General features: G+C 51.5%; 5 protein-coding genes across 18 annotated transcripts; 2 read left to right on the top strand and 3 right to left on the bottom strand.

The window, feature by feature from the left end:
• Positions 1 to 218: 218 nt before the first annotated feature.
• KRBA2 (KRAB-A domain containing 2) lies at positions 219 to 7,102 on the top strand. Of its 2 annotated transcripts, none has more exons than XM_045889885.3 (3): positions 219 to 731; positions 1,878 to 2,661; positions 3,472 to 7,102. In XM_045889885.3, exons 2-3 carry the CDS (start codon positions 2,628 to 2,630, stop codon positions 4,719 to 4,721), a joined length of 1,284 nt encoding a protein of 427 aa, XP_045745841.1. In that variant the 5' UTR covers positions 219 to 731; positions 1,878 to 2,627; the 3' UTR covers positions 4,722 to 7,102. The 2 variants fall into 2 exon arrangements, with proteins under 2 accessions (XP_045745841.1, XP_054367040.1); XM_054511065.2 differs by having other exon boundaries at positions 219 to 1,062.
• Positions 7,103 to 23,585: 16,483 nt separating this feature from the next.
• On the bottom strand, positions 23,586 to 30,230 carry ODF4 (outer dense fiber of sperm tails 4). The gene is given in 3 exon segments (XM_064582833.1): positions 23,586 to 24,428; positions 29,115 to 29,472; positions 29,474 to 30,230. Coding segments are annotated over 3 exon segments (840 nt in total). The 5' UTR covers positions 29,588 to 30,230; the 3' UTR covers positions 23,586 to 24,060.
• Positions 30,231 to 37,885: 7,655 nt separating this feature from the next.
• On the bottom strand, positions 37,886 to 59,342 carry ARHGEF15 (Rho guanine nucleotide exchange factor 15). Of its 9 annotated transcripts, XM_045889888.3 has the most exons (19): positions 59,204 to 59,342; positions 50,016 to 50,180; positions 48,761 to 48,860; positions 48,419 to 48,528; positions 46,298 to 46,950; positions 45,672 to 46,004; positions 45,408 to 45,462; positions 44,590 to 44,693; positions 44,275 to 44,486; positions 43,994 to 44,154; positions 43,707 to 43,859; positions 43,487 to 43,616; positions 41,771 to 41,845; positions 41,572 to 41,664; positions 41,318 to 41,478; positions 41,069 to 41,221; positions 40,827 to 40,909; positions 40,611 to 40,715; positions 37,886 to 39,515 (listed from the first exon to the last, which is right to left on the bottom strand). In XM_045889888.3, exons 5-19 carry the CDS (start codon positions 46,899 to 46,901, stop codon positions 39,364 to 39,366), a joined length of 2,574 nt encoding a protein of 857 aa, XP_045745844.1. In that variant the 5' UTR covers positions 46,902 to 46,950; positions 48,419 to 48,528; positions 48,761 to 48,860; positions 50,016 to 50,180; positions 59,204 to 59,342; the 3' UTR covers positions 37,886 to 39,363. The 9 variants fall into 9 exon arrangements, with proteins under 9 accessions (XP_045745844.1, XP_045745842.1, XP_045745848.1 ...); XM_045889886.3 differs by lacking the exon at positions 48,419 to 48,528; XM_045889892.3 differs by lacking the exon at positions 48,419 to 48,528 and having other exon boundaries at positions 44,590 to 44,648.
• Positions 59,343 to 59,616: 274 nt separating this feature from the next.
• SLC25A35 (solute carrier family 25 member 35) lies at positions 59,617 to 63,226 on the top strand. 2 transcript variants are annotated; one of them, XM_045889895.3, is made up of 5 exons: positions 59,629 to 60,588; positions 61,403 to 61,468; positions 61,781 to 61,933; positions 62,296 to 62,430; positions 62,588 to 63,226. In XM_045889895.3, exons 1-5 carry the CDS (start codon positions 60,214 to 60,216, stop codon positions 62,759 to 62,761), a joined length of 903 nt encoding a protein of 300 aa, XP_045745851.1. In that variant the 5' UTR covers positions 59,629 to 60,213; the 3' UTR covers positions 62,762 to 63,226. The 2 variants fall into 2 exon arrangements, with proteins under 2 accessions (XP_064438900.1, XP_045745851.1); XM_064582830.1 differs by lacking the exon at positions 61,781 to 61,933 and having other exon boundaries at positions 59,617 to 60,588.
• A 93-nt stretch (positions 63,227 to 63,319) lies between these two features.
• On the bottom strand, positions 63,320 to 64,745 carry RANGRF (RAN guanine nucleotide release factor). Of its 4 annotated transcripts, none has more exons than XM_064582832.1 (5): positions 64,448 to 64,745; positions 64,243 to 64,359; positions 63,886 to 64,021; positions 63,697 to 63,782; positions 63,320 to 63,459 (listed from the first exon to the last, which is right to left on the bottom strand). In XM_064582832.1, the coding sequence occupies exons 1-5, from the start codon at positions 64,546 to 64,548 to the stop codon at positions 63,348 to 63,350; spliced, it is 552 nt and encodes a 183-aa protein (XP_064438902.1). In that variant the 5' UTR covers positions 64,549 to 64,745; the 3' UTR covers positions 63,320 to 63,347. The 4 variants fall into 4 exon arrangements, with proteins under 4 accessions (XP_064438902.1, XP_064438901.1, XP_045745854.1 ...); XM_064582831.1 differs by having other exon boundaries at positions 63,865 to 64,021; positions 64,448 to 64,740; XM_045889898.3 differs by having other exon boundaries at positions 63,320 to 63,471; positions 64,448 to 64,732.
• Positions 64,746 to 67,930: the final 3,185 nt, after the last annotated feature.

Here is a 67,930-nt window from a genome sequence, read left to right as displayed (position 1 = left end):
GCGCCGAGCCCGCGGGGGTGCAGGGAGGAGGCCACGCACGCTGGGGAGGCTGCTCCCCAGGAGCGGACGGGAGGTGCAGGGGGGGCGCCGAGCCCGCGGGGGTGCAGGGGGGCGCCGAGCCCGCGGGGGTGCAGGGGGGGGCGCCGAGCCCGCGGGGGTGCAGGGGGGAGGCCACGCACGCTGGGGAGGCTGCTCCCCAGGAGCGGACGGGGGGTGCAGGGGGGGCGCCGAGCCCGCGGGGGTGCAGGGAGGAGGCCACGCACGCTGGGGAGGCTGCTCCCCAGGAGCGGACGGGCTGTCCGCCGGGACGTGCGGGGCAGCTCGGCGAAGCGCTTCATCTGCGTTATCCCCGCGCCTGCGTCCGGAAACCAGTACCTCGCCCGGTTGTGGCCGAGGGAGCCGACGACGCCCCAGTAATCTGCCCTCCCCGTGCGCGGCCTCGCCGCGGCACCCGTGCGCCGAATGTCTGCCTGACGTCCTCCGAGCATCTCTCGCCTCGGCTCTGAATCCCTTGGCCTAGCCCCTACCTGCTCGGCTGCGTACACCTGAACCAGTCGACTACAAACGCAAAATAAAGTGCTCCAGAGCCCGGGCTCTCCAGAGGACGGAGAGGTGGCAATCGGCTGGAGCCGCCGGATGCAGCAGGGAGGCGGCTGAGCTGAGCTGGGCGGGGTTCGCAAGACCGGTGAGAGGACCTGCCGGGTCTGCGACGCCAAAGCGAAGACTCCCAGGTGGGTGAGGAAGGGAGACGGCTCCGGTTGGCTCTAACCAAGGTCGTTTATCAGTCACCCCACCGTCACAGATCGCGCCGGGAAACGCAACCCAGTTCTTGCATGCTGCTGTGGAACAGGTGTTGAAGACCTAGATAACCGCAGGGATGGGCAGATAAGGCGGACACGTTACTAGGGCGCCTGGAGACGCTGGGAAACGGGAGAGTGCAGGCTCTTCTAACCAGAGCTGCAACCAGCCAAGCAGCAAAGCTCCCAGGGTGGCCAGGTGCTCCCAAAATCCAAGAAGGTCGGTCAAGATTCTTCTATGAAATCCCCCCATCTGAACGTATAGGTAAATCATTCTCACTCTTCAAAAAACAAACACTGATGGACTAACCAAAATAGGTCTGTTAGCTAACTGGCTTTACCCGGCATAGTATAAGGACCGTGTCTCATATTAAAGACTGAGATTTTGCATCTTTTGATCATGAATTATTTCCAGCCTGTCTTCATTCTTTTATAGGATGGAGATGAGGCTTTTCCTTCCTTTGCAGTCCCTCTCTCTGTCAAATAAGTCTTAAAAATCAGTAAATAATTGTGACTAGTAGATGAAACAAACTGGTTTATTTACTGCAGAACTTCTCAGAGCCTTTATTTATTTTTTAAAATATTTTTATTTATTTGACAGAGAGAGTGTACAAGCAGGGGGAGGGGCAGGCAGAGGGAGAAGCAGGCTTCCCGCTGAGCAGGGAGCCTGACACGGAACTCGATCCCAGGACCCTGGGATCATGACCTGAGCCGAAGGCAGACACTTAACTGACTGAGCCACCCAGGCGCCTTCAGAGCCTTTAAAATGTCCGTTTACACTGAGGATCTTGAGCTCAGACTTAAACAGCGTTTGCAAACATTCTATTTCTTCAACACTAAAATGTATGTTTTCCAACATAGTTAATTTGGATGTGTTCATTTAACGTAGGTTCTCTGCTTTTTCCCCTCAAAAGAAAGTCATCAGAAAGTCAGTGGTTTTATAGTCAGCAGTGTCTTAGAATCCAGTGATGCTGAGCATGGGAGTTTGAAGCCTTTTTAATGGAGAACCTTCAGGACCTCAGCTTAACCAAGACTCTTGCTCAGAGCTTTGAAACCTTCTCATCTTTCTCTGCTTTTCAGGATTCTGCCCTGCCCCTCGGCTCTGCATCTGATGGCTGGGATTCCAGGGATCTTGTTTTCCCCCAATTGTTGTTACCCCTGTTATCATCATGTGAACTCTTTCCCTGGCCGCATCACCATCCTACAACCTGGAGTGGTCCTAAGGAATCTCAAGTTGATTGTCAAGCTCACTCCCTGAGGAATTCTCCGATCTTGGTAGAGTGTGGACCATCTGGCGTACCTCTTTTTGGCATGATAATCTGACAAATCTCTATGCACGTAGGTGCAGTTTTTCCATTTCTGGGAACAGACCCTGCCACCTCTGTTCAGGGCCATCAGGCCTGTACCGGAAGGTTTCTCCCAGTCTTGGAATACTCAAGTTCACTTGGACTCTCTGCTTTGTTCTGGAAGTATGTGGGCCTCAGCTCAGGCAGGGTCAAAACAGTCTAGGCCTGCAGACCTCCCAGGAGGGCAGAACTTGTTTTCCTCAGCCACGAAGCTGGACTCATCTGGTTGGATAGGAGACCATTTCCTGACTTCTGTTACCTTCCTTGTAATATTCACGTGACTCACATTCCAAGTCAGTTATGCTGGCTGCCTTCATTCCTGGTACCCTCCACTGTCTCTCCCCCAGTCCTGCTGCGGCCGCTCCGTAGCCCAGGCCCCAGGAATGGTCCCTGTGGCAGCAGCTGGTGTCATTTCAAGAGGTAGCGACATCTGAGGAGATGACCAAAGACTGGAACTGTTTGAAAGGTCTGCTGCAGGGACACAATGCTGGACAGTTACGAGAACGTGGTCCCTCAGGGTAAGGACTCAGAATCTTCATTCACTAACCCCCTGTACCATCAAAAGGGGAAAACTATCATTCAAAAAGTTCCCACTACTTTCTCCTTGTTTCTCCTAAAATGAGCACAGACTCTTCAGCCACAAGAAATTAATTATGTTGGGGACACCTGAGTGGCTCAGTCAGTTAAGCGGCTGCCTTAGGCTCAGGTCATGATCCCAGGGTCCTGGGATCGAGTCCCGTATCAGGCTCCCTGCTCAGTGGGGAGCCTGCTTCTCCCTCTCCCCCTGCTCATGAGCTCTTTCTCTCTCTCTCTCACTCTTTCTCTCAAATAAATAAAATCTTTAAAAAATTAAAAAAATAAATTGTTGGCTTTTTAGCCTTCCTAACTTCAAGTTCAGAGTTTGCTCTCATCATGTACCTTCCAGCAACATTCTTCCATTTATATTATTTTAAAAGTTACTGAGGGAGGATATTTGTCTACTGCCTTAAGCATTTCCATGTATCCTCTCTCCTATTCGATTAATAAATAAAGACCAGTTAATTAGGTTTCACTTTATGAGCTAACAGTTTCATTTATTCTGTTTGCCTGAAGTCTAAAATTACTACATATTTCTATATATATCTCAAAATTCTTTTGACCTGCTCTGGTTTTGAGCGATCTTAGTTGGCTTCCTAGTTGCTTTATTCTGTTACCGCTTTATACTATGTTATCTTTCTTCTGTGTGGTAATCTTCAAAAATCAGATGGAAGAATGAGGAACTGCGGAGGGAAAGTCTCCTAGAAGGAATATCGGCGATTTTAACTCCGTTTTCTCTCTCCCTTTCTTAGGCTCCTTCTTACAGTTCTCCACGATGCCCCAGAAAGCTGGAAATGACCCCCCTGGTGTTTCCGCTACAAGTGATCTGGAAATGGAGATATATAACATGAGAGAAAAGTTTCTTAAAAGCGTGACAAAGTTAGTAGAAAGCAAAAGTTACAATAGCAAGGTATTTTCCAAAGAAAAGTACTTTCAAACGATAAAGGAAGTCAAGGAAGCTAAGGAAAAGGGGAAGAAGTCCTCGCGTGACTACCGCCGTGCAGCAAAATACGACGTGATCTCTGTGCAAGGCACAGAGAAACTGATAGAGGCGACCCATGGAGAACGGGATCGAATTCGGTATTACGTGCATAAGGAAGAGTTGTTTGATATTCTCCATGATACGCATCTCAATATTGGGCACGGCGGGCGGACACGCATGCTCAAAGAGCTACAAGGAAAATACGGGAATGTCACCAAAGAGGTCATTGTCTTGTATCTGACACTCTGTAAACAGTGCCACCAGAAGAACCCGGTACCCAAGAGAGGTCTTGCCCCCAGGCCCATGGCTTTTAAGGACACTGACTCCAGATGCCAAGTTGAAGTACTTGACATGCAGTCAAATGCCGATGGTGAGTTCAAGTTTATTTTATATTACCAGGACCACTTGACCAAGTTTATTATTTTACGGCCGTTAAAAGCGAAGCAGGCCCATGAGGTGGTCAGTGTCCTACTGGACATTTTCACGATTCTTGGTACACCTAGCGTTTTAGATTCTGGCAGTGGCGTGGAGTTCACAAACCAGGTTGTTCATGAGCTCAATGAAGTATGGCCGGACCTAAAGATGGTGTGTGGTAAGCAGCACCCTGGCCAGGGCCCGGGCTCCCTGGAGCAAGCCAGCCATGACGTCAAGAACATGATAAATGCCTGGATGCAGAGTAACCACTCACGTCGCTGGGCCGAAGGCCTGAGATTCATGCAGATGGTGAGGAATCAGCTGTTTGACATGTCCCTGCAGCGAAGTCCATATGAAGCAATGTTTGGTTTTAAGGCTAAACTCGGGCTGTATTCCTCAGACTTACCCCGGGAAACTGTGGCTGTCTTACAAACAGAGGAGGACCTGGAAATTGCCGAAGAACAGCTAGAAAGTAGCCTTTGGATCAGGCAGGAAGAAAGGGCTGAGGTTGGAGCAGACAGATCTGATATGGATGAGGACCTCAATCCCTCCGCTCCGGAAGCTGCAGAGCCCAGCACCTCACAGGGGGCCCTCTTCTGCTGGTGACCAGGCCATCTGAGAAATGCTGCCAAATTCCCTGGGGAAAGGAACGTGAAGGCTGGACTCTCCCATCGGTCAAATTGTCCATGGCAGTCCTTGCTCAAAGGGGAAAAACGGGTCGGGTGTGTGACCTGGGGCCACCATGACAAACAACCACAACCTTGGCAGCCTAGAACAGCAGGAATTTATTCTCTCATCGTTCTGGGGGCCAAAAGTTCAGAATCAGGGTGTCAGCAGGGTTTGCTCCTTCTGGGGGCCCTGAGGAAGAGTCCATCCCATGCCCCTCTCCTTCCTCTGGTGGTTGCTGGCAATCCTTGGCTTGTACAAGCCCAGTCTCTGCCTCGTCTTTCTGTGGGTCTCCACATGGCCTTCTCCCCTCTGTCTCAGTGTGTGTTCTCCTTTTCCATCTCTTAGAAGGACACTATTGGATACCAAATCCACGTCTTTGAGTTTAAGGCCCACCCCAGTCGAGGATGATCTCATCTCGAGAGCCTCCCCGTAATTATATTTGCAGAGACCCTTTTTCCAAGTGAGGTCAGATACGCAGGTATTGGGGGTTTGGCCCTGGGCATATCTTTCTGGGGGACAGAGTTCTACCAACTACCGTCAGAAGAAGGGTGTATTTGCCTGCAGAATATGAACTGATGGGGTCTTAAGTGTATAGAGCTGGTGGTGGTGCCCTCCATATATCTCCCACGCATTCCTTCTCCTGCCAAATCCTGCTCCTCAGACAATACCCCCAAAATTGGGAGCATCAGAGGAGAAGATGTAGATGAAGCACAAGTAACAAGAAAAGAGGTTGGTCCAGCATACCCTGGAGACTGGCCACCTTGGCACCTGCACTCTATTTCCAGCTTCAAGAAAAACCATAGGTGCCATCCCTGCTCTCAGAACGGCACGCCTAGGGAATGGTGTGACCTGCCTGGAACATATTTTAAAAGTTGGCCAGAATTAAGACATGGCTGGGATTTGGGTCTGAGTCTGCCAGTTGTCTCTGCCTCAAGAATAGAAAAGCGTGTCTTTCTGGAAGAGGTCAGTACATTCCAGGAAATGACCGGTCACCAGAGACTCTGGAGCAAGGGGCAAATATGGGCCAGAGGTCCCTGCTCCGGCCAGAGAAGACTAGAGCAAGGGCCAGTCTGGGTCATGGTTCAGGGTAAGAAGAACTGACCTGGCCAAGGAGAAGGATAATGCCCTGGATCTGTGTACTGCTGTGTTCCCACGGCCTAGACGAATGCCTAGCCTTTCGGAGGTGTTCAGTAAGGATTTGTCATGGGAACGAATGGTTCTGCAGAGATGGGCACAGGAAGGAGGGGGGCCTGGTCTTTATTCCCCCATGCACCCTTCCCGCATATCCTGGAGCCATCCAAAGCCCATACTGATGGCCCCTCAAGCCAGTTTCCTCCTCCATAAGGGGCAGGACCTACCCCTACCACCTACAGAGGGCGAGACACTGCCTGCTTCACAGGGTGGTTGTGAGAACTCGTGAGAGAATGTGAAGGCCTTTGTCTAAACACTGAAGTTCTACCACGTGAGTTGTCCTTGCTACCAGCGGGGCCGGTCTCCCACATGAAAGCTGGAGGCCTCTGCCCTTCCTTTGCTGGTTAAACAGTGTTGCAGGGAGGCTACATGATTATTATTAGGAAGGAGGTGATCGCACCTTCCACCTTGTTTCCGGGGGCCACAATCTTGCTCCATCCTTGGCCGGGACCTCACTCTGCATTGCTCCTTTGTCACCTGGCAGGGTCTCTTGGAGGCCTGGCTCGACTGTTGTTACCCACCCTCATGCTGACCTGCCACCTCATGGTTGCCGGGCAGACCAGGAACCGCATCATGGACCGTGCGGGTGAGAGGTGAGAGGAGGCTCAGCATCTCCGACTTCCCTGGGGAGGGGCTACAGATAACCCAGGTTTCCTGAGCTGCTGCATCGCCACTCTTCCTTCCCCTCTTACTTCGTAATATTGGTGGTGGGAGAGAGTTAGAGGTGGACACCAAGACCCGGCGTGGCCTTACTCTGCGTTTCAGCATCTGGAACAGAGGCTACTGGGGCACCACCAGATGCTTTCAGGGTGCGGATGTGGTTTGTGTGTGAAACTTAAAACAATCACCACCGTCACTCTCAAAACGAGATTGCATATACACCTCTTGAAAACTTGGAAAATCCGGCCACACCAGGCCCACGTCTTTGCATTGCAACAAAGGCCTGGAGCTCAGTGGTAGCCCCCAGGGGGCAGTATGTGCATGTCCTCCAGGCGGCCACCGTCTGGCCACGCAGAATACGTGCATGTGCATTTCTGTGGCCCGTTGCTGAAGAAAGGCACTGTGAAGTCATATTATGAACCAAGGCCAGAAACCAACCTCTGTTATCTTTAAGAATTTATGATGAGGGGCGCCTGGGTGGCTCAGTCGTTGAGCGTCTGCCTTCAGCTCAGGTCATGATCACAGGGTCCTGGGATCGAGCCCCGCATCGGGCTCCCTGCTCTGCGGGAAGCCTGCTTCTCCCTCTCCCACTCCCCCTGCTTGTGTTCCCTCTCTCACTGTGTCTCTGCCTGTCAAATAAATAAATAAAATCTTTAAAAAAAAAAAAAGAATTTATGATGAAAGTGGCATTCCACATCAGCAGGAGGGGTGGTATTAGTTCATGGTGCTAGATCAGTTAGCTGTCCATCAGAGAACACGAAGTCTGATTCCTAAAGAAGAAATGGAACTATAAAAATATTGGGGAAAAATGGGATTGTCATGATTTTGGAATGGAGAAAGCCTTCCTAAGCACTACATGAAATTCAAAAGCCATAAAAGAAAAGGCTGATATACTTGCCCTCATGAAAATTTTCAAATATCTATGGGAAATACTGCCGTTTAAAAAGTGAACAAAGATAAGTGACATTGGGAGAAAATATTTGCAACATCTAAAACATCCTAATTTTTAAAAAGGCTGCTTATAAATGAATAATGGGAAGAACAGCCAATAGAGAGCAAACAGAGGCTACCCACAGAAGAAAAAGAAACGGGTAGTCAATGCTTCACGTGCCTGCGTGCAGCTGTGGGTGATCGAAGAACCCTGGGCTTGTCATCAGAGCAGGGCTCTCCATTTCAATGAAACACAAGTTATTTGAGAATCTTAATGTTCTCCATTGTGCATGTAGAAGAGACACGGGCCTAGTGATCCTGTCTTGATTGAACAAACCTTAAGGAGGTACAGTGATTGCTACATTATTTTCAAGACAGCTGTATTAGTTTCCTGGGGCTGCCCCCAACAAACTGGGGGGCCGAAAGAACAGAAATGTATTGTGTCACAGTTCTGGAAGCCAGAAGTCTGAGATCAAGGTGTCCGCAGGGTTGGCTTCTTGCCAGGGCGCTGGGGAGACTTCCATGCCCCTCATAGCTTCTGGAAGCCTCAGGTGTCCCTGGGCTTGCAGATGACATTCTTTCCATTTCTTCGTATCTGTGTGTGTCTGTGTCTGAATCCGTGTCCAAGGGTCCCCTTCTAAGAAGGACCCCATCATGTTGGATTAGGGCCCACCCTAGTGATGTCATTTCAGCTTGATCGTCTGCATCCTTATTTGGCAATAAGGTCACATTCAAAAGTACTGGGAGGTATGCCTTCATCTTTTTTTGGGGGGTGGGTCCACCCCCCAAAAAAAGATGTGGGGGATACAGTTCAACCCAGAGCAGCAAGCAATCAGAAGGACAGTTTATTTTCAGAGGTAATTTTTTTTTTTAAAGATTTATTTATTTGAGAGAGAGAGAGACAGAGAAACAGCATGAGAGGGGAGAGGGTCAGAGGGAGAAGCAGGCTCCCTGCCGAGCAGGGAGCCCGATGTGGGACTCGATGCCGGGACTCCAGGATCATGACCTGAGCCGAAGGCAGTTGCTTAACCAACTGAGCCACCCAGGCGCCCTTCAGAGGTAATTTTTATGCAGTGTAGCAACAATTTCTAAAGTCTTGGGAGACTTAACAAAATCCCAAATAACACTTGCAAGAGCAGATTATATTAACAGAAAACAAACAAAAAAAAATTGGTACCAGTTACAAACGTTCATGCAAATCTTCGTTTTACCCAGAAGCAAACTGTTGTTAAGAAAGATCTTAATACCTTGTCCTACTGGATCATTTGGCTTAGTTTTAATGATGCGGAATGCCATCTACCCCCACATCTGTCAGCGGGAGTGTTGCCACATCTTTCCTAGACTCCCTTTGTGACTTATTGGAGACTTGCATTTTTAGGGCCAATCTCTAGAATTCTGTTAGGAGGCCCATGGAGTTCAATTTTACTAGAATACAAGGGAGAGCGGGCTAACAAAGACTTCACTCAACAGTGAGGGAAGGAGTCTGTAGAATCTTTCTTCCACGGACCCCAAGCACTGCCTCTTGCATGCACACACCTGTAACCTTGACCGTCCCCTGAACTCCAAGCTCATCTGCGAGATGGAGCTGATGATAACCCCAACCTCCGGTGGTGACCGCACCTGGTACTACCATGGTGACCACCGAGTAAGGTATAGAATTGTTGAATCCACATGTTGTACACCCAAAACTAGTGTGGCATTGTATGTTGATGACGCTTCGATTAAAAAAAGCATTTGTTGGGCGCCCGGGTGGCTCAGTTGGTTAGGCGACTGCCTTCAGCTCAGGTCATGATCCTGGAGTCCCTGGATCGAGTCCCGCATCAGGCTCCCTGCTCGGCATTTGTTGAGTAATAATCCCCACCTCCCAGAGCTGTGATGAGGTTTATGGGAGGGGGCGTATGTATGGGTGTTGATCAGTGCCCGGCCCTTGCGCCCCCGGCCCTCTGCCTGTCCTCACACACAGCATTGTGCTCAGCCACAGCCGGCCCCGGTGTGCTGGGTCAGGACATGCTCAGCCCGTCAAGGTTGAGTGCGCCACTGCCATTCGCCTACCCTCGGAGTTCAGAAGTGCAGTAGAAAGAGCTACTCTGGTCCTCAAATACACTTCTGCTTTTTTGTGGGGGTTTATAGGGGATTTTGGGGGGTGGTTTTCTTGTTTGTTTTTGGCGGTGGGAACATCTGACATGAGATCTACCCTCTTACCAAATTTTTAAGTATACAATACAGTATTGTTAACTATAGGCAAAAATGTACAGATGTCTAGAATTTAGTCATCTTGCATAACTGAAACTTTATACCCACTGAATAGCAGCCCCCCATTTCCCCTCCCCCTAATCCCTGGCAACCACCATTCTGCTTTCTGCTTCTCTGTGTTTGACTATTTTGGATTCCTCATAGGACCAGAATCCTGCAGTATTTGTCCCATGTGACTGGTTTATTCACGTAATGCCCTCAAGGTTCATCCACATGGTCACATGTAGCAGGGTTTCCTTCTTTTTTGAGGCTGAATAAACCATTGTGGGCACATAGTACATTTTCTTTATCCACCCATCCATCAATGGGGTATGTGAGTAGCTTCCACGTCTTGGCTCTTGTGAATAAAGCTGCAGTGAACATAGGAGTGCAAATATCTTTCCAAGATCCTGATTTCAACTTGGGTAAATGTGTAGGAGTGGGGTTGTTGGATTATATGATATATCCATATTGAATTTTTTTTTTTTAGGAACCTCCATACTATTTTCCATAGTGGCTGCACCATTTTGCATTTCCCCCAACAGTATGCCAGAGTTCCTGTTTCCCCACATCCTCACCAACACTTGTTACCTTTTGGGTCTTATTGACGACATTCCTAACGGGTGTGGCGTGGTATCTCATTGTGGTTTTCATTTGCATTTCCCTGATGACTAATGATGCTGAACATCTTGTCATGTGCCTGTTGACCATTTGTATGTCTTCTTTGGAGAAATGTCTATTCAAGTCCTTGGCCTATTTTTAAGTTGGGCTATTTGGGGGTTTGGGTGGTAGTGTTTGGGGTGGTGGGGTTTTTTGTTTTTGGTTTTTTGGTTTTTTTGCTTTGAGTTGAAGGACCTCCTTATATTTTTTGGATATCAATCCTTTATCACTTAAATGGTTTGCAAATATTTTCTCCCATTCCATAGTTTGCCTTTTCACTGTGTCCTTCACTGTGCAGACACTTTTTAGTTTGATGTAGTCCCACTTGTCTCTTTTTGCTTTTGTTATCTGTGCTTTTGGTGTCATACCCAAGAAATCACTGCCAAGACCAATGTCATGAAGCTTTTCTCCTGTGTGTTCTTCGAGGAGCGTTGCCGTTCCAGGTCTGAACATTGATGTATTTAATCTATTCACTTCTGCTATTAACGGAGGGGGGAGAAGCTTATTTTCCAGCAATTCCAACCCTCATGTGACAGTGCTTGAAACACCAGAAAGAGCTACGCAGATGCTAATGGTACATTTCATGAGTTACCCTCCCAAAGGTCACCAGGGGACCCCCACTTCCTAGCCCATGGCTCCTGCTCAATCCTAATCCATCTTGGCTTCTTTGGGATGTTAAATCCACGTCAACTCTCATCCCACCTTCTTTTTTGTTTCCATGAAATGGAAATCTAGCGGGTTTTGTCCTACTTAGGACCACTCATGCATTCCTGCCTTGCTGCTACTCTCCCCCTCCTCCACTGAGATACTGTGTTCTGAGAACCTGGTTTTATTGTTCCCCTTTTGCTCATCCTCGACCATTTTTTTTCTAGTCTGTGTCAACTGGAAGACTTGTGTGTGCAGAACTCCCTCAACCCCCTCCCCAGCTCCAGTCTTCACACTACTTATGGTCTTCTCAGGGCCAGTACTCACCCCAGACATGCTGGAAAAGAGAAACTGAGGCACGTTAGCATTTGGAAGAGCCTATTGGCACAAACATCGATTTGAATTGAGCAATGTTGACCCCAAAGTGGTTAGGAGTGCTCACCTGACAGGAGCTGGGGCAAGGTTTTTGCAGGAAGTCACTGAAGCAAAGCAAGGCAATTATTTGGTTATCGCTTAAGCAGTCACCTTATTTAAGAAAGCCTAGTTGGCTGCTTGTGATGGGTTGTTCTTAAGTTTCACTTAGTTTCACTTCACTAAGTTTTGGTTTGCTTATGTAGACTATCACAGTGTTAGCGCCACCCCAGTCTAATGACCTCCTTGTTCGAATACTTTAACAATACCCTCTGTGTTCCCAAATTCTATTAATGGCACCACGGGATCACCTAAGGCACTAACCTCAGTCATCCTCAATAACTCATTCTTCCTCACTGGCTGCAGGCAATCATTGGCAGATGATGTCATTCCCTACCAGTGGCGTTATGTTTTCCAAGCATGGATGTGACCTCTATCTATAATGCATGCCCTTCTAGGGCGCCTGGGTGGCTCAGTCCGTTAAGCGACTGCCTTCGGCTCAGGTCATGATCCTGGAGTCCCGGGATCGAGTCCCGCATCGGGCTCCCCGCTCAGCGGGGAGTCTGCTTCTCCCCCTGACCCTCCTCCCTCTCGTGCTCTCTGTCTCTCATTCTCTCTCTCACAAATAAATAAATAAAAATCTTTAAAAAAAATAAAAATAAATTAAAAAATATAATGCATGCCCTTCTAGACCTTCATCAAGAGATGGGGTTTGTCATCTCCTTGAACCTAGATAGACCTGCGTTCCTGCCTTCACCAACAGAGTACAGAAGAAGCCGTGATATTTGTCTTTGGAGATTAAGTCACAAAAATACCACCTCACTGTTTTTGGAATGCTCATTCTTGGAACCCAACCACCATGCTGTCAGGAAGCCTAAGCTTTCCCTGTGGAGTGACTCACTTGGAAAGGAACCAATGCCTCCAGCCCTCAGCTCTTCACCAACAGCCAGAACCAACTTGCCAACCATGTGAGTAAGCAATCTTGGAAAGCAGACCCTCCAGCTCCCAGTTGATCTTCCCCAGATGATGCTGTACATAACAGAGATAAGCCCTGGCCAAATCATAGATTCCTGTGAAAAATACATGGTTGTAGTTTTAAGCTACTAAGTTTGTGGGTGGTTTGTTATGCAGTAACAGATAACTGATACCCTAACTCTGAAATGCCTCTTAAATCTATTATCATCTCTCCATTTCCCTAAGTCAGGCCCCCATTATCTTGCTTAAATTGGGAGACAGTCTGCCTCATGAATCTGTGGAAGCAAAGCTCTGCTCACAATAATAGTAAGCACCACGGAATGCCGATTTATCTTCAATGCTAAGGTGCTTTGAATTCATTCTGTTATTTAATCCTTACAATCCTACAAAGTGGTTTGAAGCTGAAGAAATAAGTTTAGGTAGCACAGCAACTTGACTTAATTTCTCTCTTTTACAGAGGAGGAAATGTTGCTCGGAAAGGGCATCTAGCCCAAGATCCAAACCCAAGTCTTTCTAAGTCCAAGGTCAGCTCTTAACAACCACCTTTCTTGCCCACGAATTTCTAGTGGTGCCTGTGCTCATGGGAAAATGGCTTAACCCTGACTCCAAACTTGATATGCAAGTTGGCACACAGTGTGGTCCTGACTCGTGCACGATGAGCAGCTTCTGTTCTGTGTGTGGCCTCAGGGCTAGGCATGTGAACTTTTCCATTACACTTGCAGTAGGGAGAGAGTCAGGCCATCAGCCAATCTAGGCTCTTGCCAGAGTCACTTACACTTGCCAAGACTTGGTTCCCTCAACCAAAACCAGATGATTGAACCAGCCCATCTGAGAGTGCTCTTCCTGCTCTCTGTGTAATGTGGAAACTGTCCTCTTGTACTTTCGCGCTTCCTGCCTCTCCTAGGACGCCCACGCCGAAGCTCCCCAGCAGGGCTCATGTCCCCGCTTCCAAGAAGGTGAGAGAAGATGGGAGATTCAGAAAATGATGCTTTAGCGAAAGTTCTCCATCTACCACTTTATCAGAACTAGCTTTATGTTGTGGAATAAAATCTGCTTTTCTGCAGCTCTAGGAGAAGAAGGGACATTTTTCTTCTGATATTTCTGAGATGCTGTTCCCAGTGGTTTTGTGAAGCTAGGCATTGGCGTGCTCTTGAGTTGGCACCAAGAGGAGCAAGGGAAGGTGCCTGAGAACCTGACACACACTTGCTTCCCAGTTATGTTACATGCCTTTTAGACATGAGAGCAACAGACCATTAAAGCATGGTTTGCCAACGCCAAGTTCTGTCACCCCGCAGGCTAATTACCTCGGCCCAGTTACCTTAACCTTTTCCAGTTCCGTGGCTTTGGGTTGTAGTATTTGAAAGGGGGGGGGGGGTTGAGGAGTTTGTTTTTAAATGCTATTTACACACCTCTCTGCTCGACTTGTGGATATCTTACAGAAATTGATTTAAAACCTGAGGTACTTTTAAATATGAAAGAGCAAGAGTCCTCCCCAGGACTCTTGTTCAAAAAGTTAACCAATGGCAGAAATCGGTTTGTCCCTGGAATCTTCTTCTGAATTTTGTCCAGAATTCTATCCCTTTGAATTTATTGAAACGTGGTTTCTCTTTTAGTTCCTGGTTCCTTTTATTGTTTTTATCTTGGCGCTAATCTTTGTTTACCCAGGTTCTGACATTTTTACCCCAGAATTAATTACCCCAGATGGTCTGCTCTCCTGTGTTTTCCAAGCAAACAAAGTGGGCAGGAAATAAGAGTTTCCTGAGCAAATTGGCCTTCCGTTTTAGTGCAAGACTTTGCCTTTTAGAAGCTTGCTTATTTTATGTCTACTTTTTCTATTTATAATTGATTAAAGATTTTTTTCATTTGGATCTAATTAGATTTTACCTTTTCCCATCTAAAACGTAGTCCTAATATTTTGCCTTTCGCTTCCCTGAGTTTCCTTCGTAGAATCCACTGTTCTGTTTCATTTGAACTGTGACATCCTTTTTGTTGACCAGCTCCTTGCTCAGACTAGCTTCTCCACACCTGGAACTTTGGCCTCGATTTCTTCTCACTTTTAGGCACTTCCCTTGACAGGACGGTGTGCGTGAGCGGCAGATGAGCTCTTGTGAGCCTTGCCTCTTGGCATTTTGCACAGATAGGTCCCTCCTAACTTTGGTGAGTTATCCAACAACCAGATGTTTGCTTCTCTTCCCGCTCCGCTCCACCTCAGCCCTGAGCGTGCTGTTCCCTGAAGGACAGCTCCTCTCTTTCTGCCATTCTGCAAGCAGGAATCCTGGAAATGGCCACCTTAAGTGCAGGGACTTACAGTAGGATCTTCCCTCTGCATGTAACCCAGGCCACCAGTAATAACCCAGTCCCAGAACACTGCCCCTCCACCTGAACCGGGGTTGAGCCAGGCTAGACACCTGGGAGCTGCCCCTCCCATTGCAGTCACTTTCTGTATCCAGATGAGAGCCTCCCCGAAATATGTCATCAGGCTTGGCTTTTCCTCTCCCATCTCTCCTCACACCCCCACTTCTCTGGCCCCTCGCTTCCATCCATTCAGTCAATGTCCATAGAAACCAGCTGTGTGCCCGGCGTGCTGGTCTGCGGAGGCACCACCAAGCCCCCGATCTTGGTAGTGTGCCATCTGCTGATCCAGGGGCACAGCAAAGACTTCTCAGTCTGTACTGGCGGAGCTCCGTGAAGGCCCCGCACAAAGGCCACTGAAGCTGAGTGTTGAAAGCAGGTTTGCGGCTCACCCGTGAACATTCTCCATTCTGCCTACTTTGTATCAGAGGACTTCTTGCAGGGGAGATAAGCTTGGCGGGATCATCAGGAGAAACCCTAACAGACACCACCTTAACCCAGTGATCAAATTAACATCCCCAGCATTTGTACGACCCAGCGTTTCTGTGACGTTTCTACCCAAAATGCGTTACGTGAATCTAATTATGAAGAAACAAGAGATCAGCCCAGATTGAGGGCCATCCTACCAAACAGCTAGCCTGCGCTCTTCAAAAAGGCCCAAGGTGTGAAAGACAAAGACTGAAGGAAATGAAAGACGAAGGAACTGTCCCAGTTAAAGTAGGCTAAAAAGACATGACAACTGAATGCAGTGCATGATCCAGAACTTTCTTTTGTCATATTGGACATCACTAGGACAATTGGCAAAATCTGATTATTGCCTGCAGATTACAGTGTTGTTTCATTCAATGTTAATTTCCTGATTTTGAGAATTGTTCTGTGGTTATGTAAGAGTTTTTAGGAAATACACATTAGCGTATCTGAGGGTAAAGGGGCATCATGTCTGTAGTTTATTTTCAAGTGGTAGTAGAGAAAAAAAAGTGTGTGTGTGTTTGTGTGTGAATAGAGAGGCTGGCAGAGATAAATCAAATGTAGTCATGTTAACATTTGGGGAAATCTGAGTGAAGAGTATAAAGGACTTGTTTATACTGCTATAACAACTTTTCTGTAAGTCTGAAATGTCTAAAAAAATTTTTTTAGGGGCGCCTAGTGGTTCAGTCGGTTAAGCGTCCAACCCTTGGTTTTCGCTCAGGTCGTGATCTCATGGTTGTGGGAATTGAGCCCGTGTCAGGCTCCGCACTCAGCGGGGAGTCTGCCTGAGAGTCTCTCTCCCTCTCCCTCTGTCCCTTCCCCCGTGCATGTGCTCTCTCTCTCTCTCTCTAAAATAAAAAAATCTTTAAAAAAATTTTTTTTAAGAATTGGTAGGTCCCACCAAAGAGGACAGACAGTTTTGCCTTTTTGTGACCAGTCCCTTAGGCTTCAGGACCTGTGAGCATGGTAGTACAAGGCAGTAACTCACAGTGTGCTCTTGGGCCCGCACAGGTGGGTTTCCATGAGAGCAAGACTCACTCTGTCATCCAGGCCTGGCATCCCATCCCCCATGTTGCAAATCCTCCTGTGCCATTTCCCCCTCTGGACACAGGTATATCCCAAGGATTCAGGAGAATATGGCATCTGACAAATCCCTACACAGCTACATAGATGGAGCCAGACTTCTCCCAGGTACCTACAGTTTCTATCTCACCAGCTGGCTTCACCCCAAACAGTAGTCCCCCATTAGCTGAATCCTTTGACGACATTCCTTTCTGCAAAACAGGGGTTCTTAGCCTGTTTCTGTCTAATAGTCCATGGAGGCAGAAAATTATGAGGCTTGGGTTTTCTCCACTGTAGCAAATTAAACTCTATATTCTCTCTGTCTTGGCACTTGGTAGGTTTTTTTTGTTTTTTTTGTTGTTGTTGTTTTTAATCATAGACTTAATATTTGAGAGCAGTTTTAGACTCACAGCAAAACTGAGCACAAAGCACACACAGTCCCCAGGTACCCCCCCCCCCACAGACACGCATGCGTAACCACCTCCCGACATCAACATCTGGCGCCAGTGAGGTATGCTTGTGACAGTAAGACAACAGGACACATCATGGTCCCCCAAAGCCCATAGTTTGCATTAGGGTTCACTCTTGGTATTCTATATCCTGTGGGTTTTGACAAATGTAAAATGACATGTATCCACCTTTATAGTGTGATACAGAACAGTTTCACTGCCTGGTAGTCCCCTGCACGCCCACCTATTTTTCCCTCCCTCCCTACTCCCAAATGCCTGGCAACCACTGATCTTTTCACTGATCCCATAGTTTCACCTTTTCTAGAATGTCATATGCTTGGAACGATACAGTATGGAGCGTTTTCAGACTGGCTTCTTTCACCTGCCAATATGCATTTAAGTTTCCTCCCTGTCTTTTTGTGGCTTGATAAATCACTACTCTTTATCGCTGACTACTATTCCACTGTATGGACATACCACAGTTGATCCATTCATCCTTCGAAGGACATTTAGGTTGCTTCCAATGTGGGACCGTTGTGAATAAAGCAGCTATAATTATGTGCAGCTTTCTGTGTGGGTGTACATTTTCGATTCACTGGGTGAATATTAGGAGTACCAATTGCTGGATCATACGGCAAGGGTATGTTTTCATTGAGTGAGAAACTGACAGACTAGCTTTCACAAAGTGCCGGCACCATTTTGCACTCCCACCAACAACGAATGAGAGTTCCTGTTGTTCCACATCACTGGATTTTAGCCACTCTAACGGATGTGCTGTGGTATCTCCTTGTTTTGATTTGCAATCCCCTAATGTCATATGATCTCAAGCATCTTTTGCTACCCTTATATGCCAGCATGCTCTATGGACTGACCCAGCCAGGTGCCCCAGCAGTTAAGGCAATTTAGAAAATGATAATAAAACTGCAGAGAATTAAGATATTAGATCAAAGATACAAAGAATGTAAATCCTAACCTATATTGAGGAAAAAGGACCCCAAAGTCAAATGTATACATGTGTGGTAAAATCTTTCCATTATTTTTCTGCCAAGTTGATTTATAAAAGTTTCTTTCACAGGGCGCCTGGCTGGCTCAGTCGGTGGAGCCCACAGCTCTTGATCTCCGGGGTCGTGAGTTCAAGCCCCACCTTGGGCATAGAGATTACTTAAAAATAAAACCTTTGTTCAAAAGTTTCTCTAGTTATTCTGACATCATACATGAATTGATATCTCTTGTGCAATATCAGCAGCTTCTTCAAGCCTTGCCATCTGATCGTCATTTGAACCGAGGTCCGAAAATCCCAGCTCTGTGGGATTTGTAGTTGTCTTTGTGAGGGGAACGGCTTTGGCTTCACTGTGTGTTTCTTTTCTTTTCTTTTCTTTTCTTTTTAAGATTTTATTTATTTATTTGACACAGAGAGACACAGCGAGAGAGGGAACACAAGCAGGGGGAGTGGGAGAGGGAGAAGCAGGCTTCCTGCAGAGCAGGGAGCCCGACGCAGGGCTCGATCCCAGGACCCCGGGATCATGACCCGAGCCGAAGGCAGACGCCCAACCGACTGAGCCACCAGGCTCTGTGTCTTTCTCTTTCCCTTTCAGCCAAAGGGGTTGTGCCAATGAAGAACCCTAAAATCTTAAAATCCAACAGTCTTATAACAACCAAGCTAAACTCTCACTCAAACCACATAGCGTAGTCTTCACGGGCCACCATAACAAAATCCCACAGTCTGGGGCCTTAAATAGCAGACATTTATTTACTCACAGTGCTGGAGGCTGGATGTCCAAGGTCAAGGCGCCCACCAGTTGGATTTCTGGTGGCAGCTGTCTTCCTGGCCAGCAGGCAGCTGCCATCTGGCCCTGCCCTCCCAAGGCCTTTCCTTGGTGCGCAGTGATGGAGCAAGGAAGCAGCTCTCTGGCATCTCTCTTTTTTGCTCTTGAACGTTCCAGTTGCTATGTCATGAGGACCCTTAAGCAGTCCTTTGGTCCACATGGCTAGAAATTGAGGCCTCCGGCAAACAGTCATATAGAGTGAGTCTCCTAGGAGGGAGACAAGTGTAGCTCTTGCCAACAATTTGACTGCAAATTCATGAGGGATGCTGAGCTGGAACTAACCAGCTATGCAGCTCTCACATTTTTTTACCTTAATCTTTGCCTGTAAGCCATGTTTGTCTAATGGAGTGAATCTCAATAAGAGTCTCAAGAGGCCACAGAGTGTGTCACAGAATAAGGTTGGCAGAGACACCACCAGCATGGTCTGCAAATGATAGAAACAATACAAAAAGAAAAGAGAGGCCTTTGGACCCCAAAATTCTACTAGCAAGATGTAGGCTGAGAAAATCATACAGCTGCAAACAGAGGCTGTCTTTTGTGGAAAGGAAGGATGATTCAGAAGGTAGTACCAAAGGCCTCGCAGGTGGAGCTGTGGAGAATATACAAATGGTCAACAGGCACAGGAGATGCATCTTGGGGAAATGTGTTAGGAAAATCCAAATCAAAACCACAACGAGATGCCGCTTCACATCTACTAAGATGGCAAGAATCAAAAAGATGGACAATATAAGTGTTGGCCAGGCTGTGGAGAGAGTGGAACCCTCACACATTACTGGTGGGAAAGTAAAGTCGTACAGCTGCTTTGAGAAACATTCTGGAAGTTCCTCAAGAAGTTCAACAGAGAGTTACCATGTGACCAGGGATTCCACTCCTAGTTATAAACCCTGGAGAGCTGAAAACATATGTATGAAAACTTGGACAGAAATCTTCATAACAGGAGTGCCTGGGTGGCTCAGTCATTAAGTGTCTGCCTTTGGCTCAGGTCATGGTCCCAGGGTCCTGGGATCGAGTCCCATATTGGGCTCCCTGCTCAGCAGGAAGCCTGCTTCTCCCTGTCCCTCTGCTTGCTCCCCCCACTTGTGCTCTCTCTCTCTCTGTCTGGCAAATAAATAAATGAAAATCTTAAAAAAAAAAGAAATCTCCATAACAGCATTATTCATAATAGCCCAAAGGTGGAAGCAACCCAAATGTCCATGCACTTAACAAATGGATTGTTAAAATATGGCATATCCATACAATGAGATATTATTCAGCCATAAAATGGAATGAAGTACCAATACATTTTACAACATGAATGAACCTTGAAAATATGATGCTAAGAAAAGAAGCCAGACACAAAAAGCTGTATTTGTATGATTCCATTTATATGAAATGTCCAGAACAAGCAAATGCATAGAAACAGAAAGAAGACTAGTAGTGTTCAAGGACTGAAGGGAATGAGGAATGGAGAATAATTAGAGCAAGTGAAGTGTTCTGGAATTGGGTAGTGGTGATGGTTGTACATTGTGAATATACTAAAATCACTGAATTATGTACTTTAAAATGATAAGTTTTATGGCATGTGTGTTATATCAAAAACAAACAAACAAACAACAAGAACAACCATGGAGACTTACATCTGGACAGAAATAGGATTGAGTCTTAATCAAGGAGATTTCAACATTTTCCCAGCTGGATTTCAAAACTGCTATGGACCAGTGACTCCTGTGTCCCTCTCATTCCTCCCCCACCCCAGCTGTCGTTATTGAATTACAATTAACATACAGTGTTCTATCAGTTTAAAGTGTACAACATAATGATTCAACAATTCTATACATTGCTCAATGTTCATTATACATCATTGTCACCCTTTCTAAGCAGTAGCGTCTGTAATGATTATCCCTTGACTGTCCTGCCATTGTTTTCTGGATATGTGGGGGATGGTCACGTGTCTCTGTAGTTCACAGGTATTCAGATTGAGAGCAACTGTATTTAATGCATTACATCCAAAGAGCCTCATCTGCACCTGGACCTAATTTAGGTGGTGTATTACTTTGCTAAGGCTGCCATAACAAAGTACCATAGACTAGGCGGTTTAAACAACAAAAATTTATTTTCTCACATTTCTAGAGGCTAGAAGTCCAAGATCAAGTGTAATAGGTTTGGTTTCTTTTGAAACCTCTCTTACCTCGCTTGCAGATGAGCATCTTCTCTCATGGTTTTCCTGTGTGCATGCACATACCTGGTGTCTCTTTGTGTTCCTAAACTTTTCTCATAAGGACACCACTCAGGTTAGACAAAGACCCACCACCCATCTTAACGTAATCACCTCTTAAAGACCCTATCTCCAAGTAGTTACATTCTGGGGTACTAAGAGTTAGGTCCTCAACATATCAATTTGGGGGGGAGATAAAATTCAGCTCATAACAGATGGCAAGTGTATCATAAATTCTTAAAACTTCATATTTGCCTGATGCCTCAACATCCCCACAACAAGGCTGTGAGCGCTTCACCAGGTGAGCAGGTGCACCAGTGTGATGAGGCTGGTTCCTGCCACAAGTTCTCCTTCTTGCCCTCCCCTGTAAAATTCAAATGCACTAATGAAATTCCCTCATATGTTTTGTTTGTTTGTTTGGTTGGTTGGTTGGTTAAAGATTTTTCTTTATTCATTTGACAGAGAGAGACACAGCGAGAGAGGGAACACAAGCAGGGGGGGTGGGAAAGGGAGAAGCAGGCTTCCTGCCAAGGAGGGAGCCCCACTCGGGGCTCAATCCTAGGACCCTGGGATCATGACCTGAGCCGAAGGCAGATGCTCAACGACTGAGCCACCCAGGCGCCCCGAAATTTCCTCATACGTTTGCTTGTGTGCCCCACCCTGACCCCAGTAAAGGCACTTGGCCATGGGTCCTCACTCTCTCAGCTCCCCGTCTGCAGGGTTGATCTTGCTCTCTGGGCACTCCTCCTATGTGGCCTCCATGTGGAATATCATGCCTCCCTCTTCTAGGACTTGTGGATATAATGAATCCTCCACTTTTGTATACCTCTCTGAGTGCAATTTCCACAGCTTTATTGGAATAACCCTTAAAGACCCACGAGGACTTAGTTCCTCACAACACAGTAGAATTTTGAACTTTTAGCTGATTGATGCTCTACTGGGATGAGGATTTTCAGGGCCTTGAGAGAGGTGTATATTGTATGTATGAAGAATGTAAATAATTTGTGACCAGAAGGTAAAATGTGGTGATTTTAAAATAAATCCACAGGGCGCCTGGGTGGCTCAGTTGGTTGAGCAACTGCCTTCAGCTCAGGTCATGATCCTGGACTCCCAGGATCGAGTGCATTAGGCTCCCTGCTCAGCGGGGAGTCTGCTTCTCCCTCTGACCCTCCTCCTTCTCATGTTCTCTATCTCCTTCTCTCTTTAAAAAAAAAAAAAAAACTTTAAAAATTTTTTAAAAATAAAATATATCCACAGATTCTTGATATTCTTCCCCTCAAGAAGTGAAACTTAATTCCCCTCCTGCCTAGCCCCTGTAGACATTTGAGTTTATGACTTATTCCAAATTACAAAATCCCTTTCTCCAATTACATGTATATATATAGTAGAGGTCATGACATCCCTCTGTTTGATGTCCCTTCCCCAAGGATGATTAATTCAATAGGTTCTTCAATAGATCCTTGCTACCAGGGGGAAGGAGTCCAAGGGGGACCATGAGCAGGGATTTGTGGAATGCCTGTTCTGCCCAAATTTCAAGCCTATGTATTCGATTCTTTGCTCAGAATGTCTGCTTGGAACTAAGTTAGGAATCCCACTTCTGCTGGTCAGGTATGATAAAGATAAGAATCTTAAAAGAGCCTCAAAACCAAATAGAAATCAGTTATATATATTAGATTGAACCATATGAAATCACCAGCATTTAACTGCTAAAACAGCAGTATCGTATGTTTCAACCTAATAATATATATAGTTTTTACATATCCAATCCGCTCATAATTTGTCCCTTCCCTCTTCTAGCTGGCTGGCATGATGGCTCCATCTGCAGAGATATGACAAAGATCAGTCACAGCTGCTCTCTTGGGCGGCCAGCCTTTCTGTGCAGGATGTCTGAATCCCGATAGTCATTGCCGGCACTGCCCAAGGCAGGCGCTGCACGTGTTCATGAGACTCAGGTTATAACCCAAAGGTGCAATCTGTCTCTTGAGCTTAGGGCCCGACTCTGAGGTTCTCCTCCTTGTCATGTTTTCTTCCTGCTGTTACAGGATGGAGAACATGGGAGGCTTGGGTGGAGAGCGATAGCAACCAGGGAGTTGAGGTGGTGGTAGTGGAGGTGGTGGTGATGGTGGAGGTGAAGATGGTGGTGGAGGTGAAGATGGTGGTGGAGGTGAAGATGGTGGCAGAGGTGAAGATGGTGGCGGAGGTGAAGATGGTGGTGGAGGTGAAGATGGTGGCGGAGGTGAAGATGGTGGTGGAGGTGTGATGGAGGTGAAGGTGTGATGGAGGTGGAGGTGGTGCTGGGGGTACCCAGGCACAGGGCTCTAGGAGTTCTCAGTCACCTGCTCTGGACACAGAGAGTGGGACTGCTGCCCAATGCCCACAGTACAGCCCCACCCCAGGTAACCCGCCTCTTACCTTGGGCCTGTGTGATCTTGGACTGTTCACTCTGAATAAACCAACTCGCTCCTAAGTGATCTCTCTCCCCTGGTCACTTCCCTTTACCTACTAACAAATGTTGAGATCGTAACACACATGGGCACACCTACTACCGTCTGGTTGCACCTGCCATAGCTACCTGGTCTTCAGAGACTGCCCTTCTTTAGCTGGGTTGGGACTATCATGTGCTTCTTTGAAGGTACCCCCTGGCTCTGGAAAATGGTCCTTAGTTTCTCCCAAAACATATCTTCCTGGGTACTTTTCCCTCTTCCTTTCTTTGGGGGTGTGGTAAGGGTTTGGTGGGTGGTGGGTGAACAAAACTCCCGTGTGCTACAGGAGAGATTGGGCACTTCTGGGAACCAAAGGGTGCCAAAAGGCTCCTGAGGAGGAACAATTGGGAAACAAAGTTGTTCTTTCTCCCTCCTTCTCCTCCTTCAAGTTGTCTTGTCTCAACAACAGCCAGACATGATAAACAAGAGACCATTTATTCCACATCGCCCCAACAATAAGCAAGCAGGAACAAGGAGGAAAAGTAATATTCTCCCTCTCTAACTCCTTGCAGTGATGAAGGCCAACCACCCCCCCAAGGTTGTGAGAAAGGATGAGGACAGGGATGCAGATGAATGGGCAGGATTTCCGACAAGTTTACAAAGATGCCTTCTTTTGCTCAGGATCCGGGACTTCCCTCTGGGTGATAGAGGCATGTGAGACAACCGGCTTCTTCAGCAAGTTTTGTAGAGGGCTGGAGCAGTTGCTGCAGAACTTAGTGCCACAGGGACGGTTCATAATCACCATCCAGAAGTGTTGGTGGTTGAAGTAACAGAGGGCTGCTGGGAAAGCACAAAGGGATGGGGGAGAGGAAATTTGGAGAACCGGAAGAAAGTGGCCAGCGAGGTGAGGCCAAAGGGAAGATAATTCCCTAAGAACTTGTCCTTGGGGGTTACCTGCCTCCCTCCCTGCACACTTCCTCTGCCCCGAGCCACCCATGTCCCCTCCTGCCCGGGGCCCTCAGGCCACTCACCACAGGTGACATAGAGGACAAACACCAGCCAGCCTATGAAATAGCTCCAGCCGATGGGGACTGATAAATTCTTCTTCAACTCAAAGATCCAGAGGTTAATAGGAAACAACATCAGGGTGAAGAAAATAAGGATAACTAGGAGACAGGGACGCGAGAGATCTTATTCTTACCTGAGGACCCCACGGAGATTCTCCCTCACCTTCTGGGATACAGCCACAAACCACGATCAACCCCTCCAACCCCACCTCTCCCAGGATGAGGAAATGACGGAGCTCAGTTCTCAAGGACCACCAGTTTTGTTCAGCCACCACCCACCAGACCCCTACCCCACCCCCAAAGAAAGGAAGAGGGAAAAGTACCCAGGAAGATGTGTTTTGGGAGAAACTAAGGACCACTTTCCAGAGCCAGGGGGTACCTTCAAAGAAGCTCATGATAGTCCCAACCCAGCTAAAGAAGGGCAGTCTCTGAAGACCAGGTAGGTACGGCAGGTGCAACCAGACGGTGAAGATAAGGCCCAGCACCAGCGCCAGGCAGAAAGTTATCATGGCCACCCCGAAGATTGGGTGGTTTGTCCACAGCTTAAAACTATCTGGAGAAAATGAGAAAACGGGACGAATTTAGGATTCACAAAGGAGAAAAAGTATATAATAGAATGACATGAGAAAAGGTTAACTAAAGAAATGTGCATTTTTAAAAAAGATTTATTTATTTATTTGAGAGAGAGAGAGTGAGAACTTGCAGGGGGAGGGGCAGAGGGACAGAGAGAGAAACTCCAGCAGACTCCTCACTGAGCACGGGGTGGGGGCCCAATGCAGGGCTCGATCTCACGACCCTGAGATCAGGACATGAGCCGAAATCAAGAGTCAGACGCTTAACCGACTGAGCCACCCAAGTGCCCCAGAAATGCACATGTGAGATTACAATGAAGTATCACTTTCACTCATTAAATAAGCAAGGATTATTGATATGGAGATTGTTTGATAATCCCAACCATACAAAAATGAAAAACAGAGGACTTGAAGTGTGTTTCTCAAAAGAAGAAATACAAAAGTCCCATATACACATGAAGCTCAATACAAAGAATTGCCAAGTAAATGTGATTTGTTAACCTATCAAATCAGCAAAGATCAAGACAAAATTGATGACACCTGGTATAGGAAAGAATTTAGAGAGAAGAGGTGCTCTCATACGCTACCACAGGTCAGCATTTCCGATGAGTGACCTGGCACAAAATATCAGAAATAATGTAAAAGGTTAAGACCCTTTGACTTGGCAATGCTTCTTGGAATTTATGGTAAGGAAATAATCCAAGAGCAGCACTAAATCTGTGTGCAGGGATCTTCTCTGCACAGATACTTATATGTCCAAGGAGAGATTTGTTAAATGTATTGTACCCATTCGTTGGATTATTATGCATTCATTAAAAAATGATATGGGAGGGGGACGGCTGGGTGGCTCAGTCATTAAGCATCTGCCTTCGGCTCAGGTCATGACTCCAGGGTCCTGGGATCGAGCCCCGCATCGGGTTCCCTGCTCAGCAGGAAGCCTGCTTCTCCCTCTCCCACTCCCCCTGCTTGTGTTCCCTCTCTCGCTGTCTCTCTGTCAAATAAATAAAATATTTTTAAAAAAATGATACAGGGGCGCCTGGGTGGCTCAGTTGGTTAAGCGACTGCCTTCGGCTCAGGTCATGATCCTGGAGTCCCGGGATCGAGTCCCGCATCGGTCTCCCTGCTCGGCAGGGAGTCTGCTTCTCCCTCTGACCCTCCCCCCTCTCATGTGCTCTCTCTCTCTCACTCTCTCAAATAAATGAATAAATAAAATCTTTAAAAAAAATGATACGGGGGCACCGGGGGGGGGGGGCACAGTCGATTAAACGTCCGACTCTTGGTTTTGGCTCAGGTCATGATCTCGGGGTTCTGAGGTTGAGCCCCATGTTGGGCTCCTCACTCAGCAGGGAGTCTGCTTGAGATTCTCTCTCCCTCTCCCTCTGCCCCGCCCCCCGACTCTCTCTCTCTCTCACTCTCTCTCTTAAATAAATAAATAAATCTTTTTTATTTATTTGAGAGAGAGAGACAGCGAGAGAGGGAACACAAGCAGGGGGAGTGGGAGAGGGAGAAGTAGAGTCCCCGCTGAACGGGGAGCCCCATGTGGGGCTTGATCGCAGGACCCCGGGATCATTACCTGAGCCAAAGGCAGATGCTTAACAACTGAGCCACCAGGCACCCCTAAATAAATCTTTTTTAAAAATGATATGATAGATGTTTGTCTCCAAACAGAAGATGTCTCGAAAGAAACGAGGAACCAGGAGTGGGGATTAGAGGCCAGCGGTGGGGGGGCTCCCTTTGCTGTGTCATCTTTTTTTTTTTTTTTTTTTTGACAAAGAGAGACACAGGGAGAGAGGGAACACAAGTAGGGGGAGTGGGAGAGGGAGAGGCAGGCTTCCCACAGAGCCTGGGATCCTGATCTGAGCCAAAGGCAGATGCTTAACGACTGAGCCACCCAGGCGCCCCCTGTGTCGTCTTTCATTTTGCTTCCATTTCCACTCCATTCACATACTACCTAATCAAATAAATCTTAAATACTTGTGATGCTATAGAAATATTAATGACAGGAATAAATACCTAGAACTGCAAAGGGGAGTTTGCAACCCAGAGCATGGAGAATTGCGGTTTTGAAAATATAAATATATACATTTATCAAGATACAAATAAATATATGTTTATTTGTATATGTGTATTTGTATTTATAGATATCTCATACACACACATTCACACACAAGAGACTGGAAGTAAATGCACTGGCAATGCCAACTGTGATTATATCTATATGAGCAAATTTTAGGTCAGTTTTATTTTCTTTCTTAAACGTTCTGCATTTCCCACAATAACTAACTGTGCAACTAACTTTTTCTTATCAGAAAAAAATTATCTATTTATATATTTAGAATTAACAGTCATTGCCAACAAAGATACAATAAAACCAGCCTTCTTGTGCATTGTTAGTGGAAAGGTAAATTGCTATCACACTTTTTGGGAGCAACATGGAACATTTTATGAAGAACCTTAAAATATTTAACTCTTCCATCCGGTAAAGCCACTTTGGGAAATCGATACCAAAGAATTAACACTAAACACAGAAAAAAAAAAAAGTCATTAACAAATTTTGTTGCTCCTTTTTTTTGCAAATATGACATTGAAAAATAAATTTTACCAAGAATAGAAAAATAAAATTCAAGTAAAAGATGACAATCTATTTAGTTGATATATATGTCTATTAACTTATAATAGGGAAACATTTACTGCATCTCATAAAAATAAATTTCCGTACAGATTTTTAAATTATTTTTTTAAAAGATTTTATTTATTTATTTATTTGAGAGAGTGAGCAAGAGAGAGAACATGAGTGGGGAGAGGAGCAGAGGGAGAGGGAGAAGCAGGCTCCCCGCTGAGCAGCGAGCCCAGCGTGGGGCTCGTGGGGCTCCATCCCAGGACCCTGGGAACATGACCCGAGCCGAAGGCAAACCCTTAACCGGCTGAGCCACCCAGGCACCCCTAAATTATTTTTAAATAATCTCTACAACCAGCATGGGGCTCAAACTCACAACCCCGAGATCAAGAGTCACACCCTCTGCGGACTAAGCCAGCCTGGCACCCCAAAGATAAATTTTTAAACAATATAAATTGAATACTTAAAATAATGTAAAAGATATAAGGTTATTTATGAAGAATGAGTACAGCTGTGTAAAAACCGTTCAAAACTTGTTCAAAAAAAATTTTTTTTAAAGCCTAGCAGAAACTTGAGTGCTTGGGGCTGGTCTTTGAGGAGCTCGGTTAGAGCAAGGCAGGTGCCTCCGAGAGTCTTGGGGCCAGACACGCCCGAATTAGAATTCTAAACCTGCTCTCTTTGTAGGGGAAAAACAGTCAAATATTGACCCTCAGCAAGGTACTTTATCTGAGTCTCGGTGTTCTCATCCGTACAGGAAGGATGATCATCCCTATTCCTTAGGGTTGGTTGAGGATCTATCGAGCAAATGGAATACGTATGCAATAAATGGTAGCTTTTTGTTTCCCCAAATTTATTGCGAGAAAGATGCATTTCTCTCATAATGGAAGAAACTAAGAGCCGCGTAACTTTTATTTTTATTATTATCTTTTTACTGTTAACGAGAGTGAAGTCACGGAACGGGGATCACGGAGATAGAAAGTTCTGGTTTCGCACAAGAGCTGAGCAAGGAGGCCCGAAGCTGGGAGGTGCGGGAGAGCATGGAGTACTGAGTTCAGGAACTGGCCGTGAAGGGCCACGAGAGCCTGGGAAAGAAGGAACGAGGAAACCAGACGTGGAAACCCAGAGCTGGCCCAGAAGAGCAAGGCCTGAGGCAGAAGGGAGGAGAAGGGGCTGGGACCAGGGCTGGGGAGGGAGAGCGACCAGGGGGCTCCTCCCGAAACTGGAAGCTCAGGGTACACAAGGCTAGAGGAAGACAATCCCCACCTCGCTGGGGCTCTTCTCCCCATAGAACAGGGGCAGTTGTGTGATTAAGGAGTGATTCACCAGCACTGAGAGTCCATGCCCCTCACAGCCCTGTTACAGCCACAGACCAGGCTCTGAGTCTTCGCAGAAGCAATGATCTGAGTCAGGCAAAGCGGTTTGGACAGAATGGATGGGGGCAGGAAGACCCGTCCTCGGTGGTCTCCTCCAGTGAAGCCCTCTTGCGGGCCAGATCACTAGGGATGACCCAAAGGAGGGGACAAGGGCACGGGGTGACCCGGAGTGACCAAGGCAGACTGGAGCCCTGGGGTGCGGTGGGGGCGGGGAGGGTCTCACCATTCCAATTTTCTGAGTTGGAACAGCTCTTGGATTTGCAGATCCGCAGGGGCCCCATGGACATGACGTGAGTGGCCGTGTAGATTCTGGCGCTGACGTTGGTGGGCCAGCGCTGGTAGAAGCGGCTTTGAGAGGGGCACAGCCATTTCTTGGAGAAGACCATGACCAGCATCAGGGCGAAGGCGACCAGGCTGAGCTCTGAGGCCAGGACCTGCGCTATCCAGCGGGAGCTGTGTGTAATTCTCCACCACAGGGGCAACACGGAGATCCTCCGGGGCTCTGAGCTGTAATCCCTGAGCCCCTGACTGCTACTTCTGGGCTCAGAGAGGGAGTTCTTTACCCGCTCTTCTTGAGCCAGACTTCCCTCTGCCCCATCCTGCTTCTCAGCATCTGACTTCCTTTCCAAGTGTCTGGTGCTCATCCCTTTCTCCTCCTGACCCCGGGAACTCATCCCTAAAGTCCCCTGCCCCCATCTTGAGCAGCCCCTGTCTCCCCCTGTCCCCTCCACCCCATCTCCCCCTTCTCTTGCTGGGCTCAGTCGTCCCTCATCTTCTAAATATTTCTATCCAGCAGAGCACCTGGCGCCACAGGGCCTGGGGTCTGGGAAAGAACAACCCATCCAGTAGGACAGGGCCCCTAACCGCCACGGAATATTCCTGAAGGGTGGGGGTGGGGGTCATCAAGTGGGGGAGGGGCCCACCGCGGCAGCCCCACTCCTAAGAGCTGTGGTTTCTGAGGGTGTCCCCTTCTCTTCCTAAGTCCTCTCCCCTGACCTTACCCCCAAATGCTGACAGACGGAGCAGGAGGGAGGAGATGCTTGTCCTCAGGGAAACAGCCTCCCTCCGTTGTTCTTTGGCAATGTCTTCTTCTCACGGCTTCCCCTACCCCTTCCCCTCCCTCCCACCTCCACTCACTTCTGGTGGACAGTTGCCATTCCCTTCCCTCTTCTCTGTACCTTCTTCCCTTCTTTTTCCCCTCAGCACCGGAAGGGGAAGCACATAGGATAAGGAGCGGGTGGGGGGGTGTCACCCAACCCGAAATCTTTCCTTTTTTTAAGATTTTATTTTATTTTATTTTAAGATTTTTATTTATTTATTCATGAGAGACAGAGAGAGAGAGAGGCAGAGGGAGAAGCAGGCTCCCAAGGAGCAGGGAGCCCGATGCAGGACTCGATCCCAGGACCCTGAGATCATGACCTGAGCCGAAGGCAGACGCTTAACCATCTGAGCCACCCAGGCGCCCAAGATTTTATTTTTTTGAGTAATCTCTACACCCAACGTGGGGCTTGAACCCACAGTGCCGAGATCAAGAGTCATGTGCTCTACCGACTGAGCCAGCCGGGCGCCCCACAAGCTGAAGGTTGTTTTTTTTTCTAACCTCCCTTTTAAGTTACAGGAAAGTAGATCTGAGTCACCTGGGGCAGCCTGATCATAGTGGCTCCTGGGAGAAGAGAGACCCTGGGAATTCTCCCGAGGAAAAAGCCTTTCGGATTTGGGATGTGAGTTTGAATCCCACCAGAGTTGGTTTACTCTGTGGAGGCGGTGATATGTGTGGTTAAGGACACAGGCTTTCGGGGCACCGGGGTGGCTCAGTCGGTTAAACGTCTGCCTTCAGCTCAGGTCATGATCTCAGGGTCTTGGGATCGAGCCCCGCATCGGGCTCCCTGCTCAGCGGGAAGCCTGCTTCTCCCTCTCCCACTCCCTCTGCTTGTGTTCCCTCTCTCGCTCTCTCTCTGATATAAATAAATAAAATCTTTAAAAAAGAAAAAAGACACTGACCCCATTCGTGAGGACAGAGCTTCCCAAAGGCCCCTAATCACCTATTCCCCCCCCAAAGGCCCTACTTCCTAAAAGCATCACCTTGGGGTTAGCTTGCCAACATAGGAATTTTGGAGACACAGCCTGGCTCTGTTCCCACTCGTCCCTGAGCGTCCTTCTCCTCCTCCCCAGACCGACCTCCTCTTCTCCTCTGGTCCATGTGGTGAGAGACGTGACCTTCACACCTCAAGTTGTCTGTCTTACTCTTTTGGTCACCAGAGTGGAGACCTCTCAGTCCCAAGTCCGCACATGGTCTGGCCCTGCCAGGGACAAGGGCCATCCTTAGAACCCTTGGCCATGGTCAGGGGCAACCGGGTCAGGAGGCTGAGCAGAGCTGGTGATCATCAGGATTTTATTTCCTTCCTTGGATCTGTTTTCGTTTTCCTGGAATTTCTAGGAGTTTCTCATCCTAACAAGCAGTTCTAACGGTAACACAAAACAACATGAGAGAATCTTGGAAATATAATGTTTCCTGAAAATCAGTAACTCCCAGAAGACTACGCTATAAACATGATACCATTTTTATAGAGCTCGTAAACAAGCACAGCTAAACAAACTATTGTTTAAGCACACATAATACTATGATGGCATGGTAAGTTTTAAAAATCAGCAGAGGGGCGCCCAGCTGGCTCAGTCAGAGAAGCGTGCAACTCTTGATCTTGGGGTCGTGAGTTTGAGCCCCATGTTGGGTGTGGAGGTTACTTAAATAAAAATTTAAACAACAATAAAAGTCAGTGGAATGATAAATGCAGAATATAGAATAGTGGTTATTTTATTTCCCAGGGGAGGCAGGGGAATGGGACTGGGAGGACTGCACTGTACATACATGTTATTGGTAATAGGTTATTGGTTCCTGAATTAGGATAGGTGCACAGGTATTCATTATATAATGATCACTTATAACTAACATATAATTCACAGGATCCTGTGAAGGGGCACCTGGGTGGCTCAGTCGTTAAGCGTCTGCCTTCGGCTCAGGTCGTGATCCCAGGGTCCTGGGATCGAGCCCCACATCGGGCTCCCTGCTTGGCGGAAGGCCTGCTTCTCCCTCTCCTGCTCCCCCTGCTTGTGTTCCCTCTTTCACTATCTCTGTCTGTCAAATAAATAAATAAAATCTTAAAAAAAATTCATATGATCCCGTGAATGTATCAGATATTGTTTTTCAAAAGGTAATCAAAAATAGTCTAAGAAAGGAAATGCAATCTTAGTGATTCCTAGGTCTGCAATGAAAGCTATTTATGTAGTCACAATATATAAGGTAAACACTGTTGCTTGAGTTTCAACTTTTAGAGTCAACAGATGGACAAAGCACGGAAGACTTAACTATGGCTACAAAAGTAAACATAGCTGTTATCAGCCTATATGCCGTCCAAGTAAACGTTTAGAAGAGGTAAACGGGCAGGTGGAAGGAGGAGAAGAGAGCTGAAGGAAGGGTGGGGTGGGACCTGACAACAGGGTCTCCGCAGAAGGCTGTGCAGGATGTGCACTGCACAAGAGCCCACAGCTGGGGGGTGGGGTGAGTGAGCGAGAACTGAGGTTCAGTCTGCATTCTGCTCAATAAGGGACACCCCTCTAAGTGGTCTCCATTGACCGGGAGGAAGAGGCGCTTTGTTCGATATCTCGTAAAGGTGCAACCGCCCCCCAAGACAACCACCCCAACATCTATTCAGAGGGGCTGCCTTTTAACCACAAGGTCGGAGGCACCAGGGAGCGTTACAGTCTAGGCGCAGTCCTGGCCAACAACATGATTGCCTATCAGTGGAAGTTCTCTGGTTGCAAGCACCGACCCAGACTGACGAAGTTAGGCAAAAAGGAACGTCTTGGGGCAATAGTGAGTGAACGCAGACTCAGACAGGAAGCCAAACGTCCAGTTCAGGAGCCAGGGGAGCACGGGGGAATCCTGTGCAGGAACTGGCCCCCCTGCTCACTGCTTCCCCACATTGTACCCCACCAACCTCCTCCATCCTTGTCTATTCCCAATTGGGATTCCAAATTTCAGAGTCTGCCTGGCCTCAACTGGGTCACCTATCCACCTCTGAGGTGGGAAGGTGGATGCCCTGACGGAGAGCCCACCAGAGCCACACGGACTTGGAGAGGGACAGTTCCCCAAAAGAAAGGAAGCCGAGCAGTCAAAAAAAAATGATAATGTGGGGGCACCTGGCTGTCTCAGTCAGGGGAGTTCTCGACTCTTGATCTCGGGGTTGTGAGTTTGAGCCCCACATTGGGTATAGAGGTTACTTATTTTAAGATTTTATTTATTCATGAGAGACCGGGGAGTGGGGGGAAGGCAGAGGCAGAGGGAGAAGCAAGCTCCCCATTGAGCAGGGAGCCCAACGCGAGGCTCGATCCCAGGACCCTGGGATCACTACCTGAGCCCAAGGCAGACAGTTAGCTGATTGAGCCACCCAGGTGCCCTGGGCATAGAGATTACTTAAAAAAATAAAATAAAAAATAAAAATAGGGATAACTTGCCGGCACGTGGACAGAGTGGAAGCCAGAATGGAGTGCAAGGCTGGGAGCTTTCCAAAAAGGAAAGTGCTTCCTGTCCCACCTGACGGCGTGGGCCCGTGGACATCCATTATGGGACAATAGCCTCTCAGTGACCAAGGGTAGGGCTGACCTGGAGAATGTGGACTCAGACTCAACATAGGCTTATTTGTCACTCCTCAATGGTCCACAGGGACTTGCTTTGCTGCCTGTACAACAACCAGAAACAGCCCTACCCCAGGCGGGCTCACCCGGACACACACACACCAGTGCGCATCTCCTTTGTAGTGAGCTTCGGGGCCCCTGATGTTGCCAGAATATGTCAACACCCAGAGCCCAGGAGCTGCAAGATGGCTTCCCTTTTGCGTCTGTGAAAGTCACTGTTGGTTATTCTTCAAACTCTAGTGTGTACTAAGGACCCGGGCATCCCATTACAACGCAGAGGTCACAAACAAGCTTCTAGCTGGTGCCATGCGATGGTCTGATGATCACATACTAAGGAAATCTGGGTTGCCCGGCCGCCTTCCCCAAAATGTCCCTTGACCTGCAGAGTTTGGATACATGGGGAAACAATGGTGTCCCACTTGCTTAGTTCTGCCTCTACGGGAAACTCCATTGCCTTGTATATACCAATTGAACAAATAGAAAAACATCGTGCTTAAAACAAAGCAAGAAGTGACTGCAAAATTAAGAATTCCTGCTCTTTGAAAAAAACGCATTTTACCAGAATGAAAAGGCAAGCCACTGAATGGGAGAAAATATTTTCAAATCACTTATCTGATAAAGGACATATATCCAGAATATATAAAGAACTCTCAAAACGCGGTAGTGAGAAAATAAACCACCCAGTTTTTTCAAAAGCTGAGAAGTTTTGAAGAAGATACGCAAATGGCCAATAAACATTTGAAAATATACTCAGAATCATTAGTTATTAGAGAATCAGAAATTAAAACCACAAGGAGGGGGGGACGCCTGGGTGGCTCAGTTGGTTAAGCGATTGCCTTCTGCTCAGGTCATGATCCTGGAGTCCTAGGATTGAGCCCCGCATGGGGTCCCCTGCTCAAACGGGAGTCTGCTTGGGATTTTCTTTCTCCCTTCCCCTCTGCCCCTCTCCCTGCTTGTGCGCCCTCTCGCTCTCTCTCAAATAAATAAATAAAATCTTTAAAAAAAAATTAGAAACAACCCAAATGGCCCTCCACTAAGAAATGGACAAACTCTGATGTATCCATACAATGAAATATTACTCAACAATAAAAAATAATAAGTACAGGGGCGCCTGGGTGGCTCAGTCGTTAAGCGTCTGCCTTCGGCTTAGGTCATGATTTCAGGTCCTGGGATCGAGCCCCGCATCGGGCTCCCTGCTCGGCGGGAAGCCTGCTTCTCCCTCTCCCACTCCCCCTGCTTGTGTTCCCTCTCTCACTGTGTCTCTCTCTCTGTCAAATAAATAAATAAAATCTTTTTTAAAATAATAATAATAATAAGTACATGGATGAATCCCAAATACATTAAGCTAAGCGAAAGAAGCCAGACTTGAAAGGCTACCTATTGTACGATTCCATTTATAGGACATTATAGAAAAGGCAAAACTACAAGGGACAGAAAACAGATCAGGGGTTGCCAGAGACTGGAATTGAGGAAGAGGTTCACCACAAAGGGGCACAGGGGAATTTACAGGGGTGATGGAAGTCTTTCATTTCTCAGTTGTGGTGGTAGTTACATGACTATATACATTTGTCAAAAATCTCTGAACTTGGGCGCCTGGGTGGCTCAGTTGGTTAAGCGACTGCCTTCAGCTCAGGTCATGGTCCCGGAGTCCTGGGATAGAGTCCCACATCGGGCTCCTGGCTCGGCGGGGAGCCTGCTTCTCCCTCTGACCCTCTCCCCTCTCATGCTGTTTCTCTCTCTCTCTCTCTTTCTCAAATAAATAAAATCTTTTAAAAAAAAATCTCTGAACTTTACACTGAAAAGGGCGAATTTCTCTGTATGTAATTTGTACCTTAAAAATATACCCTAATAATGTATAGACGTGTTGAATCACTGTCTTGTACACCTGAAACTGAGACTGTATGTTAACTAAAATGGAATTAAAATTTAAATAAATAAATAAGAAAAGTGCAATATATATTTTATATATTATATTTTACATATTATATATTTACATATATATACATATATAAAATATAGTTTTTAAAAGGAGCAGAAGAAAAGATTATATTTTACAAATAGAAAAAAGGTGACTTCCGTGCCCTCCGGAGGGCGAGTTGCTTAATTCCCATCAAGATTTCGGTTGGTTCGGGCGCCTGGGTGGCTCAGTCGGTTAAGCGACTGCCTTCGGCTCAGGTCATGATCCTGGAGTCCCGGGATCGAGTCCCGCATCGAGTCCCGCATCGGGCTCCCTGCTCGGCGGGGAGTCTGCTTCTCCCTCTGACCCTCCTCCCTCTCATGCTCTCTCTATCTCATTCTCTCTGTCTCAAATAAATAAAAATAAAATCTTAAAAAAAGAAAAAAGATTTCCGTTGCTCCTTCGCAGAAGGAAGAGTGGGGCAGAGAGCCACGCCCAAGAGCTCGATCGTGATGGAGGAGGAGCTGCTAGGTCCAAGGCCCAGAACCACAGTGGGAGATGGAGCGAGCGGGGCGGTCGGTGGCGACGGCCCGGGAGTCCGGGGAGCAGCCTGCGCCTCAACCTCTCAGGGGCTCCTCGCGCGGGAGGCGGGCGCCGCGAACCCGGAGCCGGAGCCCTGCCGCAGGATGCGACAGGACCCCGAGCCGGGAAGCCCTCCTAGCGCCGCAGGCTCGGGTCCGCGCGGAGAGCGGGGCGGAGCCGGGCGCGGAGGGGCGGGGCCTGGCTGGGGCGGGGCCTGGCTGGGGCGGGGCCCGGGCTGGGGGCGGGGCCAATCCCTGAGCTCGGAGCCCCGCGGGGCCCGGCCACGCCCCCCGAGGGTGCGGGCCTTCGGGGCGCAGTCGAAGGACGAGTTCTTCCCCTCTGCGCTCCCTAGGCCTGGCCAGGGGCGCTCTGAGCCCGCTGGGTGGGGAGTCCCAATCCAAACTGGGCGTGCTGGGAGGCGGGGTCAGGGGTTCGATCGTCCACTCCCCGAACACGGAGGCCACAAACATGAGGGGCAGGGCTGTAGGTGGAGAAAGGGCTTACTGACTCTCGGAGAGAGACTCCCAGCAGGGGCCCATCTTCCCCACTCTGTCCTCTCCTGCACCTTTCCTACACCTGTGACAATATTTGTTTCTTCCATCCCCCCCGGCATGACAGAATGTGAAGGAATGGGGTAATGGGACATTTGTACCTCACCGCCGTGGTACCCCCTCTACCACCTCCTCTGTCTTCCTTCCCCGGCCCCATGCCTTCCCCCATCCACTCTCTCCACGTGCACGTGCACAGTGGTCGTCATTCCTGCCTTCACCCCTTCCCCCTATGGCAATGCTGCGTGCCCCGCCGTCCCCTCCCCCAGCCTGCAGCAGACCCCTCCAGGACTGCCCAGACACACCCAGGTCACCCCCGAATGGAAAGAAGCCTCTAAGGTGACAGAAACATAACAGCCCCCTTCCCTCCCTGCCTTTTCTGTCCCTTTGCGGACATGTGGCTGCATTTTATGTGTCTTTATGTCCCCAGAACGACTCTTGTCTGCTCTCCATCTCCCCATTATCCCGGCATCAGGACTTGTGAACTGAAGAATGGAGGCATCCTTAGGGGCAGGAACGGGGGAGGGAGGGAGGAGCAGGGAGGGAATGTGTAGAGGGCACCTGTGTAGCTTTGGGTCGTCCTTTGCACCTGTCTGTCTCTCTCAGGATCTCAGAGGAAGAGGGGAGCATAGTGGGGGCCGGGAGGGGCTCCCCCCCACCAGGAAAATTGAAGACATCTCCAGCTCCCTCCCATGATCACTATCTCCTCTTCCTGGACTTCAGTCCCCCTGTTGCCACCCCTACAAGGCTTTGCCCAGATCTTCCCAGGGTTGCATCCTTCTCATCATTCCCAGAATGAAGGCTCCTCGAGGGCAAGACCCTTGTCTTTTTCATCTCGGCATCCCCATGTCCTAGAACAGTGCCCAGCGCCTAGATGGCACTCGATAAACAGGTGTAGAATTGAATTGCATTGAACAGAGATGATTGGCTGGTCAGTAAAGGACATTTACTGTTGCCTGACTGTCCTTTCGGTCCTTCTCGCTCGGAGCTTCGTCCCCTGCTGGAGCCCCAGCCATACCTGGCCCTGGCCCTGTCCTCCTCCCCCGCCCACAGGAACACGCTGCTCCAGCCTCTGCAGACGAACCACCACCTAGACCCCTGGATCCCTCGGGAACTAGGAATGGGCCAACACACTCGGGCCATGCTCCCGGTCTCCAAGCCCCAGTCCCAGCCCAACTGACCCTCGCTCTCAAAGAACCGCTTTCCAAGCAGCCCCACCACCTTACAAAGCCACATTTGGAAATTACTCTTCCTTTCAGCACGCACTCCCCTCAGTACAGGTCCACCAACATTTATTGAGGGTTTCTCATACGCCAGGCACTGTGTGAAGTCCTGGGTGGCCAAAGGCCAGTCCCTTTCTCCCTCCCGGCCTCCCAGAGTCCTTGCACCTCCCGTGGCTGGTGTGCAGTTTCTTTCCTGGGCCAGCTGCCACACGTGAGCTGAAGAGACAGTGTGACGGGCCCAGCTCAGGGAAGGCCTGGTGTCAGGCCTAGGCCCTCGGTCACCAGCAACTGTCTGCTCTGCTCCGGCTCCATCCCTCACCTCCTTCTGGTATCCCACCGGGCACTTTCTTCTCTGGAAGGGCACACACAGGGCCGCCGCACTGGCTCTTTGTTCCCTCTCCACTGGCTGGCCCAGTGTTGCCGCGGGAGGTCCAGGATGAAGCCCGGAAAGCCGGAGAGGCTCCCCGGCCGGCCTGCTATCCACAGCTCCTGTTTCTTCCCCCAAACCTGGGGCGCAGAGCCAGTGTGAAGCCCGAAGCTGAGGCCGGATGAATGACCGGTTACAGTTCAGGTTGGAGGCCAAGGTTGGGGCAAGGAAGCTTCAGGGGGCTTCAGGCCATGGCCACTGGCCATCTTTAGTCCCTCGGGCTCCTCTACCAGGCTGTCTGGCTGATCCCCAGCATCACCCTCCGGCTGCCATGGACCCCTGGCCCAGAACTCAGGCTTCTCATCCCCCACTCTGGCCTCTGGCTGCCAAGCCACACCCAACACATCATGTCCGCTGGAGCTCAGACCTCCTGTCTTCTTGGAGAGAATAATAGGAAAAGCAGGGGGTGAGGGAAGAAATGGAGTGCTCAGTCACCCGGGAGGGGGCAGGACCACACACACAGCACGTTCAGCAGGACCCCCTTCCCTGATACATGCAGAGACCTAGGGACACACGCACCGATTCTCTGAGACACACACTCTGGATTCTTCTAGAAGAGAGGAAGGGGCTTGAGAGGGCAGAGAAGGCACCCCAGGAACGGAATCTAGCGCTTCCCACACTCAAAAGGCAGGAGGGTCATTGCTATAGAACCAAGGGGGGCCCCACGGGTCTCTGGGGCCCAGACCACCATCTTCTGTGGCTGGATGTCCCTGCTCACTGCGGTTGGCTCTTTTATCCTGGGACTTTATCTCCAGTGCAGCCCTTTTTAGAACTTTATTGACCTAGCTTCTTAGTCTTCCTTGGCTGTGAACGGAGCAGGGATACTCATTGGCCAGCGGCTCAGCCAGCTCAGCACCCATTGGCTGCCCTGCACCAGGCCTCTGTCTCTGGCCACCCACTCAAGCCATCCTCATTCTCCTTCGCGGGGGAGGGCTGGGGGGGGGGGGGGGGGGCTCCGACGGCCTTGTTCTCATTGGCTGCCTTCTCCTGAAGCTCGGTCCCTATTGGTTGCCGGTAGAGGTAGCGGTCCCACTGACAGCGAATCCAATGGATGGATGAGCTTTGTCCTCTCCGCGCTGAGCTGCCCGATGTCCCAGCCTGCGCTAGGGTGGGGGGGCACTGGGGGAGCCTGAAGAGGGCCCAACAGCCTCGAGGAGCCTCTGGTGCTGGCGAAGGTGCCTCCTCCTTTCGTGTTCCCCTGTGACTTCACACACCAGCTGGACCGGGAAGGCCCCAGGAAACCCCTTCAGCCAGCCTGGGAAAGAGAGACAGGAGCCCAAGTGGAACCAAGGCAGGGGAGAGGTCAGGAAGAAAAGGAGGTCCCACAGGTCTAATGCCCGAGGGTCCCAGTGAGTGTGGGGATTAGTGGAGAAGCCTGGAGCGTCAGGAGAAACGACATTAGAGGCGGAGGCCACAGCAGCAACAGAGGATGGGCGTCCCTCCTCTCCAGCCCTGCAATGGCCACTCATCTCACTCAGAGGGAGAGCCGGAGTTCTTACGGGAACCTAGGAGGACCCCCATGGTCTGGTCCCCGTTACCTCTGTGACCTCATCTGCCCCTCTCCCCTTCTTTCACGCCCTCTACTGCACTGGCTTCCTTACCATTCTTCAAACACACTGGCCACAGGGCCTTTGCACTGACTCCTGTCTGGGCTCTCCGACACTCTTCCCCCAGACACCACGTGCCTAAGTTCTTCACCTCTATCACGTCACTGCTCACACGGTGGCTCCTCATTGAGGGGCACCTCGACCTCCCGATTTTTTTTTAAAAAAGATTTTATTTATTTATTTATTATTTGAGAGAGAGAGGGTGAGAGACAGAGAGCACGAGACGGGAGAGGATCAGAGGGAGAAGCAGACCCCCCGTTGAGCAGGGAGCCTGATGCGGGACTCGATCCAGGGACTCCAGGATCATGACCTGAGCCGAAGGCAGTCGCTTAACCAACTGAGCCACCCAGGCGCCCTCGACCTCCCGATTTTAAGTTGTAATCCTACCTAACCCTGGGACTCCTGACCTCCTTGATTCTGTTCCACTTCTGTTTGCCCACAGCACTTACAACCCGCAGACACGTTGTAGCATTTATTATTTTTTTTAAAGTAATCTCTGCACCCAAAGTGGGACTCGAACTCATGACCCTGAGATCAAGAGTCGGCTGCTCCAGTCAGGCGCCCCCCTATCATTTACTTATTTATATCTTGTTAATTCTTTATTATTTCTCCTCCACTGGATCGTGCGTTCCAGCAGGGCAGGAATCTCTGTGTGTTTTGTTCACAAGGCCTAGGATGGCAAGCAGCCTCTCGGAGGTGCTTAATAAAAATTCACTGAATGAATAACTACAAGAATCTCTCACCTTCGGGGCTTTTGTGTGGGTGCTTGGGGGGAGCCCTGGACTCCAGACTTCGTCCCTCCGTCCTGGCCAGTGCAGAAGGCTCTGAACACAGTTCCTGGGAACAGTCTGGTTGGGGGTGAGTGACATGCGGTGGGATCAAGACTCTTTGTAGCTTCTCCCCCATCTGCCCCTGAAGCCTCGCATTTCCTTCCCTCCTCCCCTCTGGGGGACACTCACCACAGTCCTCATAGACGGTATCCGGGGAGCAGGGAAGGGGGCCGGGGGTCGGGAAGGCTCCCAGCCAGCGTTGCATGTCTGATCTGGTGGGGACAGAGGGAGGGGTCATGTTTGAACCAGGAGGGCCTTCTGAGGGACAGACAAGGGCTACCGAGGAGGAAGATTGAGGAGGAGGAGGGTGCTGGGCTCTAAGAAGCCGAGTGAGGGTCCCAGGGGTGTTTTCTGAAGGAGACACAACTCACAGGGATGAAGCTTGCAGGAGTCGGTGGGTGGGGCGGCCCTGGTGGTTGCTGAGAAGGGAGAGGCGGAAAGTGGGGGGTCCGGATGGGTCTGGAACCTGCTGGGCCTGGACCAGGGAGCGATGGGCATAGTCCAGAACTTGTAGCCGCTGCCCGCTGCCCAGGGAAGAGGCAGTTCAGAGGGAGGACAGGGATCCAGCTGGACCCCTCCTCCCTACCCCAGCCTGGGCGCCCTCCCTCCCTGGGACCCACCTCTTGGGCTGAGTGATGAGCAACAGGTCACTGAAGAGCAGCAAACAGAGGGGGGTGAAGCGGGGGCGCGAGGTGAAGAGCACACCCCCCCTCCGGCACCCTAACTCGGTCAGCTCCCCCTGCAACTCCAGGCGCCGGGACCAGGACACCAGGGGCAGGGCCTGTGAGGGAGCAGGGGGAGGTTCCGGCTTGTTGCAGCTTGGAGGGGGCAGGGGCGGGGGAAGGGAAGGTGGGGGCCAGGACAGGGGGCCAACCTTGACTTTGTGAAAGCGCAGCCTCTGGGTGAGCCGGATCAGCTCCTCGGTCTGCTTCATGCGCCCCACCTCAGCGCTGCAACGCTCAATGATCTGGGGTCAGGGGAGCCGTGTCACCCACCCCTACTCCCTTGCACCCCTACCGCCCAGGCCCTTTCCCTCCCCCCCACCCCAGCACCACAGCATCCCTCCTGCCCACCTTGCTGACAGCACCCAGGGCTTTCTGCGCATTCTCCTGGCGGCTGGACCCCTCCTCCGTCTGGCGCAGAATATTCTGGGGACAAGGAGGGGCCTCAGTTAAGAGGATCCCACCTGGCTTGACAACATGCTTAGTCTGGGTTCACAGGGCTGGGGGACCAACTTCAACGAGGCAGAGAGACCTCACCACTCACTGTCTCCACAACCCTGAGCACCTCAAGTTACCTCCCTGAGCCTCAGTTTTCCCCATCTGTCAAATGGAGATAATACCCACCTAGCATACCAACAGCACTGTCGTGAGGATTCAATGGGGTAAGTAGACATAAAGTGCTCCGCATAGTCCTTGGTACGTGGTAAATGCAAATAAGAGGGTTGCTATTGTTTTAACCATTATCATCCACAACTCTTAGCGCGAACAATATAGCAGAGCGGTTAAGAGTGCCCGGATTCACATTTTGCCTCTCTCAATTATTATCCGCATGACTTGGGGCAAGTTACATATCCTCTCCGTGCCTCGGTTTCCCCATCTATAAAGTGGGGCCAATAATAGTTCCTACCCACAGTTGTTGGCAAGGTTCGACAGGTACAAAGCACTTAGGACCATGCCGAGGACGGGGCACTCAGTAGCCCTTTAGCTGCTATGATTAGTGTTATGATTATTAGGTTGTCTACACTGGGGATGCATGAAGCTGAATAGGATATGAAAATGCTGATAATCTAGGGGCGCCTGGGTGGCTCAGTCATTAAGCGTCTGCCTTCAGCTCAGGTCATGATCCCAGGGTCCTGGGATCGAGCCCCTCATCGGGCTCCCTGCTCCGTGGGAAGCCTGCTTCTCCCTCTCCCACTCCCCCTGCTCTCACTATCTCTCTCTCTGTCAAATAAAATATTAAAAAAAAAAAAAAGAAAAGAAAATGCTGATAATCTAGATGGGCACTCCTCACACTGAGTCACCCGCATCGGGTCACCTGGTTTAGGGAGAAGTTTCTACTTTGCCACAGAAGAGTCTTTCTCAGCCTGATCCCACCCCCATTCCCCACTCTGCCTATCAGTCCGCCAAGGAGCCTTTTTAGACACATTTTCCCTAAGTGTCCTACCCACCATGACATTTTAATAGCACAGATATGGGCGCCTGGGTGGCTCAGTCGTTAAGCGTCTGCCTTCGGCTCAGGTCATGATCCCAGGGTCCTGGGATCGAGTCCTACATCGGGCTCCCTGCTCGGCGGGAAGCCTGCTTCTCCCTCTCCCACTCCCCCTGCTTGTGTTCCTGCTCTCGCTATCTCTCTCTCTGTCAAATAAATAAATAAAATCTTTAAAAAAAAAAAATAGCACAGATATGCTGCGTGTCTATCTGTGAGCCCTCTGGAGTACTCCCAAAGAACTAATTTTTGCCTCTTTGTGAGTGACATCACCCCCACCGGGAAGGCACTCAGTGGGGGAGCCCAAAGACCACTCCCCACATTCCCCCTGAGATTGAAGGAGAGGAGGGGACCTGCCCAAGGTCACTCAGCCAGGTCGTGGCAGAGCTAAGTCTAGAACTCGTGTCTCTAGCCAGGGGGCGCTTTCGACTGCTCCCTGAGACGTCTGCTTAGCTCCAGGTAGGCTTGGAGTGAGAAGCAGGGGCAGGAGGCCCCCGGGAGGAGGCCGGGCGTTCCCCAACAGGACGGGGCGGGGGCAGAGGGGCAGAGGACACCCCCCGCCCCCCGCCCAGCACAGGCACCTGCAGCAGCATGCGGAGCCGGGTGATGCGCTGAAAAGGCAACAGCAAGAAGGACGGCAGGGGCAGCCGCTCGCACTTTGGGAGGCTCTGGAGGCGCCGCAGCTCCGCCGAGAAGCGCACGTTCGTGTCCCTGCGGAAGCCGTCCACCTCGAGGCCCTGGACCCCAACCCTGCTCCCCAGCTTCCTCCCCGACGCGCGGCCCCGCCTCCCGCACACTCACATAAGGCGGCTGTAAGTCTCCTCCTGGTATTGCTGGTTCCGCACATAATCCACGTACACCGAGAAGGGCCCCACGGCGTGGTCGTGCACCACGTCACACAGGTCGCTGATGTGGGGGGAAGAGCGCACGCGGGACAGGAGCGCCCCTAGAAACCTGAAGAGGGGGGCGGAGAGCCAGGTCTCCCAGGTGTTCCCGCGAAGAGCTGGGTGCTAACTGGGCGCGAGGAAGGGAAGACCTGGGACAAGCAGGAAGCTAAGGGTGTGCTGCGAGGACAGGGCCCCACTGACCGCTCGCTGACTCCCTGAACTCGCTGCACATTAGAAAAGAGGGTGTGGTGGTCCCGGGGGGTCAGCGTGTCCCGGAGAGCCTGGCTCAGCACAAAGGTGTCGGTCAGCAGCCGCAGGGAGCGCAGGTAGGAGGCCTCGGATGTCACCACCTCGAACAGGCTCTGAGGAGGAAGAGCTGGGCCGTAGTGGAAAGCCCAGCTCCCCGACCGGCGCAGAACCCAGGTCCCACCCCCCTCGCCTGCGCCAGCCCTGCCCGACCCCGCCCCCCCCTGCACGCCCACCTCCTGCATGCGCCTCTCCTGGGGGCTTAGCGTGTCCAGGAGGCCACTGGCTCGCACGGCCGGAAGCTCCTGCCACAGTGTGTTGCGAGGCCCAGGGGGCCGTGTGAAGGTGGGAGCTTCACCGGGATTTGTGGGGGAGGGACACCCATCCTCGCTGACACCCCAGAGCTCCTCGGACAGCACGGCTGCTCGATAGTTCTGGTACAGGGGCTCTGGGGGGCAGACGGAGCACATCAGGGAAGGCCAGCGCCCCAGGACCGTTCCCCTGGGGCTTGCTGGTCACAGCAGGGACCCCCCACGTCCAGAGGCCCTCACCATCCTGCAGGGGCAGCTCCCAGTTCTGCTCCTTCAGCTCCTCCAGCCCCTCCTTGTCCCTGTGGAAAGGGATGGAGTGCCCCAGAGCCACCACTGTGATGCACCTGGGCGGGGGGGGGGGGGGGTTTGCTATTCACACGCTAGTATAAAGGAGTGCACAACCCGGAGGCAGGCTGTATGCGGGGACCCTGACCAAAGCACACAGACAAAATGACTCAGGCGCCTGCTCCTGGGTGGGCCCCGTCCACTGCTGTGATCTCAAGCCTCACGGACGGACGAGCCATTGTCTGCGATGCCCTGTTTGTGCCTCGGGGATACTCGGCGCGATCAAGCCCAAGCTCGCTCCTCCCTCTCTGTCCCACTCAACCACGCTACACACCCAGGAAAATTCACACCAGCAATAAGCGAATGGGCCCGCCCTCGCTCCGCTAGGGGTGCTGAATCTATAATGATTGACAAGCCCAGATGACACAGAAGAGGTGTTCCCTGTGCCAAATGGATTTGTGGACAGCGGCTACAGAGGGAGGCTCGAGCTGCGGGAAGTCAAAGGGAGCACCTGCCGTTCGCCGGGCTCTTTACCAAGATCACACTCAACAGCTCGGTGAGGGAGTTGGCGTGCTTACCCCCACCCACAGATGAGGACACTGAGACCCGGAAAGCCGAAGTGACTTGTCTAAGGTCACACAGCTGGCAAGGGACAGAGCTGCCTGTCTCTGGAGCCCTAGACGTTCTTCACCCTACATTCGGGAAGGCGGGGTTGAGCTGGGCTGATGCTTCGTCTGCTGTGGGGTAGGAGTAAGGGTCTGGGGCTTTGGTACCTGCCCTCCATTGTTGCCGGAGGAGTGTTCTGAGGAGCTTCATCAGGATTGTCCCCTGGAGAGAGATTGCCCAGAATGAAGAGAACAGACCCCCAGGATCCCCAGCCCAGGACTCCTGACTCCAGCCCCAGTAGAGACGCCTACTGATGGAGGAACCCAAAGCCCCCAGGGCCTGTTGGGGGTGGTAGTCTGTTGGCTTTTAGTCCTCTCTACCTCCACCCCTCCCCTTCCCAGCCCAGAAGCCCGATCCCCCAAGCCTGGTACCTGCTTGGATTCCATCTTCGGAGGGAGGATCAAGATCTGGCTGTGGGGGTTCCCCAGAGATGATGGGGTCCTGCCTGACCCAAGTTGGTTTGGGGGCTTTCAGGGGTGGCAGGAGTTTGCGCTCGGCTGTGGAGCGGTAGGACGTAAGGACCACTGGGGGGAGACTGATGCTTGGAGGGCTGGGGCGGGAGCGGGAGGCCCTCAGTGGGGAGGCGTGGCAGAAAACCCTGGGGCCATCCTCATAGCCCCCCACAGGCACCCAGCGGAGCTCGAGGCCAGGCCGGCCTATGTGGCAGACACAGGGGCAGCAAGGAGGGCAGGCGAGGGCAGCATCTGTGGGAGACACGGGTGTCCTAAGGAGGAGGCCCCTGGGGCCTGGCCCCACCCTGCCCAGGCCCCCTCCCTCCCCTGAACCCTTCCAGCAGGGGGACATGGCAGTCCAGCCCCAAGCATCTATCTCCTCCGCCTGCCTGTCTTCAGACCCCAACAAATAGGGAAACCAGATTTTCCAAACATGAAGTCCATTTTTAAGAACGTAGCCTCTGAAAACACCCAGTCTTAAAGCACTGAGAACCAAGAAGATGAGCGAGATGGAGCCCACCCCCGGGGCTTCACGACGCACTTACCCGGAGTGCCGTTCTCCTGGGACCCACTCCCAGCAAGGTTGCCCTGTGGAGCCTCTCTCTCCCCGTTCACATCCACTGCCCCTTGGGGACTCGGCTCCAGGGCCTCCGCAGCCTGGACCCTGCTTTCAGTCCCCCATTCAAACCTGCCAGCCAGTCTCCTCACAGTGCCTGGGGCCGAGGCAGAACCACCCTGGTCAGGGACCCCAGGCGTGGGGAGCAGGGGCAGAGTGTGTGACCCGGAAGGTTTGGGTGGGGGGACTGGAGACCGGGCAGCAGGTTCTGGGGAGACGGAGCGCCTGGACGCGGGACTGGGGGTGCTGGAAGGCGAGTCTGGGGAAGTCTGGGAGTCCAGGCTGGCTTTAGAAGCTGATGGAGGCAGGAGGGCAGGGGGCTTGAGGGAGGAGGCAGGGGGGTCCCAGTGGATGGGGGCGCACATTGGGGTTGGTGCATCATTGGAGGTGAGGGCAGGTTCTTGTGGAGAAGAGCCGTTGTGGTGGGGCCCTGGGGACTGGGCAGCCCGGGGGCGAGAAGGGGGGCGGGGGCGGATGATCCGAGGGGGTTTCTGGGTAGGAGGTGTTGCTGCAGGAAGAGACTGGGCTGACATCTCCCTCTGGGCTCTTCAAAGGAGTGGGGCACTCTGCTGGAGTCATCCCCTGAGGAAGAGGGAGGGAGAAAGAGACCCTTAGTGCCCCCCAGCCCCGTGGGTAGACTGAGGCCTCTGAGCAGAAACTGTCGGCCAGCAAAAGGGGCAGGATGGCAGGGCCAGGAGGGAAGCCTGCTGCCCTCCCTCGGCTTCTTTCTCATCTCCACTGTCTCCCGTCCTCACCGCTCACCCCTCCTCGCCTCCCGGCCTGCATTTCTGTCTTTCGGCTTCTGCTGCCAGAGTCAGGCCAGAGCAGACCGTGAGCGGGGCTGGGGGGCGCCCAGCTGGAGACCCAGGTTGGGGGGGGCGGGGGAAGGGGAACTGGAAATGTAAGGGACACCGGGCTTGCCCTGGGCCAGATGCGTCTAGCTGCTGAGCTCTGTGTGCGCGCGCGTGCGTTTGCCTTTTGCAGGGCTGCAGGGAGAGGCGCTGAGAGCGCAGCGCTCTGAGCAGACAGGCGCGGGCGAGCGGAGGCTGCTGGGCGGGTGCGGCGGGCGCGGTGGGGGGCGCGGGGGCGCCGTCTGCGGGGGGGGGGGGGCGCCTGGGCCGCCGTGTGCGCAGGCGCGCCGCGCGAGCCTGGAGCCGCGAGGGATGCATCACTATTTCCCTGCTCCAGCCGGCCCTCCGCCCCCCATTTCCCAGTTCCTCTCTCCGGACTCTCCCTTTCCGGATTATTTTTAGTCTCCTTTTCCTGCCCTGAAGATTCCTGGAGCCTTTGACCCCAAGAGACCAGGAGGCCCCGGGCATGGTCGGTCCTGTCCCGTCTCCATCCCTGCCTGCCACCCACCCCCCCACCTCCAGTCTGGTCCGAGAGGCCCCAGGGGCGGCCTGGGTCCCGCCAGGAGGCCTGGTGGGTGGTCGGGAGACCAGCCTGAAGGTGAGGACCAGTGGGGCCGGGACACCCGCATCTGGGCTTCACCTCCTCCTGCGGGCAGGCGGCGGCGATCCTGAGCAGGCTGCGGGGCCAGGGCGGTGCCCCCAAACTCCGTACAGGAGTCGGCAGGAGACTCAGAGCCCTGCAGGCCCCAGACTGGGTTCTGGAGAAATGATGCCGGGTGGGGGCTGGGGGCGGTAGACTGCGAGTCTTAGAGCTCAATGGCCTCTGTGTTCTGGCAGGAAGTTCCTTAGGTGGCCTGGCCTGTGGCCTCACTCGCCCCCCCCCCCCCCCGCCGGCTCCTCCCCAGCCTTGCCCCCCCCAGGGATCCCTCCCTCCCACCCCCAGGTACTTGCGTTTACTTCCTTTCCCGCCACCCACTCGGGCCTCTCGCAGGGACCCAGGTGCTCGGCCCCACGCACTCACCCTTCAGTCCTCTCCCCTCTGTCACCTCCCAGAGCTGAGTGAGTAGGGGCAGGAAACGGGAATCGGGATCCTCCTCCCAACCGGACACCCCCCCCCCCAAACCACACCGCACTCCACATGCGCACACTAGGGCTCTGGAAGATGTGAGGGACCCAGGATCCCAAGGGAAAGGCCGAACCTCAGGCCCCGAGCATGGACTGCGCTGTATGCACACGTTCTGTTCACATTGCTGTGTAGACTGGGGTCTCGGGCGAGCTGCAGTGACCACGGGGCAGCAGGAGCACAGGGCTGGGGTGGCAGAAGGACCCCGGCGTCTAGACACCTCTCTGTCAGCTGCGGGATGGTGTGTGTGTCCCCCCACGGCGTGTCTGACCCGCTGTCCCGCACCTCACACCATAGCCTGTCCCTTTAGCTGCTAACCTGTCCCCCTGGGTGCGAGCCAGTCCATTATTTCACACCAAGGCACCCTCCTCCGGGATTCTGCCCCCCCTAACTCTGCGATAGTGCCCCCTGAACTTACCTTTATCTTTCTGGAAACAGTTTCTACTTTCAGCGGGTCCTGCCCACCCCTTGGAGCGAGGAGTGCGGGGCCAGGTCTCCGAATGTCTGTTCCTGTGTTTCTGGGGCGGGAACCGAGGGCCCAGATTGAGATCTCCACAGAGGAAGCCAGTTCCTCAGCCCCACCCAGCCATTGTGTCAGGCGTGTGTGCATGTGTGTTTGTGGGGGGGAGGGAAGCAGGGGGAGAGGGCCTGGGACCGGGACGGAGATCTGAGACCCAGCTCCTCCAGGTGGGCACGTGACATTTGTTGGGACCCCGGCCTGCTCCCGGTTCTCAGTCCCCCTCTCTCTGGGTCCCAGCCCCTGACTCTCCCTCTCCCATTGGGAGGCTTTGATGTCCATTCAAGATGGATAGTCAGCACCCCTGGGGCTGGGTGGGCAGGGGGCCCTCTCACCCCTAATTTGCTCTGTGCTTGAGGAGCTGAGTCCCCAGCGCTGGGGCTGTGCCATAAAAGCAACTAAGGGGGTGAAACGAGCCACACCCCAGCCTGGATGCAGGTTAGTGGGAGGAAGATACAGGGCAGTTTTGAAATCCAGGAGCCTCTGCCCACGCCCAGGTGCCACTCTTTCTAGATCTTCAGGTGCGCGCGCACTCACACACACACACCCGAACAAGACACTGGAAAGAAAAGTCAGAAAACTGGGATAGAAATGTTTGAACCCCTTTCTCCTCCAAGCGAAAGGCAAAATTTTCCCAATGACCAACCTTGCACTTCCAGGTCTACCCTCTGCCCCACTCTCTGCTCACAAGGGCCTTTGCCCTGGCTGCCCGCGCCGCCTGGAAGTCCACCTCCCGGACGTCCCCATCAGGGAGTCCTTCGCCTCTCCAAGCCCCTGCTCAGAGACCACCTTCTCGTGAGACCTGTCCCACCACTGGAAAATTGCCGGCCACAGCCCCACACCTCATTCCAGCCCCGTCTTCTTTCCCATGGCAATCATTCATCATAACATACCGAAATGTTAGGGCGCCTGGGTGGCTCAGTCGGTTAAGTGTCTGACTCTTGGTTTCAACTCGAGTGGTGATCATGATCTCAGGGTCGTGATCTCAGGTTCATGGGATTGAGGCCCCATATAGGGGCTCTGCGCTCAGTGGGGAATCTGCTTCTCTCCCTCTCCCTCTGCCCTTACCGCCCCCCCCCCCCGCCGCCCGCTCTCTCTCTCACTCTCTTTCTCAAATGAGTAAAGAAATCTTTTTAAAAAATACCAAAATGCTTACTATTAAACTGATAAATTATGTTTATAGTTCATTAAGTTTTCACGGAAGCTTCTGGGATGCCTGGGTGGCTCAGTCGGTTAAGCGTCTGCCTTGGGCTCAGGTCATGATTCCAGGGTCTTGGGATCGAGTCCTGCATCAGGCTCCTTGCTTGTGCACTTTCTCCCTCTGACAAAAAAAAAAAAAAGGGTAAGCATCCTGGTGGCAGGATCTTTATGTTTTGTTCACTGATGTATCCTAAAGTTCTGGAACAGGGTCAGGCATATAATAGGTGCTTAATATTTTAGAAACTGAACCAAATTGAACTGAATTCCCCCCATAGCCCACTAATTCCCTGACTCTCCTTCCCTACAGACCATTTCCACAACTCTCTTGATCCCACTGGTTTCCCATCACACACACACACACACACACACACACATACACACCAGGACCAGAAACCCACCCTCCCAGCCCTCACCTCTAGATGCTTTTGGGCTTTCAGAGAGAGGAAATCTCTCCAAGAGTACCTCACAGACCCACTCAAGAAAGCTAGATACACATATGTAGCCGAACGAATCCTGTTTTGTTTTGAAATGGGAATATCTTATTCATTTTGATACTTATAAAAATAACATTAGGGGCGCCTGGGTGGCTCAGTCAGTTGAGCTTCTGCCTTTGGCCCACGTCATGATTCCGGGGTCCTGGGATCAAGCCCCGTGTCAGGCTCCCTGTTCAGTGGAGAGCCTGCTTCTCCCTCTCCCTCCGACCCTTACCCCTGCTCGTGCTCTCTTTGTCTCTCAAAAAAATAATCTTTTTTATTTTTTTAAAGATTTTATTTATTTATTTGACAGAGAGAGACACAATGAGAGAGGGAACACAAGCAGGGGGAGAGGGAGAGGCAGAAGCAGGCTTCCCGCGGAGCAGGGAGCCTGACATGGGGCTCGATCCCAGGATCCTGGGATCATGGGATCATGACCCGAGCCAAAGGCAGACGCTTAACAACCGAGCCACCCAGGAGCCCCACAAATAATCTTTAAAAAAAAATAACAATAAAAAAGATAACCCAAGAAGCACTTGGCTGGCTCAATCAGTAGAGCCTGTGACTCTTGAACTTGGGGTGGTGAGTTCAAGTCCCACATTGGGTGTAGAGATTACTTTAAAAACTTAAAAAAAAAAAAAAAGATATCTCCAAAGTGCTGGTTATTAGCTGCAAACATGAGTGGCATTTGGCCCTGCATGAACCTCCGCAGGCAGCAGAGGACCGGGGTGAACTGGACCACCCTGGGCTCCCTGTCTTTCCCTTTTCCTCTCTCTGTCCCGACAGACCCACCTGGAGGCTTCTCATCTACCTGACTGTTGCTGAGACGTGCCCCCACTCCCAAAGGCAGGACAGCATGTTTTGGGGGAATGGAAGCTCCCTGGAACTACACTCCGAATGTTCTAACGTTCCCGACAAAGGGGTTCTACTGGGCCCACTGCTCAAAGCAACCGCAAAGACCAAAATCTCGACTTCCCAGAGCTATAACAATCACCATCTGTTTATTTATATGTATGCCCCATCTCATTCCAAAAGGAAACTGAGCTCTGAAAATCAGATCACGCGATATACACCAGATTATTTTCACACCACGTATTGTATTGTACAAATACTTTTGCAAAGGTAGCAGGGTTTTGAGTGTAGTCAGTCTCCCACCACCCTCGTGAGGCAAAGGCTTTCTATGTTTCCATATTCCAAAGGTATTGGCAGAGTTTCAAGTCTGTATTCTGCCACCTTCTCCTCGCGTTGCCTTACGACCATTGGTCATGTTCCTTCATGGTCTTTGTCACTACACCTTTCCCTGGACTATAATATCACATCACCTAGGTTTTACCATCTTGGTGAGAGCAGTAACAGTCTTCTAGAAAAGGCTTCCCCCCCGCCCCCCAGCCCTCCCCACTGTATCTAGTTCCAGTGGGACAACCAACCACTGCAACCTCCTCGCGGCCATGGTTTGGTCCAATCGCGGGACCCCATTCCTCTGGCCACAGCGACAGGCCCAGGAATACACAAGTCACCCCAGCCAAGACAGCCTCCTTCCCTGGGCCCCTGGGAAAGAGCCGCTTTCTCTTTCCTCCAAGGTCACAAAGCAGGAACAATGTAAGTCCAGAGCAATCAGACTTGGCCCCCTTCCACCCCCTGCAATGGAGGAAACTAGTCAATAGTGGGAGAAAATGAGCCCCATACTCAAGGGAAGCAGAGCCAAGGGACGGAGGGGGCCTGACAACTCATGGGAGTCCTTTGGACGGCCCCTTTCCTGAGCCACTGAATTCCCTTTTGTGCTTAGGCTAGTTTGGAGCTGGGTTTCTGTCAGTTATTGCTGAAAGAATGTTGATGATTACAACCCGTTCCTTCATGCAAGAATTATGGGTAGCTTTCAGGTTTTGCCATTACGATGAATGCTCCAATGAACATCTTTTTTTTTTTTGGTCCAAAACAAAACAAAACGCTTTCGGTTTGAAATATGATTAACAAAGTAATCAAGGAGATGGGATCGGTTTTGATACTGCTTGAAAAATTTTTTCCGGAAGAATGCGAGAGCCCTCGGGTCTTATCTCCCAGCTCTTTACCTCCACATCAGGCAGCCGTGACTATTCCTTGAAAATCAGGTAGGGGCTTGGCCAGGCCAAGAGACAAGACATGGGTGCCTATCTGGGAAGACCACAGAAGCACAGCTATAGTGAAGAAGAAAGTGGGCCCATCTGGAGAACAGTGAAGGGAAATCTTAGGGGTGCCTGGGTGGCTCAGTTGGTTAAGCATCCAACTCTTGATTTTGGCTCAGGTCATGACCTCAGGGTCCTGGGATCGAGCCCCGCGTTTGACTCCCCATTGAGTGTGGATGCTGCTTAAGATTCTGTCTTTCCCTCTCCCTTCCCCTTGCTTGTGTTCGCTCTCTCTCTCAAATAAATAATTTTTTTTTAAAGGGAATCTTAGCTTTTTGAAATGGAAAGAGGGATATGAGGCTAGAGGAATGAGATGCCACGTGGTGGGCAACCAGATAGGGCAGAACAGGCACTGAAGTTTTCTGAGCCGGGATGGGGAAGTGGATAGCAATAGTTTTAACTCACTCACCCCTCTTCTGGTACCTGGTTTTCCCCCCCTCCCATCACTCTAGTCCAGATGGCCCATTCTGGGGGTGGTGCACGGCCAGAAGCAGCCGGTCAACACACTCTGTCTCCCCTAGCCGCCGAGGTTGGTTTGGGGGTGAGCGTGTGACACAAGCAGGGCCAAAGCCTAATCCAAGCAGGACTTGGGGCTCAACTCGTTGAAGAAGGGACTTGACTCTTGCTGGCAGATTATTTCCAAAGATGACTGCCACAATGCCTCCCATCCCAAATGCCACTCCTCCTGCATTGGGCTCCCTGCTCGGTGGGGAGTCTGCTTCTCTCTCTCCCTCTGTTCCTCCCCCCTGCTCGTTCTCTCTCTCTCTCAAATAAAAAAAATCTTAAAAAAAAAAAAAAGACCATCGACCTATAAGTATAATACAAAATGACAAAATTTCTAGAAGAAAGTAAAGGACCTAAGCTAGGTGACCTTGGGTTTGGCAATATGTTTTTAGATACAACACCAAAAGCATGGTCCATGAAAGGAAAACAATTGACGTTAAACTTTATTATAATTTAAAACTTCTGCTCTGCGAAAGACACTGTAGGAAAACGGAAAGACAAGTCATAGGCTAGGAGTAAACATTTGCAAGACATGTATCTGGTAAAGGGCGATTATCCAAGGTACACAAATAGCTCTTAAGCTCAACAAACAAAAAAACCCAATTTAAAAATGGGTAAAAGATCCGACACCTCACTAAATAAGATATACAATAGTGTAAATTTCCAGCTTGAAGATGAATGAGTTCTGAGGATCTAATGTATAGAATGGCAACTATAATTAACCATAATATTGAAAATTGTTAAGAGGGTAGATCTTAAAAGTTATCATCACACACACCCACACACACACACACACACAAGGTCATTATATGAGGGGATGGAGGTGTTAATCTTATTGTGGTGATCATTTCACAATATATACATGTACCAAATCATCAAGTTGTATACCTTAAACCTACATATGTTATATGTCAATAACATTTCAATAAAGCTGGGGGAGGAGATAAACAGATGGCAAAAAGCATATGAAAAGATGCTTGGCAGGACGCCTGGGTGGCTCAGTCAGTTAAGCATCTCCCTTTGGTTCAGGTCATGATCCCAGGGTTCTGGAATTGAGTCCCACATCCGCATCGGGCTCCTTGCTCAGCGGGGAGCCTGCTTCTCCCTCTGCCTGTCACTCCCCCTGCTCGTGCTCTCTCGCTCACTTGCTCTCTCTCTCTCTCTGACAAATAAAATCTTGCGAAAAGAAAAGATGCTTGGCATCATTTGTCATTAGGAAATTACAAATTAAAACAAAAGGAGAGACCACTACACACCCATTAGAATGGCTAAAACCTAAAACACTCACCCTACCAAATGCTGATAAGCTTGTAGAACAACAACTTGCATTCATTGCTGGTGGGACCGCAAAACGGTACAGCCACTCTGGGAGAGAGTTTGGCGGTTTCTTGCAAAGCTAAACATGGTCTTACCATTTGATGTGGCAATAGTACTCGTAAGTATTAACTCAGCTGATTTGAAAACCTATGTCTATATAAAAACCTGCACACAAATATCTAGAGCAGCTTTATTTATCATCAGCAAGCACTGGAAGCAACCAACTTGTCCTTCAATACATGAATGGATAAACAGACTGGGGCACATCCACAAAGTGGAAAGTTATGCAGTGACAAAAAGACATGGATGAAGCTTAAATGCACATTGCTAAGTGAAAGAAGCCAGTCTGAAAAGGCCACATACCTATAGGATATTCTAGAAAGGCAAAAATAGAGAGTGAGTAGAAAGATGAGATGTTGCCAGGGCGGGTGGAAGAGGTAAAATACAGGGGATTTTTTTTTTAGAATGGTGAGACTATTCTGTATCATACTGTCCTGCATTTGTCAAAACCCTTACAGCTTTACAGCACAGCCAGTGAACCTTAATTTTGTGCAGGTTTTAAAAAATCATTTAGGGGGCACCTGGGTGGCTCAGTCGTTAAGCGTCTGCCTTGGGCTCAGGTCATGATCCTGGAGTCCCGGGATCGAGTCCCGCATCAGGCTCCCTGCTCAGCGGGGAGCCTGCTTCTCCCTCTGCCTCTCTCTCTCTCTCTCTCTGTCTCTCATGAATAAATGGATAAAATAAAATCTTTTTAAAAAAATCATTTAGGATGGCGGGGTTTCGGCTCAGGTCATGATCTCAAAAGTTGTGGGATCGAGCCCCACGTCAGGCTCTGCGCTCAGTGGGGAATCTGCTTGAGGTTCTCTCCCTCTGCTCCTCCCCCCCTTCTCTCTCTCTCTAATAAATAAATAAATCTTTTTTTAAAAAGTTTAAAAAAAATCCCTTAGGAAGCCAAGGTCTCCCAGGAAGGAAGGCAGAATGTAACCGAATCTTATGATACAACTTTACCAAAGAGGGTGGGCCGGGTTCGGGGGGAGGTGCTGACCTACGTAACTTCAGAAATGAGTGGACTCTCTAAGATGACAGGCAAAAGGAAACTGCAGTTAAGCGTCGTACTGGAGTCGATCAGGTGGATTCCCATGGGGTTATGGGTTCACAGTTCTGAGAAGTCCTACACATGTACACTGGAATTGAACAATTAAGTAAGTGGATGGTGATAAGAGGCGTCAGGTTGCTCACTGTTGGAGTGAGAGTTCACAGAGAGGCACAGAGAGGAGGTTAAAATGATTCACGTAGCAATGGATTAGAGCTGGGGACATCAGTCTGAACTCATGTTCAGCTTAATGAAGATACAGATGGTTACACACAGAAATACACACATGGGGGGCGCCTGGGTGGCTCAGTCGTTAAGCGTCTGCCTTCGGCTCAGGTCATGATCCCAGGATCCTGGGATCGAGCCCCGCATCAGGCTCTCCGCTCTGCGGGAGGCCTGCTTCTCCCTCTCCCACTCCCCCTGCTTGTGTCCCCTCTCTCTCTGTCTCGCTCTGTCAAATACATAAATAAGATCTTTTAAAAAATTTAAAAAAAAATAAGAAATACACACATGGGTTACTATACACACATATATTTACTTGCTCTCCCAGCTAAGAGGGTCTCAAAACAATGATACCCCAATCCCAATGGCAACAAGCACGTCCAGTGCCCGGATTTTGGTTTTTTCCTTTTTTTCTTTTTCTTTTGAAGATTTTTTTTTTTTTTAAGCAATCTCTACAACCAGTGTGGGGCCCAGATTTTGGTTTCTAATACCATTCTTTAATAAAAGGAACTAGAGATTCTTGGAGAAATGGCTGATTCTAGCACTGGGGCAGGGGATATACAAAAGAGCCTGGAGCATCTTGTTTTGCCAGAAAATAGGGAAACCTTTAAAAAAAATGTCTTCATTAAAAAAATTTTTTTGATGGCGAAATACATGAAGCAAGTAAAAGAGCTCCCAGGGCTAAAGCTAGAACACTCGGGGCAACAAAATAAAGTGTGTGTGTGTATATACTTATATATATATATATACTTTATATATACATATAATTTACATATATATATATATATACACACACACCACCCAGGTGCCCCCAAAATAAAGTATATTGAATTACAACCCAAAATATAAAATAAAAATCCATGAGTCCATACTGATAGGAATCAATAGTTGAATAAGCAAATAAATGAGGGAGACAAACTTCCCATGAAGAATTCCAAGTAAGTTGTGTAGATACTTCTCCCTCAAGGAGGCGGAGTCTAACTCTCCATTCCCTAAGTGTGGGCTGAGCATAGTGACTTCCTTCCAAAGAGGAGGGTATGGGGGGCGCCTGGGTGGCTTGATTCGGCACACATCTGACTCTTGGTTTTGGCTCAGGTCATGATCTCAGGGTCATGAGATGGAGTTCCCCCCATCTTTGGGCTCTGTGCTCAGTGGGGAGTCTGCTTGAGATTCTCTCTCTCGCTCTCCCTTGGACCCTCCCCCCCTCAAATAAATAAATCTTTAAAATACTACTTTAAAAGTAGTCTGTCCGGGCACTTGGGTGACTCAGTTGGGCGTCTGCCTTCTTCTCAGATCATGGAATCGAGCCCCATATCAGGCTGCCTGCTCACTGGGGAACTTGCTTCTTCCTCTTCCTCTGCCTGCCGCTCTGCCTACTCGTGATCTGTCAAATAAATAAAATCCTTAAAAAAAATAAAAAATAAATAAAAGTAGTCTATCTTTAGGACATCTAGATATTAAAGCTAAAAGGCTTAAGCCAGGGCGCCTGAGTGGCTCAGTCATTGGGCATCTGCCTTCGGCTCAGGTCATGATCCCAGGGTCCTGGGATGAGCCCCGCAGCCGGCTCCCTGCTCGGCGGGGGGCCGGCGGGGGGCTGCTTCTCCCTCTCCCGCTTCCCTTGCTTGTGTTCCCTCTCTTGCTGTCTCTGTCAAATAAATGAAATTAAAAGAAGAAAAAAAAAAAAGGCTTAAGCCAGGGGTAAGCAGCTGACTCTTGATTTCAGCTCAAGATCCCGGGGTCCTGGGATGGAACCCCGCGTGGGGCTCCCGGCTCAGCGGGGAGTCTGCTTCTCCCTCTCCCTCTCCCCCTCCCCCCACTTGTGCTCTTCCAATGTTTCCAAAACCTAAGCACACACCATAATAACCTGGTGGGTTTGTTAAAACAGTCTTTCACCTCCTGTTTACCTCCTGATTCAGGAAGGCTGGGACAAGGCTAGAGAATTTGCATTTCTTCCCCAGGTACTCATGGTGGGGCTGGTGCCGCTCCAGGGACCACACTTTGAGAACAACTGCTGTAAACTCTAGGATTACACCTGGGTGGCTCAGTCGGTTAAGCGTCTGCCTTCAGCTCAGGTCATGATCCCAGGGTCCTGGGATCGAGTCCCGCATCGGTCTCCCTGCTCCGCGGGGAGCCTGCTTCTCCCTCTGCCTCTCTCTCTATCTCTCATGAATAAATAAATAAAATCTTAAAAAAAAAAAAGGATTAAAATACTGATTAAGTGTCATCCCATCCACCGGGTGGAGAAATCTGGGAGCATCCACTGGAAATTTTCAGGGGACTCTTTCAGAACCCCTCTTGAGAATCCGGGAGAAGCCCCATTGTCTGCTCTACTTTACCGTCCACCCCTCCTGTCTCCGTAATGCTCAATGAGGTAGCAGCAGGAGGAAGGCGAGAGAGAGATGACTCAGACCCAGTCCCTGGGGGGGCGCGGGGGGGGGGCATCCAAGAACTCCCAGGATAGTGAAAGGAGTCAGAGAGTAAACGATTGCTGATTAAAATGAGAAATGTGGGTAACTGCTTGAGGAGCAAAGCAAGATGGAGATGGCTGAAAGTGGAGAACTTGAGAAAGCTTCAAGGGTCGGGAGAGATAAAGCTCAAGGTGAGGAATGATCTGGGAATCACCAAAAGAATGGGGAAGGGCCATTCCCAGCAGTGGGAACAGGATACACGAGGGCACAAGGGTCTGGCAGCTCTTGACTTTTCCGGAACCCTGATAACTGGGCACTTGGTAGGAGTCCAACACTTTCCCTCAGGTAAGTGCAATAGGTAGCTAGCATTCCATTGACAAAGGAAGCTCTGAAACGTTAAGTAACTTGCCCAAGTTCATCCAGCTGGTAAGCAAGTAAACACACCCTGGAGCTCCAAAGGCGCTCTGAGTCTAAATCTGGAGGCTGCCTCACACGCAGGCAGGCAGCCTCTGCCTCCTCCTCCCCCCCCCACCCCCGCCCCAACTGACATCCCCCATCCTGCTTTCTTTCTCCAAGCCTTCTTTCTCCTTCAACCCCTTCCCGGGGTTGCTAGCTTCCCCAGTCTGTCTTCTCAGTTCTCCCGTGATTAACCGTTACCAGGCTCATGAGCAAAGACAGCAGTCCAGACTCGCAGACGCTCTCCCACCACTAGCTGAAGTGGAAAGCTAAGCCCGGGGATCCACCTCCCTGCCTCGCCCCGTCCGCCCTTCGCCTCTGGATTGCCGCGAGGATCAAGAGCTCAGGGCTGTGGCTGAACTCCCACGCCATCCTTCGGGGCCCGCAGCAGCCACACCCCGGCGCTGGGACCTACGAATCCTGCCCCCAGCCTCAGGAGATCCGTCCGGTCCAGCAGGTGTGTTTCCTCCGCACCTGCGGGCGGGCGGAGCCGCAGCTTCCGGGCTCACCTGGCGCCAGGGCCCGCGGGGGAGCGGATCTGCTGTTTGGCAGTCCCCGTGCGCCGCGAAGCCGGACAGGGGGTGAAGGAAGGGGCGCCCTCCGCCCGCACCGGGAGCAGCGCCAACCCGGCTCCTTCCACCTTCCGGTAGGGGACTGCGACCCCCGCTCTCCGTCCCGTAGCTCCGGGCCCAAGCTCTCCTCCCCGCGAGAGATACAAGCTCCGCTCCCGGGGCGCCCCTCCCCGAGCCCCGAGTCTGGGGCGCTGGCGCCGGCGCGCGGAGAGTTAATTCCAACCGCCCTCCCGCGGATTCCGGGGGCCGGGTCGCCGAGAGCACCTCCCATTGGCCGCGGAGCCGGCTCGGCGCTGATTGGCTGGGGCTGCGGGCTCCGGCTCGCCTCGGCTCCCGATTGGGCGCCGCGCTCAGGTGGCTGGAGTGTGGCGGTCCGGCCTCCGCAGGCTGCCCGGGGCGAAGCTGCTGCGGGCTTCGGCGGGCAGCTGCCTGGGACGCTCATCCCTGGCCGGAGTTCCGACTTCCTTCCCCGAGACAGACGCCACCGATCTTCTCCCGGATCCTCTTCCTCCGTAACCCGCTGCTTTTCTTTTTCCTTCCTCCCGGCTCCCATCTCCCGAAGCCGCGCTTCCCTCCCCTGCTCCGGGGCCCCGGAGCCGACCATCCCCATCATCCACCTGCCATCCTCCTGGCTTCTTGCCCCTCCTTGACCTCAGATCCCGTGACCGACAGAGCCCTGGCATAACCTTCTCACCAGACTCTCCTAAACTTCTTTTCCTTCTCTCTTTGCCAGCTCCTGACTCCCAAATTCCAGCTAACCCTTGACCTCTTGACCTCTGACCCTAATACTCTCGACTCTCTCTAATATTCTCAGACCTCTAAATTCCTATCTCCTGCAGCGGGGGAGACTGCTGACACGGAGGCCTCCCCCTGAGTTCTGACTCCGTTTCTGAAGCTTGTTTTTACTTTCTTACTCCTTGGCCACTTCCTGTTACTGCTACCCCACCATGGACTTCTTGATGAGTGGCCTGGCAGCCTGCGGGGCCTGTTTGTTCACCAACCCCCTGGAAGTGGTAAAGACCAGGATGCAGTTGCAGGGAGAACTGCAGGCCCCCGGCACCTACCAGCGGCACTACCGAAACGTCTTCCATGCCTTCATCACCATCGGCAAGGTGGATGGCCCAGCTGCCCTGCAGAAGGGACTGGCCCCTGCTCTCTTATACCAGTTCCTGATGAATGGCATCCGCCTGGGCACCTACGGGCTGGCTGAGGCTGGGGGCTACCTGCACACGGCTGAGGGCAGCCTCAGCCAACCCCGCAGCGCTGCGACTGGGGCCCTGGCTGGGGTCATGGGAGCCTACTTGGGGAGCCCCATCTACATGGTGAGAAGAAGGGTCTTGCCTGGGGTCTTCAAGCAGACCCTTGGTGTAGGGTGGGGCCTGGGCCTTCACATCTGACACTGAGATTGGAAGTAGGTTCGTGTCGGGGACGATGCGGAGTTTGAGTGCCATACATCAGTGGGTGTAGGGTTCAGGAAAAGTCCTGGGCACCACAAAATTAGAATCCTCCTTTGAGTTTTCCGGAATAGGTGAAGGGTCAATAGCCTGAGGCCCAGAGAAGGGAAGTGACCAGCTCAAGGTCACACAGCTGCTTGTTGCTAGGACTAGCTCCTGCTTAGGGCTCCTCCTGGAAGACACTGGGAGGCAGGCAGTTCTAGAAGAGAGGCAGTCTGGTCTCACTGCCAGGGTGCGACATTCAGGGACAATGACCCCTCCAGAGGCAACAACCTGCCCCAGGGTTGGATGGGGAGCCTGGTCATGGTGTTGGCTGGAGATCCAGTGTGGGAATAGGAGCTGATATGAGAGGCTGGACAGCCAAGTGTTGCCTAACGGGAACGCTCTTAGGAAATGTTGCCATTCTCTAACCTCTGCATCCCCCACCCAACCCCCAAAGGAAGGAGGATGTAGGGGGGCTGGGGGGTGTCTTGCAGTGCTAGGAGATCCATCCCCTGGGACTGGAGCCAAGGGACACAGAGTCTCATGACCAATGTGTTAATGGGAACAACAATAATTATCAGATTAAGAGGATAGTCCTTGCTGAACACCCTAGAGGAAGTATGACGGGGTCAAGCGTTTGGGTCTCTGAGGTGGGAGGCGGGCCACTGGGCCATAGGCTGTGATACTTTCTTGTTCCCAGGTGAAGACCCACCTACAGGCCCAGGCGGCCTCAGAAATTGCCGTCGGGCACCAGTATAAGCATCAGGTGAGGGTGTCCCAACCTGCTGGGGTCCCTGCCCCTTCTTTCCCATTGCCCCCACCACCTCCCCACCCCAGCTCTCTGCCTGCCCCCGACAGCTGCAACCCAGCCCAAAGATCCAGCCCCACCCTGCCCCTATTCTGGAGCAGTGAGGAAGGGAGCAATGGCGGGTGGTAGACACATTCCGATTCTAAGTCCACACGGGACCAGTTGCCCAGACGTGGGTGCCCGTGAAGGACCCATCCTTGGCAGTGTGAGGTGGCAGACCCCTGATGCTGGGGGGACTGAAGCCCACCCCCATGGTCTTCCCCCTACCAGGGCATGTTTCAGGCGCTAAGCGAGATTGGCCAGAAACATGGTCTGGTGGGGTTGTGGCGCGGGGCCCTGGGCGGCCTGCCCCGAGTTATCATCGGTTCCTCCACCCAGCTGTGCACCTTCTCATCCACCAAGGACTTCATCACTCAGTGGGAGGTACTGCCCCTGGGGGAAGGGGTGGGGCCCCCCTGGGACTGCGGGCAGGGGGCGGGCAAGCTGAAGGGGGCCCCAGAGGGGACAGTGCTCGTGGTCCATGTCAGGGAATGGCAGGAGGGCTTGGGGTTTGCTGCCTCTACACCCTCCCCACTTGTCCTCTTGTCACTTCCTCCCAGATGGTGCATCTGAGTCCTTGAGCATCCCGCCCTTCCGACTTCACAGTGTTCCCATGCCGTGTCCTAACTGGTGGCATGGAAGCTCCCTGAGTTACCAGCCCTCTACTCTCTCCCTGGGGGCAGGGCCCGTCCTTTCCTAGGGGTCGAATGACTGGCTGACAAACCTCTTCCTCCCTCCACCCTTAGATATTTCCTCCCCAGAGCTGGAAGGTGGCTCTGGTGGCTGCCATGGTGAGCGGCATTGCGGTGGTCCTGGCCATGACGCCCTTCGATGTGGTCAGCACGAGGCTCTACAACCAGCCCACCGACGCTCGGGGCAAGGTAAGGGAAGGTTCTGGAAGGCAGGCCAGGCGGCGGGTGCCAGCGAATGGTGGGCGCAGGTGGGACCGCCTGAAGTGCAGCCCGCTGAGATGAGGCCGCTGGTGGGCTCTGACGAACGCCTTCCCTGTGCTCTCCCTCCCTCTCAACCTGCTCTCAGGGCCTCATGTACCGGGGGATGCTGGACGCTCTGCTGCAGACTGCTCGGACAGAGGGCATTTTTGGCATGTACAAGGGCATAGGGGCCTCCTACTTCCGCCTCGGCCCCCACACCATCCTTTCCCTCTTCTTCTGGGACCGGTTACGTACCCTGTACTGCACGTACGCCAAATGACCACGGCCATTCCTTCACACACCCCCGGCTCAGCACTCCTTGGACACTTCTGCCTCCACTCCTATGCCCTGGTGACTTCTGCCCAGGCGACCTTTTGTCCCTCCAAGGGGGACCACCAACTCCACTCCCCGTCTGTTTGCTCAGGGCTGAATCACTACAAGGGACAGTCTCCCTCCCTTCCTTGGGTGTCACTTTTAAACCTTCCCTTTTAATCCGTCCTCCTGGACACTTCACACGCACACACACACACACACACGCACGCACACACCCCCTCAGGGCTGAACCAGTCACTCCAAAGTATTCCCCTCCTTTTATTTGGACAGCCGTGGGTCCCTTCTGATCCTATGCGCCAACTTTGAACTCCCCACTCCAAGACCAAAGGGAACTGGGGGGACCCAGGTATCTTGTTAGATGCAAAGGCACAGAGATATTATCTTGGTTATAAAGCAAGTTTATTTCTGCAGACAGGAGGTGTCTTATGTTTATGCACAGGGGAGGAGTTAGGGGCATATATCCAACCCTTTGTTCCCCTTGAAGAACGGGGTCCCCATGCGCTTGAGCAGCTTCACGCAGTGTTTCAGCATCTTTACCGGGGACCAAAGATGTTGGGGTCGTGAAGGGTCAGACTGGTCACCAGCTGTTCAAAGTCACCCAGGCTCCAGGGCGGAAGTGACAGATTTTCAGGACCAAGAGGTAACCTATTGTCAGGGCTTGGGGGTGGGGGGAACAGATGGAGAGAGAATATCATCCAGGACGCGGGTGGGCAAGTTCCCACTTCCTGTGCCCCGTAGGACCTGAGTATCTGTGACCCCAAACCTCTGGCCCTCTCCCTCTTCCTTGGAGGACCCCACCAGCCAGTCTCCCGGCTCTGCCCCTCCCAGCAGATCCTCCTGGGGACCCAGTCACGAGCCACGCGTCCTTTCTGTCCTCCTTACGGGGGATCATTGAAGGTGAGCAGGAGATCAGTCTGGTACCGGGGCAGCCTCAGCAAAGCCTGGTGCACAGTCACATCCTTTGCTACCTAAAGGGATCAGAGTCGAGATGCTTACCGGACCGGCCACTCCCTTCAGCCCTCCAGGAATCTCACACTCCCCTGCCCTCACCTGCTGGTTTTCTTTAGCTACCTGCTGCTTGCCAGAGAGGACCCAGGCTTCTTGACAGAAGCTCCTCAGAGCCAGGTTCTCCAAAGGGAGGGGCGGCACACTGTCCACTTGCATGGCCCTAGCCCCCTGCACCCCGCCCACGTCCTCAAAGTGGTACCTAGAGTAGGGGGAGCGGGGTCAGGGAGGGACGTCTCTGACTCCCCCAAGCCCCCCGCCCCCCAGCATCTTTGAGGCCCTTAAGCTTCGTTCACTTCCGGTGATGAGGTGTTGCCCTGGGAGTTCTCATCGCACCGATCAACCTTCCAGCCGCGGGCCCCGCCCACCTCCTCGGCTCCGGCCCTCCCATTGGCCAGCCGCGCGGGCGGCCGCCTCCCTCACCGCGCAGCCTCCTCGCCCTGCACGTGGGCCTGCAGCTCCAGAAGTTCCACGACCAGGCTCTGGTCCGTCACGCGGTGGCAGAAAACTTCCTGATTGTCCGGGACCGGCCGGAGGTCGCTGGAGAGAGGCGAGGCCGACCCCGGCTGAGCCCCGCTTCTGCCCGCATCCCACCCGGCCGGCCCGCGGCGCGCCCGCGCCTTCTCACCTCACGTCAAGGGCCCCGGGAGGGAGAGTGGCGGAGAAGGCGCCCCCGAACAGCGGGTAGTGTCGCGTGGGCTCCATGGGCCTGGCACTAGGTGCGGGCATTAGAGAGATGTAGAAGAAACCCACGTGTGCCGCGCGGCATCACCTCCGCCGTCTCCGGTCCACCTTAGCTCCCGCCCCTTTAGGCCTGGGCCCCGCCCTGCGGCCGCGCTGGCCAATCGGCGCCTGCGCCGTGGGGGCGGTGCCCCGCGGGGCGGCTCCCGGAAGCCCGGCTCTCCCGGGCGGCGGGGCGGGGCTTGGGGGTCGGCTGCGAGCTCAGCCCCCGGGCCTGGGGTTTGTGACGCCCTCTCGCCCGCTAGGTCGCGCCCACCCCCCCGCCCAGTCTCCTCTCTTTCAAGGGGCCGCATCTTCTAACACTGTCTCCTGAGACCCTCCTTGGGGGCCCTTGCTCGCGCAAAGGACCGACGCCTAGGTGGGGTCCCCTGAGTCCGGGGAGAATAGTTGGAGGGTCTTGCAGCTCCCTCCTTGGGGCGTCTTGATGGCAGCGAGCTGCAAACCAGACCGCTAATTCCCGGATGCGGGGAATTAGGGGAACAGTGGGGCCCGGTGTGGGGCCCCGGTTAGGATTCAGGCCTCTTCGCCTTCCTGCATGCGAGACCCAACCCGGGGATTAGGTATTTAATCCCTCTCAAATCTTGCCTTGAGAACGCGGTGGGGGGCTGGGGGTGGGGACGGGGGCCGCCCCCCCACGCACCTGGAGGAAAACACGGATTAAACCCTCTGTTGTTTCTCTTTCATAGATTTTTAGAATGTTCTTAAACTTTCTGCCCAGTTATATCCTCCCAGCTAATTTCTCCATTCATGTTTGATCCCCAGCACCCAGCAGAGTTTAGAGCATAACAGACCCATTGTGTATTGTTGAACGATTGAATGAACCCCACCCGCGGGGTTCCAAGTGTTGACTCTACTTACAGAACCTAATAATTTCATGACACTGGGGCCAGGGAACACCTAATTTTCGGCCCCTTACCAAAGCTGGAGATACAAAGGCAATTAGGACAGGATCCCTGCTTCACCGGAACCGCTGAGTACACTTTGAGTCTTAAAGGTTGACCCAAAACTCACCAGGGCATCCTAGGGGTGTGTGAGGAGAACATCAGGAGAAAGACTTGGAGCTGAAAGGGCACGTTTTGGGAAATGCAAGTGTATCAGCTTGGCAAGGGCACAGTGGGGATCCGGGGGTGGGAGCTGTGAACAGCGGCGCTGGAGAGATGGTCTAGTGCAGGGTTTTTATAGAGCATCCTAAGTAGCTTGGACTGTTCCCTTCTGACTACCAGCCTCAGATTTCTCTCGTCCTTATGTCCTCGTCTCTAAAACGTTGTGGGGATTAAAGGAGCTATGGATGTAGCTGCATTTGAATCTGTTTCTGGGCCAAGAGAGTGGAGTAGGTTTGATCCAAGAGGAATTCTAAAGAGGAGGGCAGTGTTGCAGACCCTAGAGGGAGGGAAGGAGCTCGGACAAGGGCAACCAAGGGAGCTAGAACAGAGCGGTGTACTCCACGCTGCCTTTCTCGGGTGGGGAGTGGCAGACCTCTCTGTTCCTCCCTCCCCATTTCTGCTGGTCTGCCATCTGTTTGCTCCCACCCCCAACCCAACCCCACAGGGCACTCCTGGCTTTAGCTGCTTTGTGAGCAGTCAAGCAGATAGGGAACCCTTGGAAAAGGACCTTCAAGGACAAAGAAGTTAACAGGGCCCTGGCACTGGGCACGAGGGGTGGGGGCCTACTGAGCCAGGAGGAGGTCGCACAGGATTAGGGAGACTGAGGAGAAAGCCCCCCACTTCCTGATTTGGGGTCTCTGGCATGCCAGGAGCCATGCTCTTGGATGAGCCTTGTACAGCCGGGGACTCCTGGCCTGCTATAGCTCTTGAGTTCTTCCAAGTTGTAAGAAGCAGATCTCCATGAAGTGACACAGACAAAAGGCCAGACCTCCAGGACAGTCGGGTGGACGGTCACCCTCACCTGGCAAATTTCCACTTGGACTTCACTTCCGTCCCTCTCATCCTTCACATCTGTCTTGGTGTCTGTCACTTCGCTGCGCCCTCCCAACCGCTGACTGTCTTGTACCTTCAAATCTAAGGACCTATTTGGCAAGCCTCCTGCCTGGCCACTTCCCGGGCCAGTAGCCAGATCCGAGTGAGATCCTCGGTCCAGCTGGCTGTGGCTAGGATAATGGGTGTCATGGGACAAATCTCAGTAGGCCCAAGTGGCCCAAGCCATTTTTCTCAAGGGGGTGTGAGGGTTTGTCCCCCTCTCAGCTCACTGGTTGAAATAGACCTACAACTGATGGGATTCCATCCCCCTGGGACATTCCCTTATCCAATGCCCTGCAGGCCGTTGATGCTGCTGGTTTCTCTGGGGACAAGTGTCCCAGAGCACCTGGGAAGGCACCAGGAGGTAGAAGGGATGGACTTGCACCGGGGAGATGGCTCAATACACCCAAACTCAAGCATCAATTTGGGAAGAATTGGGACGACACATACTTCTGTTAAGCAGAGGTTTTGAACCTTTTTTCTACCACGCATCCCCTTGGCAGCTTGGCGAGGCCCACAGACCCCTACTCGGAATAATGTTTTCAAATTCATAAAATAAAATATGTAGGGATACAAAGGAAATGAAAAAAAGTTTTAAGATTTTATTTATTTTTTTGAGAGAGAGTGAGAGAGCACAAGCAGGGAGAACAGCGGGGGGAGAGGGAGAAGCAGGCTCCCCGCGGAGCAGGGAGCCCGACATGGGGCTCGATCCCAGGACCCCGGGATCATGACCTGAGCCGAAGGCAGACGCTTCACTGATGGAGCCACCCAGGCGCCCCAGGGAGTGAAAATATTTAAAAACAATAATCAAAGTTAAAACCCCAGATTTTTGTTTGAGCACAAACGTGCTCCTTTGTCATCACGTTAACGAGGTCTAGTGTCAGGTCTGATAAGTATAAAGTAACACAGTCTCTGGTGTTGCTCACGCTACCGTGCTCTGGTATCTACAGTCGCAATAACAAGAGATGCTAAATTTCAAATAAGAGGTCATTGGAGGGCGCCTGGGTGGCTCAGTTGGTTAAGCGACTGCTTTCGGCTCAGGTCATGATCCTGGAGTCCCTGGATCGAGTCCCGCATCGAGTCCCGCATTGGGCTCCCCGCTCAGCGGGGAGTCTGCTTCTCCCTCTGACCCTCCCCCATCTCATGCTCTCTCTCTCTCTCTCATTCTCTCTCACAAATAAATAAATAAAAATCTTTTAAAAAAAAGATTTTATAAAAAAGAGGTCATTGGAAATAAGCGTAACTTTTTCCCATCCAAGCTGATTGATTGGAGCTTAAGAAACCCGGCTATGAATTACGTGTCCTGGCCCTACACCAGGTCCTAGGGGAAGCTCAGTGGTAGCCACAGTAGGTTTCTAAACAAAGGCCTGGTATCGTGAATGCGGTGTTTGAGG

This window comes from Mirounga angustirostris, unplaced genomic scaffold, assembly GCF_029215605.1.
Source record: "Mirounga angustirostris isolate CCGP_5_RB_7025 unplaced genomic scaffold, mMirAng1.0.hap1 SCAF_17, whole genome shotgun sequence".
Classification (NCBI taxonomy): domain Eukaryota; kingdom Metazoa; phylum Chordata; class Mammalia; order Carnivora; family Phocidae; genus Mirounga; species Mirounga angustirostris.
This window is presented reverse-complemented; position numbering and strand designations above follow the sequence as displayed.

Excerpts from the sequence above, each read along its gene's own strand:
- SLC25A35 (XM_045889895.3), top strand. The coding sequence starts at position 60,214 with ATGGACTTCTTGATGAGTGGCCTGGCAGCCTGCGGGGCCTGTTTGTTC. Across the intron at positions 61,469-61,780 it reads GGCACCAGTATAAGCATCAG|GGCATGTTTCAGGCGCTAAG; the intron begins GTGAGGGTGTCC and ends TCCCCCTACCAG. Across the intron at positions 61,934-62,295 it reads ACTTCATCACTCAGTGGGAG|ATATTTCCTCCCCAGAGCTG; the intron begins GTACTGCCCCTG and ends CTCCACCCTTAG.
- KRBA2 (XM_045889885.3), top strand. The coding sequence starts at position 2,628 with ATGCTGGACAGTTACGAGAACGTGGTCCCTCAGG. Across the intron at positions 2,662-3,471 it reads CGAGAACGTGGTCCCTCAGG|GCTCCTTCTTACAGTTCTCC; the intron begins GTAAGGACTCAG and ends TCCCTTTCTTAG.
- ARHGEF15 (XM_045889888.3), bottom strand. The coding sequence starts at position 46,901 with ATGTCAGCCCAGTCTCTTCCTGCAGCAACACCTCCTACCCAGAAACCC. Across the intron at positions 44,155-44,274 it reads AGGAGAGGCGCATGCAGGAG|AGCCTGTTCGAGGTGGTGAC; the intron begins GTGGGCGTGCAG and ends CTTCCTCCTCAG. Across the intron at positions 43,617-43,706 it reads GAGACTTACAGCCGCCTTAT|GGACACGAACGTGCGCTTCT; the intron begins GTGAGTGTGCGG and ends CGGCTTCCGCAG.
- RANGRF (XM_045889896.3), bottom strand. The coding sequence starts at position 64,548 with ATGCCCGCACCTAGTGCCAGGCCCATGGAGCCCACGCGACACTACCCG. Across the intron at positions 64,360-64,447 it reads CCCGGGGCCCTTGACGTGAG|CGACCTCCGGCCGGTCCCGG; the intron begins GTGAGAAGGCGC and ends GCCTCTCTCCAG. Across the intron at positions 63,783-63,864 it reads TAGCTAAAGAAAACCAGCAG|GTAGCAAAGGATGTGACTGT; the intron begins GTGAGGGCAGGG and ends TGATCCCTTTAG.